This window comes from Prunus persica, chromosome G2 (genome assembly GCF_000346465.2).
Source record: "Prunus persica cultivar Lovell chromosome G2, Prunus_persica_NCBIv2, whole genome shotgun sequence".
Taxonomy (NCBI): domain Eukaryota; kingdom Viridiplantae; phylum Streptophyta; class Magnoliopsida; order Rosales; family Rosaceae; genus Prunus; species Prunus persica.
In genome coordinates, this window is record NC_034010.1 from 3863197 (window position 1) to 3924144 (window position 60948).

Genomic DNA, 60948 nt, shown 5'->3' on the forward strand with positions numbered 1-60948 from the left:
CAATGGATGTTGCTCTTTTCATTTGTTTTGCAACTCACATATATAACAGAAATGTTCCTAGCTATTATATGCAATTTGTATGTTATGATTATGGCTGTTTGTTCACAGTCTCTCTCTCTCTCTCTCTCTCTCTCTCTCTCCCCACTTCTGTGTTGTACGTATCCCCTTTTTATTAAAGTTGCTGTCGAAGGTTTATCTTTAGTTTTTTCTCAGAAGTGGACTCCTTATTTACCATCTTTCTACTCTTTTCTTTTTAAAGAAAAATTTAGTTTCTTATTAAAAATATAAAAAAAAGTATTGGAAAGTCTTAGTACTGATTATTGGAAAGTCTAGCTTGTCAGTTGTTGTATGGGTTGGAATTTAAATTAGGAGAGACTTAATGAAGCTGAAATAGGGGAGTTTTCCTCTCTTTATTTATTTGATTGAAAATCCTTCATTGTGTCCGGACCAGGGTGATAGAAGGGCTTGGAAATTTGAATATTCTAAATCCTTTTTATTTTTCTTGCAACTCCTGTCTTTACCTTTTTTCAACCGATCCCAATTGATATGAAAGACTAAGGGCCCTAGTAAATCCTTGTTTGGTTAGGTGCTCATGGGATGGTCGTTACTTGTGACAATATCCAACTTAAGAGGCCAAATATGTGCCTATCAGCCGATTGGTGTTAAATGTGCATGAATGCAGAACATATTGACCATCTATTTCTAGATTGAGTTCATGTATAGTCATTAGTTGAAAATGTGGCTTTAGGGAAAAGCAGGAAGGCTAAATCTTAGGGGCGGAGGAGTGGTCTTAATGGATAGGGTGGTGTTTTGGACAATTTGGGCATCAGTAGTTGCTGAGTTTAGAGATATTCGTTTCATTGTCCTTAATTTAGTTCGGGTTGCTGCAGTTAGCTGATCTTTAGAGTTTTGGCGCTGGTGATCGAAGCATTTTTTTTATATATTTTGTGTTATTGTTGCTTTGTCTAAATGGTGTACTTCTTGTTTAATGCTGGACAATATTTTGTAACTTTTCTTTTAGTAATGCCTTCATTTTTATAAAAGCTTTTTAATTTGGTTCTCATATGAATCATGTCTTTCTAATGGACAGGTGACCCTCGTATTGGCTCAGCCAATATCATTTGGATTGATCCAGATACAACAACTTGGATTAGAAGCCCAAACAAATCTCACAAGGGTGAATGAGCCTTGGATGTTGTTCTGGAGAAATCAGTCATCAAGCAAAGTGGTGATGCATGGAGAACAGTGCTCGATTCTTGCCTTCCAGTGCTTCACCTAATTGACACCAGACGTTCCATCCCGTATGCCATCAAACAAATTCAAGAATTGTTGGGGGTGTCTTGTGCTTTTGATCAAGCAGTTCAGGTACTGTCATACAGGCTCACAGTTTAGTTGTTTCTAGTAGAGGTGGTAATAAGGTTGGGGGATATCATGATTTGGTGGTGTCATATGGCAACATAACCTAAAAAATATAGTTTTTTGAGCTGTATGACTTGATTCAAATTTTATATTAGTCGTTGTACGTTTGGGTAGAGACAGAGTAAACTGTAATTTAACTCTAGGAATTTCTTTATTTCAAAGCCATATCCATTACTCGATCCATCTTCTGTCAAATGAAAATGCACTCCATCCATGTGTTAGAAGGCCTAAGAAAGAAGAAACAAATTTTCTGATTCTAGAAAGATTCATACCATACCAATCAAGAAGTAAACAGAAAAAAGTCTGAAATTTTCTCATGCAAATGTTGAACAGTCTGTTTTGTCAAAATCTGGTGTTTCTGGTGTTTAGTCTAATATGTTCCAACTTAGTCTATCCAATTTTCCAATTTACAAATGGATCAACCTTTTTATCGTTCTTGTTACCAAGTAGGGTAAATTCAAGTAATAGTGACATTTTTGTGTTGGGATGATATTCTGTTGCTGCATTGCTTAGAAAATTATCAGTCTTGGTTTCCAGTAGCTTCTATTATATCCGTGTAATACGCTTCTCTCCCGTTGGAGTGTTTGACTTTCTGGACATCTCATTCTTCATACAATTTAATTCTTCACTACCCTTTCTTTCTAGTGGGAGTGCTTTAGCGCATCAGTTGTGTTTAAAATTGTATGTTTCATATGCTTATTAGAGGGATTCAAATGACTAATCTTCATTAGCTGTGGACCTCCTTTTAAAATTTCGATCTTTGCGTAATTGTGTGGCTGTATTTCTGGTTCCCTCTGGCATGCTACCGTACATCTTATGAAATTTAACTTTTCTAGTTGTCAATGAAAATTGGAACATATTAGACTAAGTTTCTGGGTGATATGAGATACTTATTCTACTTTTCAATTAAGAATACATTTTATGATTGATTACGCAGCGCCTCTCAACGGCAGTGACAATGATGGCAAAAGGTGTTCTGAAAGAGCATCTTATCCTCCTGGCAAATAGCATGACATGTGCAGGAAATTTCGTGGGATTCAATTCGAATGGGTACAAAGCACTATCTCGGGCATTGAATATTCAAGTACCATTTACGGAAGCAACACTGTTTGTAAGTAATTGAAATTTTTGTCTAATTCTGTGAAAGGGCATTTACTTATAGTTACTGGTTAAGATGAATTACAATCACAACTGATTTCAGTACTCACATGTGGTTGTAGACACCAAGAAAGTGTTTTGAGAGAGCAGCTGAAAAGTGCCACATGGATTCGTTGGCGAGCATAGTTGCATCATGTTCCTGGGGTAAACATGTTGCTGTGGGTACTGGCGCGAGGTTTGATGTCCTGTGGGACACAAGAGAGGTATTTCATAATTTTTAATGCACTTGTGAATTCTCAGTCGTATTAAATTTAGTCTTATCTGCTGCTAATGTTTCGCACCATTTAAATCTTAATTTTTTTCTAGGTAGAATTGACTCAAGAGGGTGGACTTGATGTTTTCAACTTTCTGCATATGGTGAGCACTGCAAACGTAGAAGAAGCAACTACAGGAGCTCTCGGTGCTGAAGTTGATGATCTAATGCTAGTTGATGAAATGGCAGATTCAAGCTTCTCGCCAGAACTCAACTCCAGTTTTGATAGGCCCGTCTTCGAAGATCTTGTTGAATTTGATGATAAATTAGGAGATCTTCCCGAAAAATCAAACTGGGAAAAGGATTCCTCCTTCCACACCGATTCTAATGGGGGGAAAGACTGGAGCGTCGACAAAAATGTGGGAACTGTGGCAGTACCTGACGTTTGGTCAAGCTGGGGTACAGATAAAGGGTAAACACAAGATAGCAACTCAGCAGAAGCCCAGTTGGATTCCAAGAAATCCAGTGTTTTGGATACCTCGTCTGCGTGGGGGAAAAACCCAGCAAAAGAAAATACGACATCTACATGGGGGACAACTACGGCAAGTGAAAATGATTGGTGTGGTAGAGGGGTAGGTGAGGATGATTTTGTAAGCTTGTCTGGGAAGAAATCTGGTGTTTTGAATACCTCATCTGCGTGGGCGACAAATACTGCCAGAGAAGATGCTGCATCTGCCTGGGGAACAAATCCAGCAAAAGAAAATACCACATCTACATGGGGCACAACTACGGCAAGTGAAAATGATTGGTGTGGTAGATGGGTAGGTCAGGATGATTCTGCAAGCTTGTCTGTGAAGAAATCCAGTGTTTTGGATACCTCGTCTGCGTGGGCGACAAATACTGCCAGAGAAGATGCTGCATCTGCCTGCGGGAAACAGCCAGCAAAAGAAAATGCCACATCTACATGGGGCACAACTTTGGCAAGTGAAAATGATTGGTGTGGTAGAGGAGTAGGTCATGATGATTCTGCAAGCTTGTCTGGGAAGAAATCCAGTGTTTTAAATACCTCATCTGTGTGGGCGACAAATACTGCCAGAGAAGATGCTACATCTGCCTGGGGGGAAAATCCAGCAAAAGAAAATACCACATCTACATGGGGGACAACTACGGCAAGTGAAAATGATTGGTGTGGTAGAGAGGCAGGTAAAGTTGAACCAGTAGACTTCCAGCCTACAAAACCCCAGGATGATTCTGCAAGCTTGTCTGGGTGGGATTCACCTACCGGAGATGGGAATTCTGGTGAACGAAATCATCAGTGGGGACAGCATCGTGGAGACCAAACAAAGAAAAGTCGTTTTGAAGGTGCAAGGAATTGGGTTTCAAGTCCTGGGGAATGGAAGAATAAGAACCGTCCTCCTAAGTCGCCTGGAATGGTGAATGACAATTCTACCATGGGTGCATTATATACTGTAACAAGACCGAGATTGGATATGTTCACTTCCGAGGAGCATGTTCTTTCTAATATTGAGCCAGTTATGCGCTCCCTCCGAAGGATAATGCATCAATCTGGGTATGTTTTCTATCTATGTACTTTCTTAACAATTCGGACCAGGCAGATCAAAATAATGGATACTTTTCAATTTTCTAAAGGAGAAATGATTCTTATATAGGAAGACCAGATGTTTTTTGTCTTGCTAAGTGTCTTATAAGTAAGAGTCCATTTGAAGTCAGGGGAATACTTTTAGTTTAGAGTGACAAGAAACTAATGATTTGAATAATTATTTATTAGTGTGCAATGTTCTTTTGGTGATTTGGATGGAAAGGAACGGTTTTGCTCAAAGCCAAAGTTGGGCAGTTTGTCGACTATTTATGAGATATGGCTAGACTTTGGGCCTCTCTATGGGCTTCAGTCTCATCTGTATCATGATTGCCCATTCTTTCTCTTAAATTTGGAAAGGGAAGCAAGCTGCTATATCGTAGTTGCCCTGATTGTACTTTGGGGCTTTTGCTCTGTTTTCTGCATTGTTGGACGCTGTACTGTCATACTTTTCTTTTGGTTTCTATAAATTGTAGGCTTTGTGCAGTGTATTTTCTGGTCTTCTAGTCCACTTTGATTGTACTTCCCATTCATATTAATTTGCATGTTGAAGTCTGAAGTCTATTTTTACATAAAATTAATTATAACAACTATAAAAGAAAGACATCTAATAAAGTGATGAATTTTACATATTACATTGGACTTTCCTTTGGAGATGTCTTAGGGATATCATATCTTCACTGATCTCCATATGAAACAATTGATTTCATTTTTGGACATTATCCAGTCACTTTGCATATGTTATAGCTTCGTGCCGTGTTGTGCAACTGTTTGATATTTCCTTCCTTTTTTGAATATTTTAATTGTAGCAATATCTTTGCATGGTGTTCGACAATGCTGTAACTTAATTTCTGGTTTTTAAATTATTTTATGCAGGTACAATGATGGGGATCCACTGTCAGGTGACGATGAATCGTTTGTACTTGATAATGTCTTCAATTACCACCGGATAAAGCAGCTAAAATGGGTTGTGGAATTGATCATCTCACAGTATGTTCATCTACCCTGTTCTTGCTTAACTACGTTTTATTTGGAATTATATTTCTGTACACATTTGATACATTGGATTAAGAATCTGTGACTGATGATTTTATTGTTATACTGATTATTCTAATATTCATTTTATTTTTTATGGAAGCTGGACATTTATACAGATTTTCCTAGATTGTCCATTGAGTATAAACTCCAGGTGTATTGTTGCATACCTAAATTTGTTCTGGAGCTCAATGGAAATTTTGAAACCTTTTTTTATGTCAATATTTATCATTAGCAAAGAGCTGTTGCACATAGGGAGTTGATTCAAATGGGGTTTAGTCAGAAAAAATCATTTTCATGTCTTTTGGTTTAGATACTCACGCATGGTACCAGGCTGCTAAGGTTGGTGATCTAGTTCTTCAGATAAGGGGAATAAATACTCGTCTTTAAACATGAATTAAGACTATGGTTCATTTGAAGGGGTTTTTAAGTCTGGGGACAAGTAGTGATTGGGAAGAGGTTTTCTTTCTTAGTACTTGGAAAACATATCAAGGCTGGAATGTCCGGTATTGTTTACCTTTTTTGCAGGAACCACTGTCTTGTAATAACTGCCAATATGTGTCTTATTTTGTAAAATATTCCACTAATTTACACCGCTATTGGTATGACAGGTTAATAGGCATGGTAGTTTCCAGGACAGCAGATGCTTCTTTGTTGTGTCAACAGACAGTCGTACGGAAGATTTTTCATATTGGAATATGTAAAATAATTAACTGCTGTCCTCGTCTTCTTACAGCTGCTGGAAACTCTTCATCTTCCAACAGTTGTATTGTCTTGGTACTGTAAAAGCCTTTATTAATTCTAACGACTGTAAAAGGCTTGCCTATATATGCAGCCTGTTGTACTGATATCTATATGATGAATAAGAATCTCAAACTCCACCGGGGATGTAGGCTCAAAATTGCCGAACCTCGGTAAACTTGTGGTGTTCTGTTTTCTTCTTTCTCTGATTTCTACATGTTATCAGAGCAGGACCTTTGAAAAGTTCCCCAATGTAGCCGAAACTTTCATTGGCAAGTATTTCTCTAGTAGAGGGAATCGAGAGCGGAACCCAACTCTAAGTCAAACCTCCACTCCAGAGCAAACTGAGAATGCGGAGACGCAGTAGAAAATGTCTATTTCCTGGGCAAGTGTCATTTTGAGATTCTCATGTAATTAGCTGTAAACATTCTGCTCCTCTGTTTTTTGATTTGTATATATTAGGCAGTTGTTAGCAGCTCCTGACAAACTCAGTTTGTTTTCTTTTTTCTTTTTCTGGGTTTGATCTTAGAGCATTTTAGTTAACCTGTTGGTAACTACTGGATGCTGTTAAACTAAACCCTTAATTGGGAGATATTGCAGGTAAAAAATCAATTGTCGATGAAATGCAGAAGTGTTACCAATATCATTCATCAATGGCTTCTATTTCTTTATTAATCATTTTGGTACTGAGACTTGCTGCCTCTCTGATGACAGCTCAATTAGGCCTTCATCATTGCTCATGGTTCATGGTTTTGGGTTTATCTGTGAAGTGATTAGCTGCTGCTTCTGTGTGCTGGAAGGGAAATGTTTTGCTGATTAGCAAAGCAGCTCTCATACTGCCAATCACACTTCTGATTTGGAAATTTTATTTTTGTTTCTATTTTTCTGATAAGGAATTGATGATACTGGGCCATGATAAATAGCTGTGCAAATGAACATGAAGAACTTGGTTCATTATACAGAGTTAAAAAGAGTCTAATGCACCCTAGTAAATACTTGAGCTCAGGTTCAGATAGATTACAAAAGTGAGTTGAATCCAATCAATCATTTCTTGAACAATCAGTACAAGAAATACTCACATTAGATTAGTCATAGGCCAATATCTACCATTAGTTTCATTAAAATGAAGGAAACCCTTACAATTTCATGCATATTGGTTGTCAATCTTCAATTCACTTGGTATATCTTAAAAAATATTTGCAGGAAAGTTATTGATGTCTATATTTATTCCTGCGCAAATCACTGTTTGCAGGAGTATAGGTAAAATTGTAGATTTTGACAATATTATTATTTATTTCTTTAACATTTTATTTAATTGGTGCATGACAAATCGAATTCTTATTTGTGGTTTTTCCTTAATTTCAATTTGTCCATGTAGTTTCAATTAAGTCGTAGTTTTGTTGCTTGTTTCAATTAAGTCCCTTATACGTGCACTGCATGTGCCATATTATTAAACATTGTATATTTAAGGGCAAGGTCGTCATTTAATGTGAAATAATTTCGTCTTTTTCTTCTTGTTAGGACTTGTAGTTTGCCTATTAAAAATAAAAATGAAAAATGATTGCAAGTGGCTTGTAATTCAAGTGGTTAAAAGTATTTATCTCTTCACTTGAGGTCTTAGGTTCAATTCCCTCCTCTATCAATATCGCTTGTAAAAAAATTAAAAATTAAAAAGGTTAACGATGCACATGCAACATATATTGTTTAAAGTGCTATAGAGGTTCGAATATAAGACCATAGGTTTGCAAGTCAATGTCATTTTTCACTAGGCTATATGTTGCATGGACACTCAAGATACTCTCCAAACACGGATCAACTCATACTTAAGATCAGTTAATGTGTTAATTCAATTATAATTCATAAGAAATTAATAAACTACATTTGAAAGACTTGGAAAGCTTGAACTTCACTATATATAATTGTGAAATTGAAGTATTAACATCAATATTTTGTTTTTCAATTAAATAATTATTTTTTATTGTCGTGTTCTAGTTTTTTGAGATTTTTCGTTTTCCCGTATCCCTATATTCCCGTGTCACATATCCGTGTCGCCGTGCTGGTGTCCCTACAACACCTATACTCCTTTGGCTTTAGCTCAGGATTTTATTTCTAACAAAATTTAACAATAAATACCTGATTGAAAATATTATGCGACGACTATGCTGCTAGTTTTTTGGATGAGAAATTTCCACTCTTATTAGGGGAAGATCCGCTCTTTTAGCCCACTTTTTTAGACATCTATTAGACTGTAGGGCACCAATGGAGTGGTTTAACACTTAGTAAATTTAGGTTTGTAAATTTAGGTTTTAGTCACAAAACCAAAATTCTGGAAAAATATAAAATTAAAACCAAAATCCAATTTTCCTTGAAAAATATAAAACTAGGGATGTGATTTCCCCACTTCCTTTTTCTCCACTTACAGTCCCCTTTGCTTTTTAATACTTTTTAATCAATTTTGTTATTTCTCTTTTCTATTCTACCCTTGCCCTACATTAATTTCTTTTTACTTCACTTTTAATTAGTTCTAATTAAGTGTAAAGAAAAAGAACTAATATAAAAGTGAAGTAAAAAGAAATTAATGTATGGCAATGGTAGAATAGGAAAGAGAAAGAACAAAATTGATTAAAAAGTATTAAAAAGCAAGAAAGAGTGTAAGTGAAAAAAAGAGAGTGGGAAAATCAAATCCCTAAAACTAAAACCAAAATCCAATTTTCCTCAATAAAAAAAACCCCCATTATCCATTTCTTTTTCTCGTGAAGCAAATACAATAATATATTATCAGTCACCCCCGTCTTGATGTTTTACTGCTTTAAAGTACTTTGAGTCTGATTGATCCACAAGATCAGCTACCAGTCCACTGATATGTGGTGGAAGTGATCGGTTTACTACTAAGAATCAGCCATGGCTTCTTCTTTACCGGGTCAACTCGTTTTTCTCTTAGAGAATGGACATCATGTGTGGGAGGACCAATCTCTCATCAAGTGGAGGAAGAGAGATGCACATGTCCCTTTACGTTGCCATGATTCAATTGAAGGTGAGGAACTAAAACCATTCCAATTTCAGTTTCGTATTTGGATTAAGAGTGTTTTCATGTTGCTGGAAGTTTTGCTTTGTTTCACGTTGTCTTGTTAAATTTTGGTTAATGGAGTTTTTTGTTGCTGGAATTTTGTAAATGTTTGGGATATAACTGTTAAGTCTGTTTGATTCAGAATCACATTCAATCTTCAGATGAAGAGTTCTATGAAGTGGGTTTATGATCGTGAATAAGGGGATTTCATGTGATAAAAATAATATGAAGTACTCATGTAATGCTAGTATATTATAAATGCATTTAGCTATTTTCTTTATTATAAATTTCAGGTTCTACATGCAATATTTATTGGAAATGATTTAGCCATGTCATTTAGATGTTTCGACTTTGCAAATTATACAAACACACATTGAGTATGTATAATAATTATGTATAAGCAAGCTCATCGATTGGCCTGACACATTTTGAATTTTTGTTGGAGTTTTGTTGCATTGGTTTTTGGTAAAAAATCATTTTCTCAAATATGAAGAGTGAATAGGGAAACATGGTATGCAGTTGTGAATATGTGTAGAATCTGACATTGTTCAGAAACTGCATCATGGTATGGTATATGAGCTTGAGCTTGACGTTGCATCTTGCCATCAAGATGAGCTTTTGGTATAGGAACATGGGACAGGAATCTTGTACCTATTCCCAAGCCTTGAAATCACGAAACATGGTCTACGTTATAGGCACATAGAGGGATTCTAATTGGTATAATGGTTTGGGTCCATGATGCAGAACCCCCCCTCTCTAAGTTCTGTGTGTTATTTTATCTTATCATTGGCTTGGAATCTTACTTCTTTTCTATTTCTTTTAGAAGATATCTGATGTTCGTTATGTGATGTAGGATCTCTTAAATACTGGTATGAGCGCAACAAAGTGAATTTTCTGGTATCCAACTCTGCTGTTTGGGATGATGATGCTGTTCCTGGAGCTCTTGATAGCGCAGCCCTTTGGGTCAAGGACTTGCCTTTTGTGAAGTCTTTGTCAGGCTATTGGAAATTCTTCTTGGCTTCGAGTCCTAGAAATGTTCCTGTAAATTTTTATGACACTGCATTTCAGGATTCTGAGTGGGAAACCTTACCAGGTAAGCATATATGTATCTTTCACTTTTTCTTGCCTTAAAATCTGACAATCTACACATATATTTGGTATGCTGTGTTAGAATATAGCAGTGATAGTTGTTTCATAAAATCATTAATGAAATTTGTTTCATTGCAAAATATGTATCTATTCCTGCATGCCAGAAACTTATTGCATCGTTTTACTTCAACTACGAGTTTTCTCTGCGCTGTTTCTTTATATATTCTTATTTGCAACAGTGTAGTATTGCATTCGAGGTAATTTTATGGCTAAGTGAGAGAATTTTGAAGGCATGTTTAGTAACGTGTATGAAATGTTTGGGTTATAATGAGGGGAATTTTTTATTTTTTATTTTTAGTTTTTTCTGTATTTCAGTTAGCTTATGTAAGTGTCAGCTTCACATGAGAGTTGGGGTCCAATCTTAACTTAGCTTCAAGGAAAGGAAAGGAAAAACTTCCATTTTATTGCTTGTTGGCTACTGGTTTTTCTCATAGCGGATTTTCGCTATCATAAATCGGCCTTTCATTTTACTATTCGTTTTCTTTAAAGAGAGACACACATATGCGTTAGCGAAACTGTTCAGTAAGTGCCACGCACAAATAAGTCAGTTCTTTCCAGATAATAAATTGTGCTTTGAACTATAGGCGCTAACTGAAGCTTGTATGATTGTGAAAATTCTTTTCTAAGTGCTTGTACTATGATTTCATGATTCCATATTTATTTTATTTTATTTTCCTCCAAAATAGACAATTTAAGAATACTTTGATAACCTTATTCCTTGTAGTGTTTTGAGCTTTAGCAATAGCATATCGAACAAATTTATGAATGATTTATGTTATAAATTTATCATGATTTTTCATATCTAACACATGCAATTATTATCCAACAACCGTGTCTCATTATTTTGTGTTCTCTCATGGAACAGTTCCTTCAAACTGGCAGATGCATGGATTTGATCGGCCTATTTATACAAACGTTGTTTATCCATTTCCACTTGATCCACCTTTTGTTCCTGTGGACAACCCTACTGGCTGCTATAGGACATACTTTCACATTCCTAAAGAATGGAAGGGTATGATCCATTTGATTGCCTTGCTGATTGTAGCTGATTACTATTTATTGGTGCTTTTTTATTCTTTTGTTTTTATTTTTCTTTGTTGTTCCCTTTTACATTATGCTTACTGATCAGTATTCTATCAAACCTGTGCTACTTATATCTTGTATGCATCGAAGTAAGTTTTATTTTCCACTTTGTAATGTAGCCATTTTGAAATGTAATATATAGAGCAATATGACCTGAATTTGTGTTAATGATTTGAAATGTGACTAATAGAAGTATTGCCTCACAGATTGGATTTTCTGCTGTATGTACATATGAATGCATGCATGCACCTATATTACAGTCACAGACACACACACACAAAAATGACATTTCCATGACATCCCTCAACTCTGTTGATCATTCTTTCTGTGGGCAAATTTATATGACATGTTTACCATTTGACAGGTCGCAGGATTTTGTTGCATTTTGAAGCTGTTGATTCTGCATTCTGTGCATGGCTAAATGGGGTCCCGATAGGATATAGGTAATAAATACTTGTAAGAACTTTTGTGAATTATCATAATTATCCTGTAGGTGGATGCTGTTATGCTATACCTTATGTCATACTTCCATTCATGGAGTCTTCTCAGCGTGTGTTACTGTTTTCTGAACATATGCATTTTACATGGAATTTATCTCAGTCAGGTATATGTTGACAGATTAAGATTGCGCACATTTGTGAATAAGAGATACGGAGAGTGAGTTTAAGATGCTCATGGAGGATCTTCTTTCGCAATCTACTATTTTTCACTTTTCTCTTTCGCAACATACAAATTAAAAGTTAAATATAAAATGCAAAAAGAGAGAGTAACCCACATGGAATATAAAGAACATAAAGTCCCCAACTCTTAAAGCTGAGTATGGATACTGTTTTGATGCTGATAAATAATTTATCAAGTAAATACAATAATGTATATTGTGCTGAGAGTCTTTTGCTACCATATGGTTTAGCAAGAAAAGGGGCATTAAATTGTTAATAACTTAAAAATGAAGCATGGTGAGTATGACCTGACTCAGTTATACTAATTACCAATCTTTGAACATAGCTTTCTTTTTTTTTTTCTTTCCCTTTTTTCTGTTAATGTATTGTTTATCATACCAAGAATATGTATTAGCCTTGAAAGGAACTTTCTTTAATAAATGGTCCAGCCACTGAATGATCTGACTTAAATATTTTGTTTCTTTTTGGTGGTGGGGAAATTCTTGGGAAGTTTCAATTTGAATTATTTGATGGTTGTTTAATCAGTTAGGAATTCGGATGTTAGTAGAGTCTTGTTTACTTTTTCACAAGTAGAAAATGAATCCTAAGCATTTGAGATGGTCATATGTGCACTTGTCGGTTTTGTAACCTGTATCACCAAGTACATACAACTATATCAAATTGAAGATTGTTTTCCGCTTATAAGGGATGCATGGTTTGGTAGGAATCCCCTGGGAGGTACGTTAACAAACTTTTCAATATCGTGCTAGGTCAGTCAGGACAGTAGACTTCCTGCTGAATTTGAAATCACTGATTATTGTTATCCATCTGATATGGACAAGAAAAATGTACTAGCTGTTCAAGTATTCAGATGGAGTGATGGCTCCTACCTTGAAGATCAAGATCATTGGTGGTTATCTGGCATTCATCGTGACGTGCTTCTTCTTTCCAAGCCACAGGTCTTTATTGTCTTCTTTCTTGCCTTTATATCCTCTCTTTTAATTACAATTGGACTATATGCAATTGGTACTTCTTGGGACTGGGGACAAGCATGTATACATTGATGATTTGCATGGCTACTTTTCTATCATAAGATCACTCCATCTCTTTGCAAGTCATTATTGTTCTTTCTTTCCCATTTTGAAAAATCGACACATTGGAGGCAAAGAATTAGGACAGTTAATGCTATAATGTGTGTATGGAAATATGACCTAGTTCTTCAATGTTCTAAGCCATATTTTATTTTGATTACACATATAGATTATCTAAATTATTTCCTTATTCTTTAACGTAAACTGGTAACGTGCTGCTACCTGTACTGGAGCATTGCATAATATTAAATCCTAAAAAATAACTGATGTGCAGGTATTCATTGCAGACTACTTTTTCAAATCAACTCTGGCTGAGGATTTTTCTTATGCAGACATACAGGCAAGTATTTATCAATCGAGGATGGATCTTTTTGTTTTTACAAAGTAATAAGTATAAACAATATTTTGCAGTTTTGTCTAGATGGTTGACCTCTTGCACATAACTGGACAATAATTTGTAACCCATTGAATCATATGATAAACTCCAAAAACAATAAAGGATACAGGAAATGTCTTATGTGCTTAGGTTAGAGAAATTCCTGTCTTGTAATGGTTTTTATTCGTACTATCTGATTATATGTGCATGTGCTCACTTTTTTTCTCCTTTTGAGTATCGCAGTGTCTGTTAATGTAGACTGTCATTGATTTATCAGTCAAGATTTTGGAATCTACCCTTATATCAATGTGCAATATGATGGGATTATGTTATCTTCTCAGTGCTATTGCTCTACATTGAAAACATTTTAAAATATTGTTGTCTTGCACTTTTGACCAGGTTGAAGTGAAAATAGATAACTCCAGAGAAACATCTAAAGATAGCGTTCTTGCAAACTATGTTATAGAAGCTGCATTATTTGACACTGCGTGCTGGTACAGCATTGATAGATATGCTGACCTGCACTTGTCTAATGTGGCTAGTATAAAGCTTAATCTCTCATCCAGCACAAGTCTCGGGTTTCATGGTTATTTGCTGGTAGGGAGACTGGACATGCCGAGGCTTTGGTCTGCAGAGCAAGTGAGGAATTATTATTTTTTGTTTCTTCCTAGTTTGTTCCTACGCTAAAACCCTTTTAAGCAATATATACTTTCTTGCTTAGTGATATTCTCAACTTTGTTGAGTCATTGGAGTTACCCAAAATGTCTGTCAAGTGCTCGAAGTACCCTGGCACTGGGAATATTTTAGGGTGCTGCACCGTTTAACCTAATGTGTATGTTTGTGTGTGCTGCACCGTTTTGTTTATATAACTTAGTTTGCTTTTCCCTTCTAGACATGTGGGAAAAATTGGTCAACTGTAAATATCATATCTTGCTAAATTATAACAGTCTAAGAGTAATTAGATTTTTCTCATTCATATGACTCCAGAGTTTGTGAAAATTTCTTTTTAACTTAAATTTAATTCCTTAAAAGACCATGGTCGAGTCTTCTTTCTACCTTGAGCTTCAATGGGGTGATATTGTGAATACTACGTAGGTGACTAGAAACTTTCCCCCTTACCTAAGCATTAGCTAGCATTAAGGGTTAGTCAAGTCATGTTGAAAGTATGGCTTTGGTACTTTCTTGCTCCATATAAGCATAAAGTAGATGGAGGGCTCAAACATAATAGTAAGAAAAGAAGTTTTGAGAAAAACAAAAAATATACATTAGATAATTCATGATATGAAACTAAAAGTTTTGTGGCCCCAATAACAAGAAGTATCTAAAACCTTGCATTGTACATTTGGTGGTGTTTTTTTTTTTTCTTTTTCCTTCTTATGGGCAAAGCTAAAGTATTGTACATTATCTTGGGAAAAGAATATTAAAGTATTCAATCATATGGTTTATTATCACTATGTAACACAGTGTTCTCGGTTATTAATGAGATGTTTTTATCTTCTCATCTTTCATATAAGATCAAACAGTTTCTTGATGAAGATAGAAGGAAAGACAATAAGTTCTCTGAAGAATTTCAGGAACATTTTTTCAGCAGAAAATTCAAAATTTTCTAGGAAAATTCTGCAAAATTTTCTGCTGTTTGGTGGATTTAGAGAAGTACTTTCGAGAGAATATTTTCTTCATTTAGCAGCAAACTTTGTGTCTTTTAATACCATTTCCTTGAGCAACTTGAAAATGTAATGCTTTTGGTGATTGCTTTACTAATGTTAAATTATATGAATCTAGGGTTTAAATTTATCTGCTCTCATTCCACTTCTTTATTATGCCTGTTCTTCAAAGGGAAAATATGATGATTAAAAAGGGAAAGCGCAATGGTGGGGAAGAGTGGAAGTGGTACAATTCACTTGTTCGAAAAAAAAAAAAAAAATTATGACCAGATTTTAGAGATTCAATAAGAAATAAAGATTGCAGGCTATCTATTTAATGTTGTTGACTGATGATTCGTTTCCCAGAGTTTATGTTACAGTATTTGCTTTTGAACTCTTTTCCTGTGTCCAACATACATATTTCATAACTGATTGTTTACTGTGTGCAGCCAAGCCTGTACACTCTTGCTGTTACATTGAAAGATGCATCTGGCAACCTTCTGGACTGTGAATCAAGCCTGGTAGGCATACGGCAAGTATCAAAAGCCCCCAAACAGCTGCTTGTTAATGGGCATCCAATAATAATAAGGGGTGTGAACAGGCATGAGCATCATCCACGTCTGGGGAAGACAAACATAGAATCCTGCATGGTTAAGGTAACACATACTTTACTTCTCCTTGTCTGTTCTCTGCTAGCCAAGTTGATTTGCAACTGGAGTTGATGGTTCTTGGAATTTTAATCACTATTTACTGTGTACAGGATTTGGTTTTAATGAAGCAATACAATATCAATGCTGTGAGAAACAGTCATTATCCCCAACATCCTCGTTGGTACGAGCTCTGTGATTTGTTTGGCATGTACATGATAGATGAAGCCAATATTGAAACCCATGGTTTTGATCTTTCTGGGCATGTGAAGCATCCTACTTTGGAACCCAGCTGGGCTACTGCAATGATGGACCGTGTGATAGGCATGGTTGAGAGAGACAAAAATCATGCTTGCATTATCTCTTGGTCCTTAGGGAATGAAGCTGGATATGGACCTAATCATTCTGCTTTAGCTGGTAAACCGCTGTTCTTTTATCATATCCATATTTTTGTCCAGCTTTGAAGGAACTTTTAGAAAATGTTATTACTTTGTACTTGTTCGAGAATTATTGCCTCACCTCGACATATTTCTCCTAGAAGATATATTCATTTTACAGAAGTAGACAATGGGGATCATTTTGTGGCTTTAGTAAGTTACCTTGAAATGATGGTGATGGATTTGGGTTCAAAATTTCGAAAATAAGGAAGTGATGGTCAGAACTGGCGTTCATCTGGGAATGGGCCTTACTTTAGGGAAAGTGAATATTTTCGAAAGAAAGAAGCATGCACTCTAATTTTGAGTAATTGATATATAATTTATTATACTAAAGTTGAGTAAGTAAGTTAACATCACCTTTTTCTATAATTTGGGCAATATCTATCTTTGTATTTTATTTTTCATTTTTAAAAATGTTAGTGTTTCTTATGAAAAATAATTATTATTATTATGATCACCCTCAAAATTTTGAACAGTATAATTGAAGTTGCGTGTAAGGCATCTCTTCCCAACCCCAACCCCCCCCCCCCCCCCCGGTTTCATATCACTCATTGTTTTCAAGACCTTGTTCACCTGAATTTTAGGCTGGGTTCGTGGAAAGGATCCCTCACGGCTGGTACATTACGAAGGAGGTGGATCCAGAACCTCATCCACAGATATTATATGTCCCATGTATATGCGGGTCTGGGACATGTTGCAGATTTCGAGAGATCCAAATGAAACACGCCCTTTGATTTTGTGCGAGTATGTATATTTTTTTTACTTTTCCCTTTTTATTGTTGTTTGAGCATAGTTTGTTGGTTTACCATTATTCCCAATGTTTGAAGATGAGTCAAATGTTATTTATATTCTGGCACTTCTCACCTTTGGGCCCCTCCACCAATAGAGTCCAACATGCGAAATTCAACTTATATAGAGAGGTTGCAACCAATCCAAAAAAAAAAAAAAAAAAAAAGGAGGTTGCAGTTTTTGCTCTACACCTTTATCAGGATCTCTTGCTCTAATACCATGCAAAAGTTTGTTGCTTTACCACTGCTCCCAAATTCTTAAGCTATTAGAATTTGGGCCAAATGTATTCTAACCTGCTAATTTATTTTGTAAAGTTATACAAGATACCTCTGTTTATGCTCATGGCAATGCAAATTTCTTCGCTTAAAAGTTTGAGAAAATAATGGCAGGTATTCACATGCAATGGGAAACAGCAATGGGAATTTACATGAATATTGGGAAGTAATTGATAGCACATTTGGTCTTCAAGGAGGCTTTATCTGGGATTGGGTTGATCAGGTCAAGTATCCTTGCTGTTCATAAGAAATGCACTGATGATTTATCAACATTACATTAAATATTGAGTTTCAAGCCATCTTACACTCTTGAAACCCCTTTACTTTAATTTATTGGGCATAACCACATAACATCAACATAAAATTGAAACTGGTAAATATCATCATCATTTTCTTCTTCTTATCCCCCAACCACCAACCACCAACCACCAACCCCTAACCTCTCTCTCTCTCTCTCTCTCTCTCTCTCTCTCTCTCTCTCTCCACGAAATCTTTGTTGTTCAGAACCACAAATTACATCAGGGGGTAATAGATTTTCTCTTTGTATATAGGCCCTATTGAAGGATAATGCAGATGGTAGTAAGCATTGGGCATATGGGGGTGACTTTGGTGATGTTCCTAATGATTTAAACTTCTGTTTGAATGGCCTTACATGGCCAGATCGAACTCCTCATCCAGCACTGCATGGTAAGTTGATGATTTATGTTATACTTACAAGTACCTCTGTCCTTTTAGTTCTTTAAGATAATATTTGTATGTTATTTTTTAATTTATTTTCATGTCTCTTTTCTTCGGTTATTGTTTTCAGAAGTCAAGTATGTGTACCAACCAATCAAGGTTTCATTTAGCAAAGAAACACTAAGGGTAAGTTCACATAGTATTTGCTTTCATTTAATTTTATTATTTTCCGGAATACTTCTTTACCTGAAATACACCTTGCAGATAACAAATACCCACTTTTATAAAACAACACAAGGATTGGAGTTCAGCTGGGATGTTCATGGGGATGGATGCAAACTTGGATCCGGAATTCTACCTTTTCCGTTGATTGAACCTCAGAAGAGTTATGATATTAAGTGGCGGTCAGCTTTGTGGTATCCTCTATGGACTTCATCATCTGCAGAGGAATATTTTTTAACAATAACAGCTAAGCTTTTGCGTTCCACACGCTGGGTTGAAGCTGGTCATGTTATCTCATCTACCCAAGTCCAGTTGCCTTCCAAAAGAGAAATTGTTCCTCACGTAGTTGCTTTTGCTTACTACCCACTTTGACAATAAGAATGAAGTTTACATGTTTTGTCATATAAAAACATTTTTACAATTGGCCTTGATTTCCAGGTCATCAAGACTGAAGATGCTGTGTTCGTCAGTGAAACTCTTGGGGATAAAATTAGAGTCAGCCGACATAGCTTTTGGGAGATCATATTTAGTGTTCAAACAGGAACAGTTGACAGCTGGACGGTATTTTACACCATTGTTATTTTCATTTTTTTTGTTGATAACACATTTTTCTTTATAAAACCAAAGTTATTTTAAGAATGATTTCCCTCCAGGTTTTATGATTGTAGTTGCCTGGTTATTGTTCTATTTTCTGTTGGGATAAGCATTGTATGATTTTTCTTTTTTGTTCCTAAGGATGTTCCGTCTCATGTAGATTGAGGGTTGCGTATTTGTTGACCCGAACCTCTTTGATTGTACTTCTCAATTTCATTAATACTCATTCTGTTTCCTATTTAAAAAAATGGTAGGTCGAAGGAGTTCCTTTGATGACGAAAGGCATATTTCCATGCTTCTGGCGAGCACCAACAGATAATGACAAAGGAGGAGGTGCGAGTAGTTATTTCTCCTTATGGAAAGCTGCTCATATTGATAACCTTCATTATATTACCCAAAGCTGTTCTATACAGAATAAGACGGACCATCTTGTGAAAATAGCTGTGGCTTTTCATGGTGTTCCAAAGGAGGAGGGTGCTTTATACAAGGGGAAAAAGATAAAAATTGAAGTTGATGTGATTTACACAATTTACGGTTCAGGAGACGTTGTTGTTGAATGTAATGTAAGACCAAGTTCGAACCTTCGACTTCTGCCACGTGTGGGAGTTGAGTTCCATTTGGATAAGTCAATGGATCAGATTAAGTGGTATGGAAGAGGACCATTTGAATGTTATCCAGACAGAAAAGCAGCTGCTCATGTTGCGGTCTATGAGCAGAAAGTGGAAGACATGCATGTCCCTTATATAGTTCCTGGGGAATGTTCAGGTAGGGCAGATGTTAGATGGGTGACATTCCAAAACAAGGATGGTTTCGGAATATATGCATCAGTGTATGGCAGCTCTACGCCTATGCAAATAAATGCAAGTTACTACACCACAGCTGAGCTTGATCGGGCAACGCATAATGAAGATCTTATCAAAGGAGATGACATTGAGGTAATTTCTTCTACATCATCAATCCATATCTTTCATTTCAGAACCAGTAGATTGTTTCTGGACATCCATTACGAGTAATATACAGAGGATGGTTTATGGTTTAGGGTCTAGGGTTTATGGTTTACTGTGTTACAGGTTCATCTTGATCACAAGCACATGGGCCTGGGTGGGGATGATAGTTGGTCGCCCTGCGTCCACGACAAGTATCTGGTTCATGCTGTTCCATACTCATTTTCAATTAGGCTGTGCCCGATAACCCCTGCAACCTCTGGCCAAGCCGTGTACAAAACTCAACTTCAAAACTAGTAGGCATGATGGGCTCAAGAACTTGGTAATGAGTACCGAGTGATTGACAATGTATGTGGCCATGAAATAAGATGTCTAGCTCATTTGCAACGAATAATATAAGGGCAAAACTTATCAGTCTGTAATATTCTGATTATGAAACATTTGTATTTAACAGTGCTTTTGTCTGAAGCATTTTAGTGGTGGATCATGCCTACTACAATCAATCTAAGCAATTTAGTATTTTCCCTCCTATTTGTCACTTTACTTAACCAATATACGCGGCGGGTTCTTATTTTTGTTGAATTCTTCCCATAATAAGAATGCGACCGCATTCCTATGGACGTGGCAACTTCATGAGATTAGCCATCATTACATATGTGATTTTGTAACTTTTTCCATTTAGAATTAAAGCAAGTTTTGGTATAATTTTAGGGATTCCAAGACTTTGCATTTAGAGGTTGTGCATTTTCCCGCATTTCATTAAATCCAAACCATTCTAATAATCAAACATCTTAACATGACACCTCATTAAATTTGGGAGAACATTTTTTTTTTCCCCCTCCAAAGCTCACGCGTTGAACTGACCTTTAACGTTAACATCAGTTTTTTAGCATTGTCGTTCAGTGTTGAAACCGTGATCGGTCAGGAGCAAATACCATCAACGAATAATTGTTGAATCCATTCACGATTATCCAGATGCTTGTTTCTTTGGTTTTAGTGAAGCAACTGATGGTGTCAAGTCATTGATTCCAAAACATTAGGGTGTTATAGGCCAAGGAAGAGCAGACAAACCTAATATAAACAAAACAAGCTTGATTATAAAGGACGTTTGTCAAATTGGTATAATGTAATATACATATATATGTGTTTATGATTCTATGAACAAAATATAATGATAATCGTATCTCTGCATGTAAGAGGGTGCGAACAGTACAAAGTAGGGAAAATGTTCAGATATGCTCGTATTAGCTCATATTTTATTCTTCTCCAATATGGAGGTATTTATACAAGTACAAAGATGTGTTAACCCTAAATAAAATAGGAAATATATCTAATTACTATAGGAAATAAATCTCTATTACAATATGACTAAATAATAATTGGTAAGTAACCAAAATTCTAACTAAATAAGGAACCAAAATTCTAACTAAGTAAGGACTCGCCAACACGAACCACAACCATTAAAAATTGAAGGCCCCATATAAAAAGGCAGTGAAGCAAACCCAGAGGAGAGAGCACCCAAAACCATTCAAAATTGAAGATCCCAGATCAGGGCAATCCTAAAGCACAAAATTTCAGGGGCCATGAGAGAAAGAAACATGCTCAAACTGACGTTAACGTGTGTGAGTTTTGTGGGAAAAAAAAACAATAACTTCAAGTTTAATGACGTGCCATGTTTTAAGACGTTAGATTATTAGAATGGTTTGGTGACAAGACCCATCCCAAATTCTCCATTGGAACCTATGACGAACCCTGTTGCCTATCCGGCATCTAACCAATGTCGGGTCCACTTACTAAAATAACTCTTTTCCATGAACAACAACAACAGAAAAAGAGTCCAAACTTCTATCAAAATTTTTGCAATCTCTCCTGAAAAACGAATAAATCCTAAAATTTTCCACTAGTAAAAACAACACATTAAATATCTCAACTGGCAGCACACACAATGCTAAAGTACATAGTTCACAAAATAGACATCCGACCTCAATTTCTACCCTCCATGGACAATATCAGAGCAATATAAGAAATTCTTAACTACACAACCAGAGTAATTTTCAAAGGAAATAAACAACATAAAAGTCCTACGATTGAAGTTAGAAGCGCGGGAAGAATGGCTTGGATTCACGAGTCACGTCAAACTACGGCCTGAGGGGAGTAAAATAGAAATTGTGAGTGGACAAAAATAAAGTTTGAAAATAGTTATGATCAAATGTACTAACCCCACCGTTTTATGAAAACAATGTAAAACCATGCAATAAAATCCATTATTATAGTATAGTTGAATTTGAAATCATTGTAATCCCATAAACCCGATATGGCATAGAATATAATCATCAAACAGGACCTTTTTCCTTTAGCCAACCCCTTTTTCCTAGACATATGCTTGTAAAAACACAATATACAAAGAAAGTGCCTTATAAATATATAAGTATAAAAATGTATGTATGTATATCACTACATCAGCAACAAGTACCAAGGGAAACAATCCAACACGAGGACTGTTTTGACTAGATATAGGATAGAAATGCATTACCCTATGACTACAGACGAGCAGTCCAATCGGGGGACTATTGCTCCCCAACACACACGGCGAAATCGCATCACTTACGCTTGTAGACTGCCTCGCCAAGGGCCTGCAGCACATCTCTCCAAGGGTGCTCAGGTCCCGACACACCTATGAAGAGTTATCACGTGTCGAATGTATCCAAGTATCCAATAACATGGGGGGTACATATAATGGTGCAATCAATACATGATATTCCAAAATCATAGCCCAACACTATGTACCAATTCCCAAAATATAAAAAAATATATAAAAAATATAAAAAATCCAATTTCCAATAATCATCTCCGAAATCCATATTCTCAAATTCACAATAATCAAATCCATACACATCCCGATAAAATCATAATCCAAAACCCAAAATCCATTTACTTTATAACTAACAATAAGTTCTAGTAATCCCATAAGATACTATAAACCCATAGTTAAAACATATATCAAATTCCATAATCCCAATAAACCAAAGAAGTCAAGTTCTAAATCAAATCTCATTTATGCATGCAAAAATCCATATTCAAAAAATAATGCTCATTTAAAACAATGTCTACTCATAACAAGTCCAGAGCTGCTCGACCCTGAGAATGTCTCTCTTGTGGAGTACGTGAAGCTTGAGTACCTATTTGAAAGAACAATGAGACTTAATCAATAAAAGTATCCAACCATAAACTTTATCTTAAAATTCTAATTCCCGGGACTCAAAGTGTGTGTACAACCTTTAAGGAAGTTCCTAAGGGTCCGGCAAGGGCTACTAAATATGTCCCGAGGATTTGGTTTCAATCGAACAGTCAGATCTAAACCAATCGCACAATCGGTTTGCCTAATCCTAAAATTAGTGATTCGGAGGATCCGAAACTTCGATCTCACTCCGTAAGTTCCTACACGATCCTAATTGAAAATGAAACCGATCAAATGATCCGAATCTATCGAACCCAGATATCGCATAATAGGCGCAATATCCGTTCGATAATTAAACGATAATCCGAGCATACCTCATGCTCAGGACGATGTGGTGAGCATTTAGAACTCAAAAGGCTACCACAAAGTGGCCCATGAGTTCGATCTAGACATTCCTAAAAATTCACAATTCTACTTAACTTTGGAACAACTCAACAATCTACAAAACCTCTAAAATATAACCTCTAAAACAAATTTCCATAAATCAAACATCTTAAATATTTACCTCACTCCTTTGAATTAGTCTGAAATCCTCAATTCACCTCCCAAGGAGAACAACCACCAAAACAACAATTGGCAACAAAGAAGCTTGTTTAAGCTTGTACAACTTTCGAGATGGCTAAACTTGCTGGATGACTACGAATTTTGGATATGTTGTAGACTACATAATTCTCAACAACTTTCGTCAGGAACTTTCTCATGTGAGCAAGGGAAATCGACATGCAAGATAGAATTTGAGCCTACATTAACAAAGCAGACAATGATGAACATGTTACACTTAGGCACGTCTTAAGATGGCTATACTTCTTGGATAAAGTTTAAATTTTGGCATATTAGAGCCAACAACTTTGATGAAGGGAAATATGCCATTAGCGCAGAGGAAGGCTACATGCAAGAGTTCATAAGTTCACACTAGTGTGGAACCAACAGACAGGAAGTAAGAGAAGACTAGTCTCACCTTGAACATGATTTAAGGTAGATAGGCATCTCCAATTTAGATGACATTATAATGTCAAAATTATTTGTTTAGATTACTATGCCAAGATTTGAATAATAATGAAATGAAAATCAAATGAATTTCAAATGATTCATTGCATATAGTCATTTCAAATCCATTCCAAACGACGAAACAAGGCAAAGAAAAAAAAAAGGTGATTTTATTGGCACCTCATTATTTGCTCTTTGCACCCCGTGCTATTTTTAAACATAAATAATCTATTATACCCTTGTACATAATTACCATTTAGAATTAAAAAAATATTTAAAATAAAAATTAAATTTGCTTACTACTGAGGCCCAAAAAATCCATGGTTCGGTCCAATTAAATTCTCGGCCCAATGCGATACTTTACCAAGAAGAAACCCGATTTGGGCACGTGAAAGTTTGTCATATGCGCTTGTACACATGTCACGCCAAGCAAATAAGCAACACGTCATGCTACAAGCTTAAGTGGGCCCAAGCCACGAAAGATGCCCGGGGCTTGCTTGAGTAGGTTGTGGTATGGATGGTAATAAGTTGACATGAGGCCCATTGATGAGCCGAGAAATAGAAGTCCCGGGGTTGCTTGGGAGCCCCGGAACTCAAGCCCATTTCTTAGGCCCAAATATGTGGGTGAGCACAAAGAGAGAAAAATAGCTCATTACTTCAACCAAAATAGTCCATTAGCTCAACTAAAATAGCTCAACAATTGATGAAGTTAGCCCATTCACTTGATAAACCAACTTATTGTCCTAGAAGGCCCAAGCAACTTAAGAAAATATATGCAAAATCTCCAGCACCTAGCTAAAAACAAAGGCCACGATGAAAGCCAAAATATCCATGTGTGTAGGCTGCTGGAAGGCTCCAGCACATGGGAAAGAACAATTTCCAAGCACAAAACACTCGAAGAACCAAAGGATATTAACGTGCAAGCTGCCAGGAAGAGAAGCACCCTTCAAACCAACATACATACCCGAATTCCTTCCTTCATCAGACCTGGCCATGGAAAAAGGAAAGAAAGAAAGGAAGGAGATGGCTGGGAATGGAAGTCTCCCACTGGAACAGCTGCGGGGAAGGGGGCCTTGAGCTTCCAAAATTCCTGATTTTGTGCAAATAAACAGAGAAGATTTTGCTAGAATAAGATAAGTCAAAGAAGGGGAGGAGAAAGGAAGGAAAAAACTTGGCCAAAATGGATAGAAACCATTAGGGTTTCTTGGAAAAAGATGGCTTCCAGCTTCTATAAAAGGGGCCTCTTCTACCCAATCAAAAACCAACTCAGACCTAGAGAGCAAGCTTCCTCTCTTACCTACAAAAACCTAGCAATCTCGTGTACTATTCACCCTCCTTCTTCATTTTCTTCTTATGGCAGACTACTTGCACATCTGCCAAGCTGCCCGAAGAACATGGTTCTTTCTTTCTCTCTTCTTAGCCAAATCAACTTGCAAACCTCTTCTTCCTCACCTTAAACATTCCCCTTTCTCCCTAGGAAGCCATATTTTCCTCTTTGGTGCTAAACTCACGCTGATTTTGCTTCCATGTCACAAGCCTCTCATGCCGAGCTAGAGAATTTATCTGTAAGCATCAAGAAATTATCTGTAAGTTGCTGTCGTTCTGGTTGGTGAAGATAGCCAAGATGCTTCTTAAGGCATCTCAATCCTTTCGAAGCATTCTTAGGGCTTGATCTTCGAACTCAGGCTCAAGGGGCAATTTCATCTATCTGTCCTTTATCGCAGCCCAGCCCGTTTGTAGCTGTCGGAAGAAAAAAGCCCATACACTTACTACACCCCACATATGTTTTTGCAACCTTAGTTAGACTTTTTTTTTTTATCTTGTATTTATTCATGAATGGTAAGATTGAAGTTAGACAGGCTTTAAATGAGGTATGAGTTTATTTTTTGGCATTTTTCAAGTTTAGGATTTCATGATGGTTGTTGGTTGCATTTAGCACATCAGTACCGAACGCGATAGGTGAATTTGGTGGGATGCCACCGAAACATTGCACCTATTTCGGTTATGTTTGATCGTAGGACATTTATGTTGTTTATTTCCTTTGAAAATTACTTTGGTTGTGTAATTAAGAATTTCTTATATTGCTCTGATATTGTCCATGGAGGGTAGAATTTGAGGTCAGATGCCTATTTTGTGAACTGTGTGCTTTAGCATTGTATGTGCTGCCAGTTGAGATATTTAATGTATTGTTTTTACTAGTGGAAAATTTTAGGATTTATTAGTTTTTCAGGAGAGATTGCAGAAATTTTGGTAGAAGTCTGGACTCTTTTTCTGTTGTTGTTGTTCATGGAAGAGAGTTATTTTAGTTAGTAGGCCCGATATTGGTTAGATGCCGGACAGGCAACAGGGTTCGTCACAGGTTCCAATGGAGAATTCAGAATGGGTCTTGTCACCAAACCATTCTAATAATCTAACGTCTTAAAACACGGCACGTCATTAAACTTGGAGTTATTGTTTTTTTTTTCTTCCCAAAACTCACTCGTTAACGTCAGTCTGAGCATGTTTCTTTCTCCCTTGGCCCCTGAAATTTTGTGCTTCAGGATTGCCCTGATCTGGAATCTTCAATTTTGAATGGTTTTGGGTGCTCTCTCCTCTGGGTTTGCTTCACTGCCTTGCTATATGGGGCCTTCAATTTTTAATGGTTGTGGTTCGCACCCTCTTATATGCAAAGATACGATTATCATTATATTTTGTTCATAGAATCATAACTATGTGTATATTACATTATACCAATTTGACAAACGTCCTTTATAATCAAGCTTGTTTTGATTATATTAGGTTTGTCTGCTCTACCATAGCCTATAACAAGCTAATGTTTTGGAATCAATGACTTGACACCATCAGTGGCTTCACTAAAACCAAAGAAACAAGCATCAGGATAATTGTGAATGGATTCAACAATTATTCGTTGATGGTATTTGCTCCTGATCGATCACGATTTCAACACTGAAGGACAACGCTCAGAAACTGATGTTAACGTTAAAGGTCAGTTTAACGCGTGAGCTTCGGAGGAAAAAAAAAAAAAAAAAACCTCCCCTAAAATTATACCAAAACTTGCTTCAATTCTAAATGGAAAAAGGTACAAAATCACATATGTAATGCAGACCAAGTGTTCGACGAAATGTCCAGCAGAGGAAGAAGAAGGAGCTTACGCAGGCAGCCTGCCTTGCGCGCGCGCGCCGTTTTGGTCCAAGCGTGTTAGATTTTTTAAAAAAAAACCTGCCTTCAAAACGACGTCGTTTTGAGCCAGGTTTTTTAAAAAAACGAAAAAACCCCATCAGTAGCCTTATCTACCCGATTCTAATCCCGACCCCAGCAGCAGCAATTCATCCCAAAAACCTCATTTTTTGTTTTCGAATTTCCCTCTCCTCTAAAAACCTAACTAGTTCCCAATCTCCACCACCAACCACTACACGCCGCCGCCGCCGCTGCCATTGCTTCTCATCAAATTAAGTGAGTTCTAAATTCTAATTTTACATATATTATTTTGGGCTTTGGATAATTTTAAGGAAATTGATATGACTTTCATGAATTATAATTTATTGGTATGGTATGTTATGATATTGATTGATTTTCTTATTTGGATTAGAATTTATATTAATTCATTGATTTTCTGCGTCCGCCACTGATTGAGAAAGCTCGTTTGTGGATGTAGATAACCAGTTGAATATAATTCGGCCAAGTCTTGGTGGTGTTTTTGAGCATGGCTTTGTCGGTATCCAGAAGGCTTTTACGCTCATTTGGCTCCGTCTTAGCATCGGGCCGCTGTGACTCTCCAAGTAGTTTATATCCATCACTTCATGCTTCTCTTGGTGAGGACGTGCATACTTTTGTTGTAAGCTTTTTGTTATTGACTTGTATGATCGGAACATTTTGTGGTATTGCAAAATATTAATTTTTTTCTACCTTTATTTTGGTCCTTGAACCGATTTGTGCGGCCTTGTTCCAGGGGTTGTCTCTTCGGAAGAATTCTCAGCTGTTTCCAAGGTATTATTGCATCATATCTACTATCAAATGAACCAGTGCAGCATGTTCATGTACATGGTGATTTATTGGATGCTTAGCTTTCTGTGGAAACATAGTAATGAACTCATATTATATTGTATCTCAATGTAGGCTGGATCGTCTTTTCTAGCCAATCGAAGGCTTTCAACTTCTATCCCATCTCCTGAATCAAGTGGAGGAGCGTTTCCCTCTAATTTATTGTCTGCAAAGCCTGTGGTTGCTTCAGAGAGTAATATAGGTACGAGGAAAGGTCAAAACCATATATATCTTATAATATTGATGAAAAAAAAAAACAAAACAAAACATCTATCAAATGAGCATAACATTATATAGCTTAAAACCATAACCATATGATCTTATACAATAAGATACAATGGGTAACATTCATTTATGGATGAAACTCATTCGTTAAGACTTAAAACCCATTGAAAATAGTAAGTCAAAACACAGGCCAGGCAAGTGTAGGTATGCAGCAATTGTTAGTTTGTGGTAAAGCTTATTTATTACTTTACTGGGTTTACATTATAAACCAGTTGTCGGGATGTTTTATTAATGTTATCTATAAAAAATAAATGTGTAGGACTGTTTTAATGATTTTGTGTGTTGTGATATAGGACTCTATCAAGACCTTGTAATTCCAGTGACAAATTTTCATAATGAAGATAAAGGCTTCACAGTTTTGGCTGGTGATGTTTTTGACGTACCTATTAGGAAGGATATCATTCATCGGGTTGTACTGTGGCAGCTCGCAAAACGGCAACAGGTATTGACTTATCTATAAATTGAAGCATTAACACTAAATGATGGCTTAGCAATATTGCATTCTGTTCCTGAACATTTATAAAAAAGAGAAAGGCTGCTATGCCACTTGGAAGTTGGAAGTACAGAGTCTTTCATTTAGTGTGATTTTTTGTTTTGGTTGGGGAATGTGGGGGAGCATTTGCTGAAAAAGCTTCTGGATTGCATACATAGTAAATTGGAAAAAAAAAAAGAAAAAAGAAAAAGGAAGGGGATAAGTATATGGGTTATTGCATAAGAGGAACTAAATTGACCAATAACTTTTGTATATTTTACTTTCACATGTCATTTGTTTTGAAATTCTTGTCATCCATGTTTAGAATTTTCATACTTTTGGTGGTCTAATGACCACTGAAATAATATTGGTGAGACTCTATGCACAAGTGAATTTGGGAAAGAAGATAAAAAATGCTTACGCTTGTTGAGTGGTCTACAGGGAACACATTCAACAAAAACTATTAGTGAGGTTAGTGGGACTGGGAGAAAACCATGGAATCAGAAGGGTACTGGTCGAGCGAGGCAGGGATCATTGCGTAGTCCCCAGGTACTGATTTATCATGTTTTGAAATCAGTATGTTTCTAGATTTTCAATCGAAGTCTGCCTTTAAGATGCTTTTGCATAATGAATATAATGGGTGTTAACAGTTCAGAGGAGGTTCCACAATGCATGGTCCTAAGCCACGAAGCCATGCTTTTAAGCTAAATAAGAAGGTCCGGCGTCTAGGGCTAAAGATTGCTCTGACAGCTAGAGCAGCAGAGGGAAAGGCAACTCTCTCTCTCTCTCTCTCTCCCTCTCTGCTATGTTTGGATTTAGTTATAAAATGGGTTGAGTTATTTTAATTAAATATTTAAACTTTTATGTTTTGTATGGAACTTAACTAGAGAAGCTGTATGAAACTACAGCTTCTAATTTTTGATGATTTTGAGGTCCCCACACATAAAACCAAGAATATAGCGAACTACGTCCAGCAAATGGAGGACTCCAAGAAACTTCTGCTGGTGGATGGTATCTTACCTGAAAAGCTCAAGTTGGCTACACAAAATTTACATTATGTGAACGTGCTGCCCGCAGTAGTGAGTTGCTCTTTGTGACCCTTAATAAGTGTTTGTATTATAGCTAGCAAACTATATGCAGCTGAGATGCCATTCCACATGGACACATTGTTCCAAATCCAGTGAGCTTCTTTATCCATCAGCAATGGCTTAGAGTAGAAATTATTGACAAAAGCTTTTACATTGTCGAGCATGTTTGATTCACAAGAACTAAAACCTCTCTCTTTCTATCTCCTGATATTCGTGATACTGTTGCTCAGCTTTCGCTGTGGTCACCATATATAAGAACTATGACAACCAAAATAACGATTTCAATTTTTGTAGATACATGAACCAGCTGCCGTGTAAGTTCTGTTTGAAATCAGTACTTATCTGTATTTCACACGTTTTGCAGGGTTTGAACGTCTACAGCATCCTGCAGCATGATACACTAGTGATGTCCCGTACTGCTGTAAATGAAATTGTTGAGCGGATGCACACTCCAATTAAACGTTGAAGTAAAAGAAGGCCTTTGTTTTAACTCGGGATCGATAGGAACCAGCTTTTGCTTTTGATGGAGCTAAAAGAAGGCCAAAGCTTTTAGCCAAAAAATAATGTGTGTTGTTTTTGTTACGATATGCAAATTCCAGTGTTGATAGCTTGAATTTTATTTTGTTAAAAATTGTGGTTGAATATCAGTGAGATTTCGTAGCTTTTAAATTGCTCTACACCTGTATTGTCATTAAGCTAAGTTACTTTAAGGGGTCGTCAATTTTTTTTTTTGGTAATGATTTAACAATTTTCTATAATGCATCAGATATGAATCGTTGTTTCTTTTTCTCTCCTGTTATACCCGATCTCTCTCCATGAAATATTTGATTTCTTCCAGTAATTAAGTGGGATACCTTGAATTCATTTACCTTCAAAACAAAATTATTTCATTTAAGTGTGTCCGCCTAGTACCGTCTACCATGTCTCATTACAAGATGAAGCAAAATTTTGGCAAGCCACAAAATTGCATGAACGAGATTGGTGTTGCAAAGATACAAATGCAAAACAATGGAGCAATTCTTTAGCTTTCTGTCAAACTCTCCTTCCATGCTCTTGTAAAATTCAGTTCGATTCACATCGTTAATCACCTCCAACAAATCACTTTCAATGATCACCTATCTACTTCAAATTTAGCATACATGCATAAATTGTAGTAGACTAAATCTTACAATTTACTTATATAATGTCATCCATGTTATAAAAATAAAATAATCACAGTATGAAAAGTACTACTGAATATTGGAAGTATAACTCAGATAGAATTCACTCTCTTTTGTTTCCTCTCACTTTTCCTTTCTTCTCTTCCTTTCTTTCCTCTCTTCTCTTTGGTGTGTTTTGCTAAGCAATGGGGGATGGCTTCCAACATCATCATTAAGCTCCAACATCATCATTAAGCTTTTTGAATATTATTTCCTTCTTTTCTTTATGTGGGCTCCATCATTTTCTTTACAACAATCCAAAATTTAAGATGGTATTATGAGCATGAAATATCTAACTCCAACCATGAAGGTACCGTGACAGTTAGCACTCTATCTCCCTCTTTCTTTTTCTTTTTTCTATAGCAAAAGGAGGGCCTAGGGTTTATGGTACGGGTTGAGTACACTGGTTTACGCCATTGAAGTTGCTTCAAAGTTGCTACATTTCTTTAACACCAAGGCAAGGCTTCCTTGAAAATGACCCTCATGGCCAAAACTAGACCGGAGAGAAAGGACGTGGATTCTTACACGATCAGAGGCAACAACAAAGTCGTCAGAGGTAAAGAAAACGAGAAGGAAAACAATATTTTTGATTTTTTTTTGATTTTTTTATTTTGCGGGAAGGGAAATGTGTTGAAGAAATGGTGGTTTTGCAGTGGGGGATTGGGTGCTGATGGGCCCATCGGTCACCGGTAAGCCCCCATGCTTGGCATGCATCAAGAAGATTGAAGCCTAGGACGACTGGAGCAATGTGAAAGTGAGAGTGAGGTCGTACTATAGGCCAGAGGAGTCGATCGGAGGGCGTAGAAAGTTTTATGGAGCCAAAGAGCTCCTTGTCTGACCTCTATGATGATCGGAGAGCGCTGACACCATTGAAGGCAAGTGTAGGGTCCACTCTCTTAAGAACTACGCAAAGCTGGAGAATGTGGGAGCTGAAAATTACTACTGTAGATTTGAGTACAAAGTTGATGCTGGAGAGCTTGCACCAGACATAGTTGCTGTGTGAGTGTCATTTGCTTTCTGGTTGCTTTGGTTTTTTTTTTTTTTTTTGGAAGACCTCTCTTATTGAAATGAGCGATAATATATTAAACTCGCACACATTGTGGACTAGACTTTTCTTGAGGGAGGAATTGACACTACACTGGTGGGTCCTTGCTGTTGCTTTGATTTTTAATTAGTGGAAATGTGGTGTTTATGTGGATAGAATATGATGGGTTTGTTTTTGTCTGTCTGTTTTGAAGGCATTGCAAGTGTGAGATGCCGTATAATCCGGATGAACTCATGTGAAGTGCGAAGGGTGCAGGGAACGGTAATCTTTTTGCTTCTTTACTTTCTTTCTCAATGTGTTGCACATTTTTTGAGATTCGAGTTTTTGAATGTGTTGTGTTACTTGAAAATTGTTCGCAAAAGAAACATCAACTAGGTTATCTATCTGTAATAATGGCTCTAACAATTGCAGTCATGATCTTGAGAGCACTTGTTTAGCAGGCATATGCAAACAACATAAGCACTCATTTGTGTGTATGTTCAATTTAAACAGGGAAATGCTTGGAGAGCTTGTTGATAATTTAGGTCCTGTAGATACTCGAGCAACATCTCCTATTCATAGATCTGTGCCTGCCTTTATACAGTTAGAAAAAAAAAATTTCAAGGGAATTATCTGGTGGCTACTGAATCTTGTTTGGAAGAAATTTGGGTCCTTTTTGCAACATAATTTGGCTCTACCTTATGTAAATCTTAAATACCCTAATAGATACATGATTTTATTTTACCATTGACGACGCATACGTATAGGTATCATCTGCTTGCATTGGCATGACCATTGTAGAAGCAAAAAAATTGGAAAGCTTTGTTTTGTTCAGAATGTTCGTCTAAAGAGGATGTGATTAAGGCCCCAGAGCCAGAATGCATTTTCAGCATCACCAGAAGCTGATGCAAAGGTGCGGCTTATCATGATGGAGTTTTGGTTATTTTATGTTATTCTGAGCTCTTTTCTAATTTCAGTCTCTTTCCAGGAGTCTCTGGCTAGTTTTTCGACTGTGGAGGCCATGGTCCAGCCTGTTGTCCCAGAAAACTCTTCAGTCCCAGACTTTAGCAAATTGGATTTAGATTCGCTCTGATCCACAGGAACGAGGAAGTTAGAGGTCCTCCTCCAACTGCAGCTGCCGAATAAGCCATGTTTCAAGTGAAAAAATGGAGAGACGAAGGGTTTTCTGTTGAACAAGGCTATTAATCCGTCAATCAGCTGATGGAAGATTTGTGTTTGCTTGCCAAAGAACAGGTGCTGCCTCTACCATTTCTGGAAGCTAGTGTAACTTTTACAGAGGACTTCCAGGATCTGGCTGGACAATGGGCAGCCATTGAGAAGAACTACAAGGAGGCCGAAGTTTACAAGAACACTTTCAGCACTAGTGTTCGAGACCTGGAGCAAGAGAGGAAAGCTTGTAGTCTCAAGTATCAACAGCTCCAGCAAGTGAAGACTGAAATTGTAGCTCGGCTTCAAAAACAGTTGGCTAGCTAGCAAAGAACAAGAACACAATCAACTCCATGCTTTTCTGAACTCCGTTGGATTCCGCCTGGACTCTGCAGAGCCAGATTGCTAAAGCTAAGCCTGCCTGATGCCGAAGCTACTCTTTTCAAGGCAGATGTGTACTCAGAGCTCTCTCATTTCAAAACAGTTTTTATCTAGCCTTGAACATTACTATATGCTTGAATTGTAAAATTTGAAACATTTTCAAAAGTGGAACAGATTTCACTGAACTGCAGCAACTTGGTATTTTGTAATTTGATCAATGTTGATGCGAAAAAATGGTTTACCACTTATTTCGTCAACTTAGTCAAATTATCCCTTCGGTAGGTGACTGTCCTCGGTAAGTGATCTACTCCAGAGAGGTGAGTACCTACAAAGGACACGTTCGGTAAATCCTTGGGGTACCGGTGCGGTACCGGCCGAAGGCTCTCCGATGCTCAAGTAAGTACGGATTTAGTAAAGTTTAACTGACAGATCACACGATAGCGTACCGTTAGTTCTGATCCCTTCCTTTTGGGGATATGGGTCTCCTTATATAGGCCTTGGGAGGTGTGCACTGTGCTCATATTTCCGATGTGGGACTCTGGACATGAATTGTGAGCATGGCACGTGTCTGATGGTGAAAGGGGCCAAGATAGATGGCTTTGGTAGGGAGCATGCCGAAGGGGTCCGTTGATCAGAATCGATCCTATCCACGTGTTCGATGGTAATAGGCCGTTTATTTCGGTATAAACAGTAGTCCCCCAAGTTCTCTTCCGAAGGTCCTTCGGAAGGGAATTTAGTTCTCTATGGCAGCTTGGAGGTTATCCTGCCGTTCAGTATGCTCGTTTGGGGGGAGGGAAGACGCTTGCGTCGATCCTTTCGGAAAATATCGTTCGGGAGAAATTGACCTGGGACACGAGGGGTCGTCGATGTTGAGAGGCAAGTGGGCAGAGAGACGCTTCGTCTTCTGTGCCTGGCGCGCAGTTAATGACGCCATCCGTCGGGTGACGCGTGGCCAGCAAAAGCACGTCTGGCGGCGCATTGATGAGCCATTTCGTCTTTCGAGGCGTACCGTTACAGCTCTCTCCCTATAAATAGAGGTTGCTCCGGATGAAAGGTTCACTTTGCAATTGTGAGTTTGCGCGAGAGCTCTTGAGTAGGCGATTTTCGAAGTGTGCGAACGGTAATCCAGGCGATTTTCGAAGTGTTTCTCGGCATACGAGGCGATTTCCGGAGGGAGTGAACGGCAATCCAGGCGACTTTCACAGCACTCAAGGTAAGATACCGTTCGGCACCTCCTGAATTTTTATTATACGTCTGTCCATGGCATAGGCTAGCCGATCGTTAAGTAGGATCTTCCTTCGGTAGTCTAGTGGCCATAGGTAGAGATATAGGTATCGGTAGGATAGTGCGGCACGAACCTTAGTTTCCCTTTTCTTTGTTTTGTAGATGTCCGATAGCGAATCGCCGTTCGGCAATGAGCCCAACGCGTTCGATGGGGAGTTGTCATCGGGATGGGATACGTCCAGCGGGGCTGCGAGCCTCGCCGCCAAGGATGGAGATGACACCGATGCTGAATTATTCGGTGAGGAGGTGGACTTCGTTCCCACCCATGGCATTGGTAAGGGGCTCATGATGGGGCACTCTTGGCCGCGGTGTACAAGGACGGTACCCGTGTCGGGCCGTTCGAGCACCAACCCGAGGCCTCCACCTCTGGTCGAAGCGTGGACATTGCTGGTCCCTCCCGCCCGAGGGTAATCATTGTCCACCGAGGGCCGCCTAGGATACCGGTGGGTGTGCCTCAGAAGGCTCTGTTCGGGGTCGATTACCTGGAGCCCAATAAGATCACCGAACGGGAGTTGGAGAAGATCAGGGCCGAATACCTCATCCCTGATTCGGTAAGGATGAAGATTCCGAGCCCGGTTGAGTCCCTCAGTGACCCGGTGAACGGCGAGGTGACCTTCTTCACCGACGTCCTTGTGCAAGGGGTTCGGTTGCCGTTGCAACCTGCCGTGCAGAGGATCCTTGCGCAGATCAAGTACGCTCCGGGCCAATACAACCCTAACTTCTGGGTGGCCCTGATGGGGGTGATCGCGGCATTCGGGATTGCCGAGGAAGGGGAGCCTTCCTACGAGCAGTTCTCGTATCTGTACAGCGTCACCAAGTCCAAGAGCGCCGATCACGGCTGCTGGGTTCAGGCAAACTGCCTGAAGGCTGCCGAGCGGGGGCATTTCGTTAGTTCGGTGCCGACTTCCCAGAAGTCATGGAGGAATCGGCGGGTGTTGCTCTCCGGCGATTGGGAATCGCCATCGGGAACACCCCCTAGCTTTCGAGTCCCCACGACTTTCCAGATTGCCGGTAGGTTTTCGAATTACCGATCGGTAGGCTGGCCTTTTTTTTTTCTTGGTGTATTTTATTAATTTTTCTCCGTTTGACAGGCAAACTCAAGCAGCCGAGCCCCAAGCCGAGCGAGATCCGGCAGCTTGACAGAGTGAGGTTGCGAGCACCCGCTGCCGAGCGAGTTTATCCGCGCTTCCTCTTCACCGACAACCTCATCAGAGCCGGCCTCGTCGACCCTGCCGACAGTATGTAGACCTTTCTTCCCTTTTTTTTTTTTTGTATATTGTCTTTGCTTGCCGAACTGACTAAGCGCCTTTTTGACCAGTGACGGACGCCAGGAAAGCTGCCGAGGCCAAAAAGATGAACGAGTCCTCCAGGAGGCGCCTGATGATGGGCCTGGAGGGCAAAAAGAAAAGAAAGCGGCCCGAGGCGGCTTCCGTTCGGCAGCCGGTGCCGGATCTGGAGGACCAGACCCTCGCGGATCACCTTCGGCAGCTTGATGCCGATGCCGTTCCGAGGCGCACCGCCGATGAAGCCGCTGCGCCGAGGCATCGGGACGCCGAGGCTGCCACCTCCAAGGCTGCCGGCAAGCGTCCGGAGACGGTCGATCTGGAGGCGAGCCGGTCCCCAAGCGCCCTCGCCAACCGGAGGTTCCCAGGGCCGTCCTTGCGGTGGAGGACGAGGACGGTCCTTCCGAGGCCGTCTCCATCGCCTGCCCGGCGAAAACCGTCCAGTTCGTCAACCACATGATCCTCGGCTCTCAGATGGAGCTGCCGGAGGTCGACGAACTGCCGAAGAAGTTTCTTCGGGAGGAGGCTGGACGCGCCTTCCGGCTTCAGGCCACGGTAAGATTTTTCCTCTTCCTTCGTCATTTTTGCCTACTGCGTTTTGTGCTTCTGACCTTCTGTGTTTTGTGTAGGCATCCATGGATATGTGGCTCTGCGTTAAGCGCGCCATCACTGCGGCCGAGCGTGCCAAGAAGGCGTACGAGGATGGCAGGTCCAAGGTTGCCGAGGCTGGCAAAGCGCTCCAGGAGCACGCCCACCTGGTCAAGGAGAAAGACTCTGCCGAACGGCAGGTGAAGGAGATGAAGGGGCTCCTGGAGGCTGCGCTGGAGGCAACGAAGGATGTCGAGGCTTCCAAAGACGCGGTGCAGGCGGCCTTGGAGGAGTCGGAGCGGGCCAAGGCCGCGGAGATCGAGGCTGCGGTTCAGTCAGCTATCCAGGGGTACCGTTCGTCTTCCGAGTTTTCTATCCTTCTGGATAAGGAAGTGGGCTCGGAGATGGCATACCTGTTGTACCGATTCAAGCGGTACAATCCTGGGCAGAAGTTGAACTTGAACTTCATTGCCGACCGTCCTCCTCTACCAGAAGGGATTACCGAGAAGGATTACGAGGGGGAGGACGCCGCCGAAGGCTCTGGATCCGCCGAGGCTGCTGCTGGTGACGAAGCCTGAAGGCCTCCTTTGATTTGCTTGTAATAGTTTTAGTTTTTTTTTATTTGTATGCACCGAACACCTTGATGCCGAGGGCATCTATAATTTAAATGCATATTTTTCTCTACTTCTGTTTGTTCGATCTGATTTTGTTCAATTGCCGATTGTTCTTATTGCCGTATAGGATTTATGACGTTATAAAGGTCACTTCGAAATTGTCAAGTTCCGACGGAATCTGTAGGGTAACAATTTTGAAAATATTTATTGCCGTAGGCTAATAAAGATGTCGTAGAACGTTATCTTGCCTATATTGGCAGCCGTGGGCTAGTAGAGATTTTAACAAGAGTTTCTGAAGTAATAGTGCCGAAGGCTTTCTATTAATTTCTGCCGAAAGGCGTTTACAATTTCGTCCTACCGTAGGCTAGGTTATAAATTTGTCCTGCCGTAGGCTAGGTTACTTGAAATAGTACTTGAGATGTTCTACGTTCCAAGGATGATCGAGGGTCTTGCCGTTGGAATCTCTTAGGCAGTAGGTTCCCGATCGAAGGATACCGATGATCTCATAAGGTCCTTCCCAGGAAGGTCCGAGGGTTCCTTCCGTGGCATCCTTAGTTGCTAGGGACACCTTCCTCATGACCCAATCACCGATTCGGAATGAGCGGTGTCTGACTCTAGAGTCGTAATACCGAGAGACACGTTGCTTGTAGGCCTCGTTCCGAAGGTTGGCATGTGCCCGGTGCTCTTCAAGAAGGTCGAGGCTTAGAGAAAGCGCTTCTTCATTTGGCTTCGGTGCGAAGGTTTCCGTTCGGTAGGAAGGTTCGCCAATTTCTACCGGCACAACGGCTTCCGAACCGAAAGCCAAAGAGAAAGGGGTCTCTCCTGTGGACGTTCGGTAGGAGGAATGGCCCATAGCGCTTCGGGAAGCTTTTCTGGCCAGGCTCCTTTGGCTTTGTCCAGCTGCCGTTTCAGCAGTTTCTTGATGATTTTGTTTATTGCTTCTATTTGACCGTTTGACTGGGGATGGGCCGGTGATGCGAAAAACAAGTTAATTTTCAGGCGGGTGCAAAATTGCCTGAAGAGCTCCGAATCGAACTGCCTGCCGTTGTCGGTAATGATTGCATACGGGATACCGAAACGGCAACAAATGTGAGTCCAGACGAAGTCTTCTACCCTTGTTGCCGTTATGGTTGCAAGAGGTTCGGCTTTCACCCATTTGGTGAAGTAGTCAACGGCAACCACAACGTATTTCACCTGGCCTTTACCTTGCGGCATAGGACCGATCAGGTCTAGTCTCCATTGTGCGAAAGGCCAAGGACTCACGATTGGTGTCAGGGGTTCGGCGGGGATATGCTGTATGTTGCCGAAGCGCTGGTATTTATCACATTTCTTCACAAGCGAACTGGCGTCCTGGTGCATGGTCGGCCAGAAGTATCCCTGCCGAAAAGCTTTGTGCGCGAGTGACCGGGACCCGGAATGGTCGCCGCAAACACCATTGTGGATCTCCCGGAGGACGTAGCCCCCCTGTTCTGCCGTAAGGCACTTGAGATACGGAGTCGTGTAGCCACGTTTGTAAAGGATGTCGTTGATGACGGTGTACCTTGCCGATCGGTACCTAAGCTTTCGGGCCTGGGCCTTGTCCTCTGGAAGAGTGCCGTTGGCCAGGTATGAGTAGATAGGGGACATCCATGTGTCTTCGTACCGTACGGTACATATTTCGGAGGCTACCGTGCTCGGTTGGGCAAGAATTTCCACCGGCACTTTTCTTCCGACCTTATCATTGATTGCCGAAGCTAGCCATGCCAATGCATCGGCATGGCTGTTTTCGTTTCTGGGGATCTGCTTGATCTCGTAGGCTCGGAAGCTCTGGAGCAGCTGGTGGGTAGACGAAAGGTAGGCGTTCATGGAGGCGTCTCTGGCCACGAAGTCTGCCGTTACCTGGTTCACAATGAGCTGGGAGTCGCTATGAATCCTGATCTGTTTTGCATTCATGCTCTTGGCTAACCGAAGGCCGGCCAAGAGAGCCTCATATTCTGCTTCATTGTTGGAGGTTCGGAAGTTGAATCGGAGGGCGTACTCGATCTTGAGTCCCTCCGGTGTTGTCAGTACCAAACCTGCTCCGCACCCTTGTTGGTTTGCCGAGCCGTCGACGTGCAGAATCCATACGGGATTCTAGGCGTCGAACCGTTCGGCGTCTACCTCCATCGGCGTTCTGGTTTCGGTGACTGGCTCGGGTATCTCCTGTGCCGTTGATGGGGTGAGCTCAGAGATGAAATCGGCAATGGCTTGACCCTTTTCGGCGGGCCTTGGCATGAATTGTATATCGAATTCTCCGAGTTCAATCGCCCACTTTATCAATCGGCCAGAAGTCTCTGGTTTTTGGAGCACTTGCCGAAGCGGTTCGTTAGTCAGGACTTTGATTCCGTGCGCTTGAAAGTATGGCCGAAGTCTTCGTGCCGAGACCACCAGAGCTAGTGCGAGCTGCTCTAATGAGGGATACCGAAGTTCGGCACTCTGGAGTGCCTTACTGACGTAGAAGATCGGTAGCTCTGCCTTCTATGGCTTTCGAATCAATACCGAACTGACGGCAGTGCTAGATACCGAAAGGTATAGATAGAGAATCTCCCCATGTAGTGGTTTTGACAGAAGAGGTGCTTTGCCCATGTAGTCTTTTAAGTCTTAGAACGCTTTATCACATTCGGTAGTCCATATGATATTCCGTTTGCCCCCTTTCAAGGCTTTAAAGAACGGTACACATTTGTCGGTTGCCTTTGATATGAAGCGAGTTAAGGCAGCCACTCGTCCGGTAAGGCTTTGAATGTCCTTTGTCGTCTTTGGCCTCTCCATGTCGATGATGGCCTTTATTTTTCGGGATTCGCTTCGATACCCCTGTGACTAATCATGAATCCGAGGAATTTCCCGGAAGATACACCGAAGGCGCATTTCATCGGGTTCAGCCTCATCCGGTAATCTTTCAGTATGCCGAACATGATCGACAAATTGTGCAGGTGCTCTTCGGCAGTTCTGCTTTTTACCAACATGTCGTCAACGTAGACCTCCATGATGCTGCCGATGTATTTGGCGAAGATTCTGTTGACAAGCCTCTGATACGTTGCCCCCGCGTTCTTCAGTCCGAACGGCATGACATTGTAACAGTACAACCCTCTGTCTGTAATGAAGGCGGTGTGCTCGTTGTCGGGTGGATGCATGAAAATCTGGTTGTATCCTGAATAGGCGTCCATGAAGCTGTGCAATTCGTGTCCGGCGGTGGCGTCCACGAGCTGGTCTATCCGTGGCAACGGAAAGCTGTCCTTGGGGCAGGCCTTGTTCAGATCGGTATAGTCTTGGCACATTCGCCAGCTGCCTGTACCCTTCCAGACCATGACCGAATTTGCCAGCCATACTGGGTATGTAACCTCCCTGATGAAGCCGATGGTTTGAAGTTTGTCAACTTCCGTGCGCATGGCTTCGTACCGTTCGGCATCATACGAACGCCGCTTCTGTCTTACAGGCTTGTAGGCGGGGGAAATGCTGAGTTTATGGCTGACGATCTCGGGGTCTATGCCTGGCATGTCTTCGTAAGATCATGCGAACACTTCCGAATGGTACCGTAAGAAGTCTATGAACTGCGTTCGGAGGGCAGGGGTTAGTCTAGTGCCGATTCTAACCCGACGATCGGGCTGCTCCTCGTTCAGGGTTATCGTCTCCAGTGTTTCGGCAGGCTGTGTATGAGGAGTCGGGGACTCATCCCTGGGGTCATCAATTGGTCCCGTACCGTTCGGTATCCCCTGAACAGACATGGTCTCGTCGGGGACTTTGAAAGAGGTTGACTTGATTGCCGTGGCGTAGCAAGTCCGCGCGCTTAGCTGATTTCCCCTGACAGCCCCCACGCCATTGGGGGTCGGGAATTTCATCAACAGCATGTGTGGGGAAAGATGCGCCTTGACCCTGGTCAGTGCCGTTCGTCCAACAATGACGTTGTACGCCGTCGGGCAGTCAACGATGAAGAACTGATCGTACACCGTCGTTCTCCTTGGCGCGGTACCGAAGGTAATTGGCAGTTTTACACTACCGACTGGTTGGACCAAGTCCCTAGAGAAACTTAGCAAAGGTGTCAACTGCCGGTCGACCTGGCTGTCCTTTATTCCCATTTCTCAGAAAGCTTCGGCAAAGATCACGTTTACCGAGCTCCCGGTATTGATCAGTACTCGCCCTACATCGTAATCGGCGATTTCAGCTCGGACAATCATTGGGTCGTCGTGGGGGTAGAGGATGCCATGTTCATCTTCCTTGCAAAACGTTATCGGCTCCCAATGATCTTTCGGTGTTTCATGGTGGCGATTCACCTCTATGCCGAATACCTGAGGAAACTGTGCAGCACGCACGTATTGCTTCATTGAACGGTTGCTCAGTCCTGCGATGGTGGGGCCGCCGCTGATAGTGCTTATCATGTTTATCTGCCGATTTGCATTCGGCACGGGCGCCGGTTGCTGCCGGGCGATATACTGGTCAAGTTTCCCCTCTCTGATCAACCGTTCGACAATTTTTCTCAGACTTATACAGTCTTCCGTATTATGGCTGTTGTGTTGATGGTATCGGCAGAATTTACCGGTATCCCGATTGTCTTGCCGATTGGGTCTTCGTTGATTCGGCTTTGGTATTATTTCCTGTTCGTTCATCAGGACTGCCTCGTAGGTAGTGTTCAGTAGGGTGAAGATCTCACTGTCGTGATCACGATTCGGCAGGGGCGCTCGGTTGTCGTTGCGACCATACTTCCCTTTTCCTTTCTTCGAGTGCTCCCTTCGATCGGAGCGGTCGTCTTTCCTCTTATGACCCACCGAGAAGGTGTCGACTCGCTCGTAGGGTGGCGCCTTTGCAGGATAGGCACTTGGTTCCGCATCTCCTCGTGGTGCCGAAACCGTGGGTTTCGAGTTGAAGTATTCAGCCTTTGCGTGGATTGCCGCCTGCTTCATCAGTTCGTCGTACGTGCGCCAGTTGCTGCTGTGTACTAGGTATCGGAAATGCGAGGACCGAAGGCCGCTCTTGAAGGCGCCGTAGGCTGCCCTATCATCTGTTTCCGGACACCTTGAGTACTCATGACTAAAGCGCGCCGCGTATTCTCTCAACGGTTCGTCCTCTCTTTGCCGAATCGTGTACAGATCATCGGAGGAGTAGAGACGGTCCGTTTGGATCACGAAGTGGTTGAGGAAAATCTGCTTCAGCTCGTCGAAGGAGGCTACCGTTTCCGGCTCCAACCGGTAGAACCAGTTCAGGGCCACCCCGGTAAGGGAGGACGGGGATAGCAGGCACTGCCCTTCATCGCTCAGGCCCTTGCATCCGATGGCGGACTGAAATGAGTGGAGGTGTGTTAGGGGGTCCTCCGTTCCCGTATAGAATGGTATACGCAGTTGCTGCACCTCCCTGTCCTGCCGAGAATCCCGGATGTGCCTGGTGAATGGTCCGGGTCGAAGCTTTCCCCATTCCAGTTCTTGGGAGCGAGCGTTGTCGTTTTCCATCTTCTGGACTTTCTGAAAAAGGAGTCGGACAATGGGGTCTCGGCTAGGGATTTCTTCGGCGCCGTAATCTTCCGATTGTCGTTGTAGGCCCAGTGAATTATCTCCCGCACACCGTGAAGGTGTTGCCGAACGGTAGGTGGAAGTGTGTGTCTTGGTAGGGATGTACTCGGATTCCGACGACTCGGTAGGATCTAGTCCTCTGACCTTCCGAATAGGCGACTTGTCTCCTAGGATTTTCATCCGTGAGTCCCTTATTCGAGCGCCAATACCGATCGGAGACCTCTCTCTCTCTGCCTCCCGATCGTTAGCGCGACGTTCCCGATCGTTTAGCCTATGTCGGCAATCGGAGTAGACTTTCCTGGGGATGTGCGGCTGATCCTTTGGTGCCGAAACTACTAGCTCTCTGGAAGGTGTGGGCGTTGCCTTCGCTACCTTCCTGCGTTTGTTCTTCCCACAGGGGGTCTGCAAGCTCTCGGAGGAGCGAGTTGTCTGGATGTTCCGCGATTGCTGCTGGTGAAGCAGCTGCTGGGTTTCGTCCACCTTGGACGAAAGAAAGTTGTTGTGTTCCTGAAGCCTCGCCATGTCCTTCCGTAAGGTTGCGATTTGGGCTGCCAGCTCGGCTTCGGCGGTTGTTTGGGTAGCGAGGGCGTTTCCGAAGGGAGTGCTTGGAGGTAGCGCTGGGCTAGCTCCGCTCTGCCTTCCGAACGGTACCCCATCTTCCGTTAAAAACGTGGGTATTGAAGTGGTCCCCATGCGTTTTGGAGATAGTGGGTTGATGATTTTTCTCGTTCCGATTCCCACAGACGGCGCCAAACTGTTGATGCGAAAAAATGGTTTACCACTTATTTCGTCAACTTAGTCAAATTATCCCTTCGGTAGGTGACTGTCCTCGGTAAGTGATCTACTCCAGAGGGGTGAGTACCTACAAAGGACACGTTCGGTAAATCCTTGGGGTACCGGTGCGGTACCGGCCGAAGGCTCTCCGATGCTCAAGTAAGTACGGATTTAGTAAAGTTTAACTGACAGATCACACGATAGCGTACCGTTAGTTCTGATCCCTTCTTTTTGGGGATATGGGTCTCCTTATATAGGCCTTGGGAGGTGTGCACTGTGCTCATATTTCCGATGTGGGACTCTGGACATGAATTGTGAGCATGGCACGTGTCTGATGGTGAAAGGGGCCAAGATAGATGGCTTCGGTAGGGAGCATGCCGAAGAGGTCCGTTGATCAGAATCGATCCTATCCACGTGTTCGATGGTAATAGGCCGTTTATTTCGGTATAAACAATCAATATGCAATACTTGGACCATAGTCTGATATCTGACTGCCCCACAAATTTTTAATAGGAAAGAGAGAGCCATTAAATTGGCTAACACTTGTGTAGCTATTTTAATACACAACTGTTCTGACTCGAAACTAGTAAGATTCTAATAACCACTAGCTGGTCATGACGTTCAGGTCCATGCTAACACTATAAACATAATCTGCTGCTGTAATTCCAGGAACACCTTGAGTATCCCAAATGGTGGGATATAACTTTTTAAACCATCTGCCATTAATTGGGACCTCCTGCAATTAAACATGTGATTCAAGGGGCAAAGTCATTTAAAATTTCGATCTGAAATTGAGTTCAGGATTATTTACCCCAAAAGGAAGTTACATTAGAAGTTATAAATTGAGTTTATTGTTGACCAAGAAACTCCCTGATTTTTATGAGCTAGGTGAAAAGAACTGCTAATGCATTACAGAACAAACGTCAAATTACTATCAAGAATGCACACGTGAGTTAAGTTAGTTAGTCAAAATCCGGTCTCTTGCATTCAAGTTTGAATTTTCATATCCTAGAGAATTAGTCACAAGCGAGCTCTTAGACTATCGATTGTATAAAAAAATTACTATCAAGAATAATAATATTAATATAAAAAAAGGCTTAAGTGCTACAATGCCCCCTGAAACATTTGTCAATTCCCACTAAACCCTCTTAAAGTTAAAGTGACCCACTTTGCTTCCTTGACTGATGTTTTGTGTCTCACTTTGCCCCTCACTATTAAATCTGTTAAAAATTCCGTTAAAAATGTTGACGTGACACCAATGAGACTCACTATTTTGCTAAACTAAGTGCTCGTTTGACATTGCTTATTTGGGGTGATAAGTGATTTTTTAAAAATTTTGGGAAGCCCAACCCGTTTGGTAAACTGTGAGAAAATCACTTATTGTTAAAAATTGCTGTGAGAGAAAGCTATAAAGGAAAGCAGCTAATGAGGTGCTTTCATTTTCTGATTATGCAGGAATCAGTTTCGAAGAGAAGCTGGGTTTAATGATTAATCGGCAATCATTTTCTGATTATGAGTAAAATCAATACCAACAACACTTTTAACAAAAATTTTACCAAACGCCAAACTACTTTCTCTCACAGCTGATTTCTCTCACAGCAAATTTGACAGCGATTATTTTCACAGCACAACAATGCCAAACTGGCCCAAGTGTCATGTGTGAAGAAAAAAAATTAAAAATTAAAAATTATCTTTTAAAAAACTTAATTTAACTATTAAAAATAAAAATTATACTTTAAAATCTGTGTTTTTGGTACCTTGACAGCAATCTAGAAGAAAACCTTGTTCCCATTTACATCGAATCTTATCAGCGTACATAAAATCAGATCTCCAAGCCAAACTTCCATCCATTCTTCTCAAGGAGAAACTCTCCACCATCACATAACAGCCAAACTTCCTCCACCCATTCTCACTTGGAATCTCTTCCACCCTCTCCACTCTCACATCCATTTCATCCCCATTAACCCATCCTCCTGCCTCTAAAACTCATCTCGTATTCTGAACAATTGCTGAACTCAAACCTACACTCACCACTTTCTTGCTATGTGGGTTTACCACTCTGACAGAAGACTGATCTTAAAGGTGAGTTATTTTAAAATCAAACCACTCTGCAACAGTTCTTGAAGGGATGAGGTTTTAAATTTTGATTATTTTGCAGGGATTTTGTAAAGGCCGTAGATGATTTTCATGAGAAGCACTGTATTGGAAAAGGAGGGTTTGGAAGAGTATACAAGGCAGAGCTGCTATCAGGTCAAGTTGTCGCAGTTAAGAGGCTTAACTTTGGAGATTGATTGCTGGAATGTCGTTAGAATCTGACGACAAGTTAAGCCTCTTAACTGCGACAACTAGACCTGATAGCAACTCTACCCGTCCGTTTCGTCGACCTCCAGCGAGGATCCACCCCAATTCCTCTTTTCTTTGGAATACTATTTGATGACTGTTGCATATTCTTAGGGAGTGGGTCGCGAGAGAAGAAGAGGGAGGAGCAGTCGGGAGTGGTTGTGGCGGTGGTGATGGCGACTGGGAAGAGATAATGGGGTTGGAGGAGGGGAATTTGGGATTTTTTGGTTTTAATAATTAAATTAATTTTTTTTAAAGATAATTTTTAATTTTTTTCTTCACACATGGCATTTAGTTTAGTAAAATAGTGAGTCTCATTGATGTCACGTCAGCATTTTTAATATAATTTTTAACAGATTTGACAGTGAGAGAGTAAAATGAGACACAAAATAACAAAATATCGATCAAGGGGTTTAGTGGGAATTTATCATTGATTCAGGGAGCACCCGTAGCACTTATGCCTGTGAAAAAATAAAAGAGAAAAGTAGTGGGTGTTAAGTTTACTGAGTTTTACGAGTACACATTTGACTCAATCCGTTAAGAAATGGGTCAGCTTGTTATGGATTCGACCCAATGAAATCCGATCCGACCCAAAATCCTAAAAATTTCTTCTACTTTTGACACGTAGAAATTGTAACCGTACGTTGAGGGGGAGAGATTTTACATCAAACACTCCGCTGGACTGAAACTTGAGCCACTCTTCCTTCTCCAAATTTCGAAAATGAACAACTTTCTCACCGTCGTTTCTGCTTCTGTAGCTGTCGTCCTCGCCATTATAGCCTCTCTTCCTCTTCTCAAACCCAACCACCGTACAAATGATAAACTTTCATCATATCTTTCTTCTTAAAGTTTCAGTTTTGATCTGAAATTTGGATACTTCGATTTTTTTTTTTTTTTCCAGAGTTGTTAAGTTGGAGGTCTCCAATGGCGGACTTGGTGGTGAAAAATGCCAAGATATACACCAGTGACGAGTCTCTCCCTTTCGCCGATTCCATGGCCGTCCGCAGCGGAAGGGTTCTGCGAGTGGGCAACTACTCCTCTATTAAGGTTCACCATTTGCTTCTTTGCCTCGCTCCTTACCTCCCTCCTTCTTAAGAATTGAATGTATTGGTCGGTTTTTGTGATGCTTGTGAGATTGCAGCTCGGAACCAAATATTTGGGCCATAAATTTTGTTGCATTGAATCCGAATAGCTAGTGGGTAGGTACTTACTATTGTTATGAGAAAGAAGTTGTGAGAAAGAAAACCTTTTCAAGTTATTCTTATTGCGTGAAACAGTGGAAGCCATGTAAAAAGATGGTAATATTATGATTGCTAGTAGGAGAGTCAAAATTATTGTTTGAGTGGGTTTTTTAAGATTCTTAAAATGGTAATGTTTTAATTGTCTGAAAATTTCTGAAAGTAGGGGTTTGAGGGTGACTATATATGATGAAATGTAACTCTCGGAAAATCCATTTTCATTGATGGTCAACCAGAAACTGAGAAGTGTTGTTTCAGGGGGTTTCACTAAATTCTCATGAGGCTAGAGAAACATAGGTACAATTAGTATGATTGCATAACTTTTCTATGTTATAAGAAGCCACATTCCTTATCTTGGTCTGCAAACTGTAATGATCTGTGGTTCATCTTACTATGATCCTCGACTAATGGATCCTCTGTGAGAATGGTCCATTTACTCAACTATGAAGTGTATTTTACCTCCTTACTTTTCCAAGAAACTGTGTAATTTTCCGTCTGTTTATCTAAACAGCTTGATTGATATTTTGCTGTTATTGTTGACCACTACATTGTTTTTGTCTAATTTCAAAGTTGCGTGTCCGTAGGTTTTGGATGGCCCATTCAGGTGTTGTCTTTTCTATCTTTCTATGTTTCTTTTATCTACTTATATGGATTTTGTGGTCTCTTATATGTATTATCTTTTCTGTCATTCTGGCAAACCTTATAACCTCTTCATTGCATCATATGGATTTTGTTGTTAGTTTCCAACAAAAGTATTTAATCCAGTAAATTGTAAAAATACCCTTCCCTTATACATTCATTCAAATGCAGGATATGGTTGGAGATGGTACCAAGGAGTTAGATCTTATGGGAAAGATTGTTGTACCTGGATTTATTGATTCCCACGTGCATCTGATTTCTGGTGGACTCCAGGTATGGCACAAGTGCCATAGTTAAAATTGATCTTGTTTCGAATATTATATGCTCTTTTTGCCCTTGAGAAACTACTGTCTGTAATGAAACAATTAAATTTTTTTTTGGAGGAGAAACATGCTTTATTTCAAACAAAAGCTATGTAGAACGATGTGGATGGGACATCCACAGACAACTTAGCATAAGAAACAAAACACCAAAACACAATATCTGACAGTAAGATACACATCATCATAGAACAAACTGAACCACAGCTAACAAATCCGACAGAATAGATGAATAAGGAATCCCCCTGAAGTATACATAAACTGATGCCCACAATGCTGACCAACATCCAACTCAACTCAAAAGATCTTCCACTCCCACCCCTTTGTAATCCTTAAAATTCTCCTATTCTGCTCCATCCAAATTACCCAAAAGATGGCTAATACTAGACAAATTACCAAAAATATAGCTAACACCAGACTGCCCCACAAGGTTTTGGCTCTCCTCCCCTTCCCCAAAGCCTTGAAATGAATGCTGAACAACTCGAAAACCCCATTACACATCAATTGTTCAAGGCTTGAGTTCCTTGCATCATGCATCTTCCATTTCAAACTGTTGTTGAAGTGTGTTACATATTTGAATTTTTATTTTTTCCAGATTTCAATTTGATTCATTGGATATGCCACTACGAGTTTGTGTTATGTGTGTGTGTTCATTTATGTGAAAATTTCAATAAATCTGTGAACTGTCTGGCTTGAACTAGTTTGAACACTCAGGTTTGTACTGTCGGGAAATCTATAATGTCTGAAACTTTCATTCAACAACTTCAATGCTTCACGAGTATTTAAACTGTGTTTCCAACCTTCCATCTTTTTTTTTTTTGGGCAAAATTTGTGTAACATAACTTTGTACAATAACCAAATGATTTATTATTTATCTATTTTCCTTTGCTTAATTGAAGTTTCTATATATGCATTCGAAATTTTCCTGATTGGAAAACAGATGGCGCGTGTGGAACTACGAGGCGTAAGTCAAAAAGATGAATTTGTGAGGCGGATCAAAGAAGCAGTGAGAAGTCAGTTCCCTGCCTTTTTATAATTTTCTCAATTTATCATGCAACTTATAGACACAGGAATGTCATGCTAGACATGTCTATTCATATTCTTGTTTGAGTTAGAAAAATGCACAAAGTATGTGCCAAAATCTTTGATTGTTCTTTTTTGAAGGTTTGGCTGTGAAGTCCTAATGTAAAATTGTTACGATTCCAGTTGTTAATCAAGAGTTAGGGGCTCTTCTCCCAAGCTTTAGGATGGGCAATATGGAAGCTCCATAAGTTATTGTAAGAACATATGTGAAGCAGACAGGAGTTAAATTCAAACAATTAAACTGGCCACGTAGATGTTAAAGGTCATAGAATAAAAGGTAGGGCGTTTCATTTAGTAAGAAATATTAAACCATTAATCACTCTTCTTTATGTGTTTGTTGATCACCATTTAGCCTGCAAAAATAGTTCTGGAGAGGGAGTATTTATTGATGATGACTACGACTAACAATCTGATATAAATCACTTTTAATTATGAAAAGCAGTTGTGCAGACAGAGCATCATTGGCAATGCCTAAAATTCTTATAAAATGGATGTTCTGAAATAGCCATTGAATGTTTCCAAAATAAATATTATTGTGTTTGTTAAATTGTATAGTCTTTTGAAATCTCGTATTTGAAAGAAAATCAAATGAAAAATCAGATGCAAATAAAGGTTCCTGGATTTTGGGTGGTGGATGGAACAATGATCTTTGGGGAGGGGAATTGCCGATGGCCTCTTGGGTTGACGACATCACACCTTACAATCCTGTAAGTCATAACCAAATGAATTTCGGGTGCTTTGATAGTTTTCACAATAGTATTTTTATTTCATTAATATACATTATTTTACAGGTTTGGCTGTCGAGGATGGATGGCCATATGGGCTTGGCTAATTCAGTTGCACTCAAGTTGGCTGGGATTACAACTTCATCAGAAGATCCAAATGGTGGAACAATTGTGAGATTCACCAGTGGAGGTATTATTTAACTGCGTTCATATGTCATAGATGCTTTCAGTGGGCCATCCTGAATCTTTTCAATTCTTTGGATATAACAACCGACATGGAAGTGTTGAGGGTGTTGGATATTTGTGGACATGACATTTTTGTTACCCACGTCCCAATAATTTGCTTGATTTATTCAAGAAGATTGCAAAAGTTTTAAGTCTTTCTGTAAAAATGGTAAATTACAACAAGAATACATAATTATTTACTATTAGTGGCCCTTAATGAAAAAACATGCATGGCTGTCCCTTACATGTTTTGGGATTTCCATATTTGACAACCCATATCAAGTTATAAAATGACATCCGTATTGTACCTACAAATCATAGTGATTGACTTGACACTGGAGTCACAATTAGGACCTATTTATATGGATTCTGACAACCTTAACATTAGGAAGAAGCCTTGGACAACTGTTGGATAGATTTTATTTTATTTCTTTCTAAAAAGAAACCCGAAATTTATTAACAACTATGGAAGTAGGATGGATAAGAAGTTCATCATATCCAGATCTACACCTCAAGCGAGCATTTATTACATGCAATTCAAAAGTCTCCCGAGAGAGATTAATTGCACTACAAGGGATTATCACTCTAAAATGATGACAAAGACATAGGAGAATCTTTTTTTTCTTTTTTCTTTTTTAAATCTAAAAGTAGATTGAATTTGTCCGCCTTTTCATCTGTTTTCTGGTTGTTTACATCTTTAGATAAGTAACAGCTACTGGGAGAAATTACTTATCATCCAACTCATCGTTATGCAGAACCTACTGGATTGCTGATTGATTCTGCAATGAAACTTCTCCTTCTATCCATTCCGGAGGTGTCAGTAGAGGAGCGGAGGGAAGCTTTGAGTAGAGCCAGCAATCATGCCTTGATGAGGGGTGTGACAACAGTTGTTGATGTTGGTAGATACTTTCCTGGGACATCGGTGAAGCTTTCCTGGGACGATTTTTCAGGTTTGCATTATGTTTCTGAAGGGTTTCTTTGGATGTCTTGTGAATTGAAACATTATTCTTCTAGTTTATTGGTTCACTTGAATTCATTGGTCATGTTAAGGAATCACCATCATCCTTACCAAACTGATGACAAAACTTAAGGCAATTCTTAAATGACCTGTTGTGATCAAATATTAAGAATTTAAAACGATATTCTAAAAAAAGATGAGTGTCTAGTTAGATGATTTATTACAACTCAAATTTATTATATCCTAAGAACAATAAGATGCACCCATACTGATATTAATATTTTTAATTACTCATGCTGCTTAAAATGTTTTTTTTTGGTACTTTTTATTTTTCACATTTTATTACTTATTGCAGATGTTTATAAATGGGCTGATTCTTCAGGGAAGATGATGATTAGGGTCTGCTTATTTTTTCCATTGGAGACTTGGTTACAGTTACATGTATGGGTTCTTATAGGTTTCTTCTTTGGAGTTTAATATTACTTCAATTTATTCTCAACCTGATAGTGTTAAGGAATGATTGTTCATATGTTTGGCCTTTATGTTGACATATTAACGATTCTCCTTGTCAATGTGTTTTACAGAGAGCAATTATTTTAAACATTTTCAGCAATTGCACTATTATTTATTTATTTAAGTTTTTCATATTTTTTCCATATCAGAAATGTGTGTGAGTTAATTATCTATACTCTTCTTTTGTTTCCTGCAATGAAGACTTTTGACATTGCAGCTTTTGTGTTTCATACATAAGTAATTCTGGATTCTTATATCTCTTGTTTGACCAAGTGGAGATGTCAAGTTTTTGCATTGGACAACTTACTTTCTAGAATATTCTGTTTTTATCTAACGAATCTAGTTATGAACTTCATTAGATGTTTTCAATTTTGTTGTCATTTATTTTTTCTCTTAGAGTTGTATTTTCCTTTTCAGAATCTTATTACCAAAGTTGGCCATACCATGAGCCAATGGATTTACTTGGGTGGTGTTAAAGCTTTTGCTGATGGGTCGTTGGGTTCTAATAGTGCACTGTTTTATGAGGTGAGAACGATGGTACTTGGGCATCTGCATTTGTTTTTAGTAAATTAAGAATAAAAAATTTGAAATCCATTGACTGTGGCCACTTCCATTTATTTTTGTATATCTTTGTTGTGTCTCTTTCTATTGTTGTTGAGAGAGGGGAAGTGTCATTGGAAAGTTAGGAATTTTTTGTAGTGAGCTTATCTAATTTGCTTCAAACTGTTGCTTCCTCTGTGATAGGAAGTAGCTTTTTTTGCTTAGCCAGTCAATATATTGTTTTCCTAATATTTGTCTTTTAAATCTGTAGCCATATGCTGATGAGCCTCATAATTATGGCTTACAAGTGATAGATAATGAAAGTCTCCTCAACCTGACCTTGGCTTCAGATAGAGTTGGGCTTCAGGTGTTGTCTTATCTCTTTGGAACTGTCCCTACATGACATAAATGTACTCGTACTACTAAAATTTCCTTTACATTGTGTTCAGGTTGCTATTCATGCTATAGGTGATAGAGCAAATGACTTGATCCTTGACATGTATGAGTCAGTGTTTTCTACAAATGGAGTGAGGGATCGAAGATTCAGGGTAAAGATTTTGCTCATGCAACGATAGTGGCTCAGCAGCAGCATAAATTTTCACAGGTTTTTATTATTCCCTTTTAGTTATTGTTTTGCATGACCAAGGAAAAAATTGCTTTCAGATTGAGCATGCCCAGCATCTGGCACCTGAGACACCAGCCCGATTTGGTAAACTAGGGATTGTTGCTTCAGTACAGGTTTGACCCGCACTAGTCTTTTTATATTTATTTATTAATCTTTCTTAGGGTAATGGGGCTGCAAGCACAGTGATTTGTGGGAATTATTTTGTGATGGTTCAAAGTTCATGTTTCAACAACATTCTGATTATTTGCATCCAAGCGGACCTACCTTTTCAGACTGCTACCATGTTTATTTCTGAGTGTGTAGGAGTTTGGGATAGGGGACTTCTACTCGTTAAATTTTAAATACAAGAGAGAGGTGTAGATTTATACATGCTTCGTGTGGGATCACATGTTACCGTGCTTTCATAATGACACTTGGATCACTTTCTGCATAGGGATGAAGTCTTTTCTTCTTGCATACACAGGCTGCCTGACATTTGGGCTTTATACAATAATCTACTTAAAAGTTTTTATTTTTTTTATTTTAAAATGTCTTCAGTGATTATCATTATTCTTTGTTCCTGTGCATAAATTTAATTTTAATAACATACTCGAACACCAATTCCCCATAGCCAGAGCACCTATTAGATGATGCTGAGTCTGCAACAAAAAAACTTGGGATAGATAGGGCTCAGAAGGGATCTTATTTGTTCCGGTCTCTCTTGGCTAGCAATGGACAATTGGCATTTGGTTCTGACTGGCCTGTAAGTATAATGACTCTCATGGATATATTTTTTAGGCCTAAGTATCGCAAGGCTCTCTGATACTTTTTGTTTAGTGTGATATGTTTTGTAAATTTCAGAATGGTGCTGATTTTGCAGGTGGCAGATATTAATCCATTAGGTGGCATTAAGACAGCAATGAAAAGGATACCCCCTGGTTGGGATATTGCTTGGATTCCCTCAGAGACCCTTTCATTGAATGACGCATTGAAGGCGTAAGCAACATTGAAACATTTGATCCTTGAGATATCATCTATTTTTAGACTGCTATTTAGGTGACTCACGTTCTTTGATGTGCGAGGCCCATATCCAAAGTCACTAAGAATGCGCCAAGTTAGCTAACCAGACAGCTGATATACTTGTGGTGAAGGCCCATTCGAATGGGCCTTGTCTGCCTATGCCAGTTTCTGACATAAAAGTTCACTAGTTTATAATTGTTGAGGGCAAACCCTTTTAATCTCTCTACCATATTTGGTTGGTAGAATTTTCAGAAATCTTCTGTTACCAGGGCACTCTAAGGTGAAACAAAAATTTAGGTAATCTAGGAGTTGTAATTATTTCTATAACCCCCGGGGAAGGGATCAGGTGTGCTGTGTTCAGCTCAAAGGGATAAGACGCTGTCAAGATTTGACGGATGATGGGATTGGATATTGGAAAAGAAATTACAAGCTTTCCGGAAAGGGCAAAGAAGTACATGGTGATGGTGGTGAGGAAAGAGCCACCTCTGACCATATCACTTACAACAAGGCCTATATGAGTAGAACTCATATTATACTTTCTCCTGTCTCCCACCATTTATGTTTGGGTAGTTTTAATTTTCTTGTAGTTGTTGTGGCCATCTGACTGTGGCCTGAAAGAAACGGTCATCATGCTTACCTAGTATTTTATTTTATAAAATGATTTGTTCTGATATACTCTTTTCATGGTAGTGGATGCTAAGCTGATTAGATAGTGTCCAGCGCTAGACAAATAGAGTGAGGAACCAAATTTGTTTCTTTCCAATATGTTTTTTCATTAGAGGGACGGTCTTTTTCTCTTAATTAGTAGTTCCAGTTGTTCATTTATCGATTTCTTTGTTGCTTTTTCAACTGATCAACGTTACTTTGTCGTGTTTCGACTCACACTTACCACTGTGTTACACTTCCACCTGATACATGGCAGGTACACTCTTTCAGCTGCTCGTGCATGCTTTCTTGACAGCGATTTGGGGTCCCTGTCGCCGGGGAAACTAGCAGATTTTGTCATACTGTCCAGGGACTCATGGGATGATGTCGTGGTTGAAGGATCTGCATCCATTGAAGCTACATATGTTGGTGGTGTACAGGCCTATCCCTGAAAGCCTATAATCTGGAAGATAAATTACACTTTCTACAGAAAACATAGGTTTAAGAAAAGAGGGAATAGCCCAACATTTTAGGTTTATATAGTGAGCAGAAGTAGTATGTATATGATGTCCTTTGAAAAGCACTCTAGAAGATGTAGTCTATATGAGGGATCAAAGGTTTGTCTGATTTGTACAATATAACCCATTGAGCTAGGAAACGTTTCAGATTCTGCTTGAAAATGAACTTTTGTACGCCTATCATTCACTTTTTTTCTTCAAAAGAAAATTGATGGGGTAAGTGACTGTTTTTAACAACTTGAATGAAATGTGAAGAAACTTGACAGTAAGCGATAAATTCGCTATTCATAATAGTTTGAATAATAATTATTCTAAAAAACACAAAATTTAGGGGGTAAATTGAAAGTGACCTACTAGCTAGGTGATCCGACCCCTCTCACTTTCCATTTTCCATCTAGCAAAAATAAAAAGATAGTCGGTCCTAGTTATTTAAATAAAAACAAAAAAACAAACTTTCATCCTGGGTGTCAATAGTATATGTTCGGGTGCCTGTCAATATACTTTTGTGTCTCGTGTGGCCGTAACGATCGAAAACGGTAAGATATAAAATTGGTCCATTTCAAAACGCTGGTATATAGGCGCCTTTCTGATCTAGCAAAGCAAGTCTCTCTCTCTGTCCTGCTCCTTTTGTAATTGGAATTTAGCGTTCTGAAGATCTGACGAGGTAATTTTCTTTTGTAGTTCTTGTTTTTCCCTCTAATTCTCTCGTTCAAACCAAACAGTGCCCTAGGGTTTCACTTATTTGAATTTCCACGATTTTAGTTTATTCGATTTAATTTTGTCTGAAGTCTGGGTCGGATTTATTCTTGATTACTGTTGTTATTCTCTTTACGTGCTTCGTCAATTTCATCGTTCTTGTAATGGCTTTGTTCTTGGAATTATTAAGTGGAAGAATTCGATTAAGTTCTAATTCAGTTCTGTTATGTTGTTATTAGCGTAATTGTTCCGTGGTGTATGATTATAGTGACTTTCGGGAGCATATTTTCAGGGTTTAGAAGATGAACAACCCTGCTGGAGGGCAGTCCTCAAAATCGAAAGCTGGATCCTCGCAGCCATCCGAAACTTCATTTAAGCGAAAACGGGGAGTGTTTCAAAAAGAATGTATGTATGGTCGTTGTGTTTAACAGAAACTCTATGCCAATTTAGCCTTTCTGGGTTTTATTCATAAATGTTTATATTGTTCTTTTTCTGGATGTTGCAGTGCAGCACATGATGTATGGTTTTGGAGACGATCAAAATGTATGTAGCAATATCAAATTTTGAGAGTTGAGTCTTTTCTCAGTATGTCGTGTGATATTTATATAGATGACACTAATTTGGATATTGGCATGTAGCACACGGTTGTTGTGGTCTCTTTGGAACTGAACCTCTGGTTCTGTTCTTCTTTGGTTTCTTTGGTGAATAAAATTGACTGATCCATAAAGAAATTGTTTTCTGTTGCTTTCAGCCTCTCCCAGAAAGTGTGGCACTTATGGAGGATATTGTTGTGGAATATATCACAGATTTGGTAAGCATTTCTCAGAGGTTGTTACTATTTATCATGCTAATGAGATTCTATGCCAGGTATTAAACCCAAATATGCAACATTTTTGCAGGTACATAAAGCCCAAGATATTGGATCAAAGAGGGGAAAGTTATCAGTTGAGGATTTTCTGTATCTAATTCGCAAGGTATCATATAAATTTCTTTCCACTGCATAATTTGGTTGTGTGGGAATTTTCTTTTATGCCACTTGGATTCATGTTCTGGATATTGAAAGTGAGGTACTTTTAACCAACTTGTCAATAGTTTTTGTTTCACTTTATGTAGGGGTTGCTATTCCTCGTGCTTTTGACTAACACGATAGGAAAAAAAAAAAAAGGAGTTGAACATGACATGATACGATATTGTGTTATGTTGGCATGAGACGACAACACATTCATTAAAATTGATAGCATGAAACTAACACGGCTCATTTATTACATGATTGTCACGTTGAAGTTATTTTCAGAAGGTTATTTTGTTATTTACATAGTTATTTTGCATTAATTCTTGCCAATTTCATGTTAGTTTCGTGCCTTTTTTGGGTTATTTTCATACAGTTTCGATTTTTTGTCAATTCTGTGTTGTACATGAATATATCATGATACTTTATTGTGTTAAAAAAGTCCTGACACAAAGTTGTCGTCTCGTGTCAATTGCATGCCAATTTGTTGTATCTTACCAGAGTGTTTACAAAATTGCCCCCTAACCTTTGGGTTGACTATCTAGGAAGCGCACGTTCCTATTGTGATTACAGTTTATGGCTGGCCTCAAATCATATATTCTAATAATAATAAGAATACTCATGTGATGTTTTATAGCCCATCTAACAACTTTATTACACTCCCACTTGGTTTTTGGTTAAAAGTTGATCAGAATAGTCTGCAATGTAACTTCCTTTCTTTTACATTGTACATTGGAATTACTTGGATAATATGAAAGCTTTACCTGGCACGTTGCTTTTAAAAGCATGGGATAAATGATAGTTAAAATGTGATTTGTTATTACGTTCTTTCAGCTGATGCAAACACTAATATAAATGTGGTAAACTCTCCAGGACTTTCCGAAGCTTAACCGCTGTAGAGAATTGCTGTCTATGAATGAAGAGCTGAAACAGGCAAGGAAGGCTTTTGAGACAGATGAAGAGAAGCTGAGGAAGGCTTTTGAGACTGATGAAGAGAAGATGAGGAAGGCTTTTGAGGCAGATGAAGATAAACTCGGGTCAACGGAGTGACATGGGAGTATTTCTACTTAAACTTGTCTCCTGGTGATCATTTTCTTTAGGGAAATTGGTCTTGTTTCATTTAATCTTAGCCATTTAGTGTCCAGGATTAGATAGCCGGATTCAGGAAAGATCCAACACACAACACTTGGCAGCATTCTGATGTTGCAGATTGGCATGTTCATCTGGTATGGTTTTACCAGATTGGCAAGTTTCCCAACGGTTTTACCAGTCTTTTTTCTTTCTTTTTCATCAACCTTTGTAGCAGATTGGGATGCTCATGTGGTGTGGTTTTCCTTTTAAATAGTGATGATATGGTGTGGATAAGTTGCATTTTTCTATAAGCATATGTGATCAGGATCTTCACATTGCACCTACAAAAAATCAGGTCAACACAGAGTCCAAGTTCTTCCACAAATGCTGGATCATAAAAAATCATGCTAATTTGATATCATAAAAATAAAAATAAAAGCAGAAAGTGTAGCATAGTCCATATTGTGCACGGCTGCTGTTAAACATTTTCGTAGGTACCCACATTATTACTACGAAGGGGGAAAAAAAGCAAATATTTTTAAATTGCTGAAATAAACTCTCCAAGCTATTGAAACTTAAACATGACCAAACATACGTACAATTGAAAGGAAAAGAACTCTTAAGTTTCAGAACAAGCTGTGAACAAGGGTCAAGGAACGAATTTGAGGGGAAATCATTTCTCATGTCATTTCCCACGTTTGGTAATGCTGTGAAAGTAATAAAGAGATATCACTTTATTTTCTTTCCCATTTTGTTTTGAGTAAGAATGAAAAACAAAGTTTCTATAAATTTTCAATTATACCCATATTAAATCAAATAAAAAAAGACAGTCCTGATCTCTTGGACTACAAGGGTCCAAGAGATTTGTCGTCACTCACCGTTGGATGTAAATTCAATGGTTCACTCATTCTTGCACTCCTTTTAAGAAACTTTTTTGAACCATTGGATTAATATCCAACGGTGGGTGACCACAATCTCTTGGACTCTTGTAGTCCAAGAGATTGAGACTGTAAAAAAAGAATGCATTTAATGACATATTGTAATTCTAAATTGTTAATGGGGATAAAATGGTCATGAAAAATGTTTATTTAATATTGGCTCATTTTCCCGAACTTTTCCATGAGGAAGGAAAACAAAACCCAAGTTAGGAGGATGGCTTCACTTTCCCCTATATTTTTTCATGGGCCAGGCAACAATTTCTTATGCCTGGACTTACCAACATGGGAAAACAATTAATTTCTCATCCCCAAGTCTCATTTCCCATTGAACCAAACGGGCATAAAATAGAAAACTAGTAAAAGGCAAACTATTGCACCAATCTAAGCAAACACTTTATGGTATGAAGAACGAGAAATTATAAATGCAAGAATGAGACACATAACTCTAAATCAAAGTCACATAAACTTTGATGTCACAAACATGGAAATTAGCCTGATGGTGAATGGGAGCATGACCCCAAAACGGAAAACAATGTATGAACAAGGCGAGATATGTTTTGCATGATAGTAATTCAAATTTTGACTTTAGAAATGTTATATGTGTGAAAAGCTACATTTTAATTGTTCCTCTAAACTAATTGTGCTCTTTATATTTGTAGGTTAAGCCCATGCATCTTCCGTATCAATAGAGGATGGCATTGAAGTGCTTTCGGATTTGTTCCGGAAACTTTCTCTAGTTTATCCAATTTCTTAGCATTGTAGAATTATATATATATATATATATAAAGTAAAAAACAGAGAATGGTCAAATTGTTGTCTTGAAAAAGCCCCATTAAAATCGTTCACAACCTTATTCAATTCGCGTTTTTTTCCCGTTATCTTGTCTTTAAATTTTCTTTTTTTCAACATTCTTTTAAAGAAAACCTCTAGAAACCAATTTCAAAACTTTTTTGTTAAGTTTGAGTTGAGTCATAGCTTTAGGGAGCATAGGAGTATATTAGTTTAAAGTTTATTGGTTAGGGTGTTTGGAGTAACTTAGGATTTAATTTGTTTGTTCTTGTTTTCCTCGTGTTTTCCTTTTTATTATTGTTCCATTCACTCAACGTTTTAGTTATTTAACTATAAATAAAGGCTTAAGTTAGTTTATAATTCACAAAAACTTGAGAATTAATTCAATTTCTTTGGGATCGACCTTATTCTTACCTTAGCTATATATACATTAACCTTGTGTGCTTACAAGTTTATTTCTTGAATTTAACTATCTAATTTTTAAGAAGTGTTTATACCACAACTAACGCACCAATAAAGGAACGACATGTGGACAAAAGAGGGAATCAATAAGACAACATTCAGCACCCCCTGATTGCTGAGTGAGAGATCAGACCCCCAGCATCCAACGGACAAGTGGAGCTCACAGTAAATGTCTACAGTCCCACATCAAAATTCTACACAACATGCATACCTCCTAAGACTTATAAAAGGGGTACAAGTTCCAAAATGGAGGTAACTGGATCTTTCGGCAAACTTAGCCATTACTCTGTCCAGATTACTATTCACTCCGTACTTACTTAAGCATTGGAGAGCCTTCGACTGGTATCACATTGATGCCTTGGGTCTGTAGGGGCTTTTTTCTTCCGGCAGTTACAAACGGGCTGGGCTGCCGTAAAGGGCAGATGGATGAAATTGCCCCTTGAGCCTGAGTTTGAAGATCAAGCCCCGAGAATGCTTCGAAAGGACTGAGATGCCTTAGGAAACACCTTCGTTACCTTCATCAATGAAAATAACAACATCTTACAGATGATTTCTTGAGGCTTATAGATAAATTTTCTAACTTGGCATGAGAGGCTTGTGGCATGGAAGCAAAATCATCATAAGTTTAGCACCAAAGAGGTAAGTATGGCTTCCTAGGGAGAAATGGGAGTGTTTAAGGTGAGGAAGAAGATGTTTAAGGTGAGGAAGAAGAGGTTTGCGGGCTGATTTGGCTGAGAAGAGAGAAAGAAAGAACAATGTTCTTCCGACAGCTTGACAGAAATTCTGTAAGATGTGAAAATGGTCTGCCAGAAGAAGAAAATAGAGAAAAAGGGTGAATAGTGCACGAGATTGCTGGGATTTTACAGGCAAGAAAGGA

General features: G+C 39.3%; 6 protein-coding genes and 1 long non-coding RNA gene across 11 annotated transcripts; 5 read left to right on the forward strand and 2 right to left on the reverse strand.

The window, feature by feature from the left end:
- LOC18786335 (beta-galactosidase) lies at positions 8834 to 20328 on the forward strand. Its single transcript, XM_007218842.2, has 17 exons — positions 8834 to 9177; positions 10064 to 10303; positions 11225 to 11371; positions 11807 to 11885; positions 12877 to 13060; positions 13467 to 13532; positions 13968 to 14207; positions 15661 to 15867; positions 15972 to 16275; positions 16880 to 17039; positions 17474 to 17582; positions 17911 to 18046; positions 18168 to 18223; positions 18302 to 18601; positions 18698 to 18820; positions 19108 to 19788; positions 19924 to 20328. Exons 1-17 carry the CDS (start codon positions 9045 to 9047, stop codon positions 20092 to 20094), a joined length of 3336 nt encoding a protein of 1111 aa, XP_007218904.1. The 5' UTR covers positions 8834 to 9044; the 3' UTR covers positions 20095 to 20328.
- LOC18785459 (50S ribosomal protein L4) lies at positions 27241 to 30695 on the forward strand. Of its 2 annotated transcripts, none has more exons than XM_020558222.1 (9): positions 27241 to 27475; positions 27678 to 27834; positions 27972 to 28009; positions 28139 to 28265; positions 28642 to 28790; positions 29262 to 29369; positions 29471 to 29590; positions 29729 to 29899; positions 30273 to 30695. In XM_020558222.1, the coding sequence occupies exons 2-9, from the start codon at positions 27726 to 27728 to the stop codon at positions 30372 to 30374; spliced, it is 924 nt and encodes a 307-aa protein (XP_020413811.1). In that variant the 5' UTR covers positions 27241 to 27475; positions 27678 to 27725; the 3' UTR covers positions 30375 to 30695. The 2 variants fall into 2 exon arrangements, with proteins under 2 accessions (XP_020413811.1, XP_020413812.1); XM_020558223.1 differs by having other exon boundaries at positions 27312 to 27475; positions 27686 to 27834.
- Positions 31247 to 33916, forward strand: LOC109947125. Its single transcript, XR_002270101.1, has 3 exons — positions 31247 to 32413; positions 32645 to 33044; positions 33120 to 33916. It is a non-coding gene; the product is annotated as an uncharacterized LOC109947125 (long non-coding RNA).
- Positions 38220 to 39380, reverse strand: LOC109947163. Its single transcript, XM_020556707.1, has one exon. It carries the CDS (start codon positions 39378 to 39380, stop codon positions 38220 to 38222), a length of 1161 nt encoding a protein of 386 aa, XP_020412296.1.
- On the reverse strand, positions 41543 to 43657 carry LOC109947164. The gene has a single exon (XM_020556708.1). It carries the CDS (start codon positions 43655 to 43657, stop codon positions 41543 to 41545), a length of 2115 nt encoding a protein of 704 aa, XP_020412297.1.
- On the forward strand, positions 45404 to 55326 carry LOC18787241 (putative amidohydrolase YtcJ). Of its 2 annotated transcripts, none has more exons than XM_007218924.2 (16): positions 45404 to 45820; positions 45897 to 46887; positions 46980 to 47125; positions 48127 to 48228; positions 49216 to 49288; positions 49959 to 50065; positions 50150 to 50273; positions 51064 to 51258; positions 51622 to 51707; positions 52197 to 52304; positions 52591 to 52686; positions 52769 to 52867; positions 52983 to 53057; positions 53555 to 53686; positions 53804 to 53919; positions 54866 to 55326. In XM_007218924.2, the coding sequence occupies exons 2-16, from the start codon at positions 46800 to 46802 to the stop codon at positions 55038 to 55040; spliced, it is 1722 nt and encodes a 573-aa protein (XP_007218986.2). In that variant the 5' UTR covers positions 45404 to 45820; positions 45897 to 46799; the 3' UTR covers positions 55041 to 55326. The 2 variants fall into 2 exon arrangements, with proteins under 2 accessions (XP_007218986.2, XP_020413141.1); XM_020557552.1 differs by having other exon boundaries at positions 51649 to 51707.
- LOC18785538 (transcription initiation factor TFIID subunit 13) lies at positions 55600 to 58196 on the forward strand. Of its 3 annotated transcripts, none has more exons than XM_020557553.1 (6): positions 55600 to 55770; positions 56042 to 56207; positions 56308 to 56345; positions 56554 to 56613; positions 56702 to 56776; positions 57685 to 58196. In XM_020557553.1, exons 2-6 carry the CDS (start codon positions 56105 to 56107, stop codon positions 57859 to 57861), a joined length of 453 nt encoding a protein of 150 aa, XP_020413142.1. In that variant the 5' UTR covers positions 55600 to 55770; positions 56042 to 56104; the 3' UTR covers positions 57862 to 58196. The 3 variants fall into 3 exon arrangements, with proteins under 3 accessions (XP_020413142.1, XP_020413143.1, XP_007218555.1); XM_020557554.1 differs by having other exon boundaries at positions 56071 to 56207; XM_007218493.2 differs by having other exon boundaries at positions 55602 to 55770; positions 56095 to 56207.

What these genes read in the sequence shown, in the direction of transcription:
- LOC18786335 (XM_007218842.2), top strand. Translation starts at nt 9,045, where the DNA reads ATGGCTTCTTCTTTACCGGGTCAACTCGTTTTTCTCTTAGAGAATGGA. An exon ending in CATTCCTAAAGAATGGAAGG is followed by an intron (nt 11,372 to 11,806) that starts GTATGATCCATT and finishes ACCATTTGACAG; the next exon opens with GTCGCAGGATTTTGTTGCAT. An exon ending in TTCTTCTTTCCAAGCCACAG is followed by an intron (nt 13,061 to 13,466) that starts GTCTTTATTGTC and finishes ACTGATGTGCAG; the next exon opens with GTATTCATTGCAGACTACTT.
- LOC18785459 (XM_020558222.1), top strand. Translation starts at nt 27,726, where the DNA reads ATGGCTTTGTCGGTATCCAGAAGGCTTTTACGCTCATTTGGCTCCGTC. An exon ending in TGCTTCAGAGAGTAATATAG is followed by an intron (nt 28,266 to 28,641) that starts GTACGAGGAAAG and finishes GTTGTGATATAG; the next exon opens with GACTCTATCAAGACCTTGTA. An exon ending in CTAGAGCAGCAGAGGGAAAG is followed by an intron (nt 29,591 to 29,728) that starts GCAACTCTCTCT and finishes ATGAAACTACAG; the next exon opens with CTTCTAATTTTTGATGATTT.
- LOC109947163 (XM_020556707.1), bottom strand. Translation starts at nt 39,380, where the DNA reads ATGAATGCAAAACAGATCAGGATTCATAGCGACTCCCAGCTCATTGTG.
- LOC109947164 (XM_020556708.1), bottom strand. Translation starts at nt 43,657, where the DNA reads ATGGGGACCACTTCAATACCCACGTTTTTAACGGAAGATGGGGTACCG.
- LOC18787241 (XM_007218924.2), top strand. Translation starts at nt 46,800, where the DNA reads ATGAACAACTTTCTCACCGTCGTTTCTGCTTCTGTAGCTGTCGTCCTC. An exon ending in TGATTTCTGGTGGACTCCAG is followed by an intron (nt 48,229 to 49,215) that starts GTATGGCACAAG and finishes ATTGGAAAACAG; the next exon opens with ATGGCGCGTGTGGAACTACG. An exon ending in TTGAATGACGCATTGAAGGC is followed by an intron (nt 53,920 to 54,865) that starts GTAAGCAACATT and finishes GATACATGGCAG; the next exon opens with GTACACTCTTTCAGCTGCTC.
- LOC18785538 (XM_020557553.1), top strand. Translation starts at nt 56,105, where the DNA reads ATGAACAACCCTGCTGGAGGGCAGTCCTCAAAATCGAAAGCTGGATCC. An exon ending in GGGAGTGTTTCAAAAAGAAT is followed by an intron (nt 56,208 to 56,307) that starts GTATGTATGGTC and finishes TGGATGTTGCAG; the next exon opens with TGCAGCACATGATGTATGGT. An exon ending in TTCTGTATCTAATTCGCAAG is followed by an intron (nt 56,777 to 57,684) that starts GTATCATATAAA and finishes TAAACTCTCCAG; the next exon opens with GACTTTCCGAAGCTTAACCG.